Source organism: Squalius cephalus, assembly GCF_949319135.1.
Source record: "Squalius cephalus genome assembly, chromosome: 14".
Taxonomy (NCBI): domain Eukaryota; kingdom Metazoa; phylum Chordata; class Actinopteri; order Cypriniformes; family Leuciscidae; genus Squalius; species Squalius cephalus.
In genome coordinates this window covers 4160091-4224770 of record NC_137135.1, presented here as the reverse complement: position 1 = coordinate 4224770, position 64680 = coordinate 4160091, and the positions used below count along the sequence as shown (strand labels likewise).

Below are 64680 nucleotides of genomic sequence, written 5' to 3'. Positions count from 1 at the left end.
TTTTTAATTTCACAAGTTCTCAAAAAAACGAGCACATATAGGTATAGATAAAATCATTCTTAAACGAAATCCTGCATTACAACAATTTCTGATGTGTTATTGTTGAAATATGGTACCCAGAACATGCCGCTCCATGCAATTTTATGTGCCGACAAGGCGTAATGGAGGTGTCATTTCTTTGTTATTTCAAAAGTTCTCAAAAAAAGAGCACGTAGAGGTATAGATCATCTCATTCTTGAACGAAATCATGCATTACAACATTTTCTGATGTGTTATTGTTGAAATATGGTACCCAGAACATGCAACTATATGTGTCGACAAAGCATACTAGAGGTGTCATTACTTTATTATTTCAAAAGTTCTCAAAAAAAATGAGCATGTAGAGGTATAGATCATTTCATTCTTAAACGAAATCCTGCATTGCAACATTTTCTGATGTGTTATTTATGAAATATGGTACCCAGAACATGCCGCTCCATGCAATTTTATGTGCCGACAAAGCATACTGGAGGTGTCATTACTTTATTATTTCACAAGTTCTCAAAAGAACGAGCATGTAGAGGTATAGATAAATTCATTCTCAAACAAAATCCTGCATTACAACATTTTCTGATGTGTTATTGTTGAAATATGGTACCCAGAACATGCCGCTCCATGCAACTTTGTGTGGCGACAAAGCATACTGGAGGTGTCATTACTTTAGTGTTTCACGAGTTCTCAAAAAAACAAGCACATAGACGTATAGATAATTCGATTCTTAAACGAAATCTTGCATTACAACAATTTCTGATGTGTTATTTATGAAATATGGTACCCAGAACATGCCGCTCCATGCAATTTTATGTGCCAACAAAGCATACTAGAGGTGTCATTACTTTATTATTTCAAAAGTTCTCAAAAAAAACAAGCACGTAGAAGTAGTCCTTATAGGGGGTATATGTCAAAATGATCAATGGCTTTGACCTTTGACAGGTTGAACTTCCGGTGACCTTTCGCTTGACGGGTTGAACTTCCTATGAGGTCATGGGATTAACCTTTGCCCTTCCTCCCTATCGATCATGTGATTTTGACGGGTAGTTTTGCCCTATTTTAACAGATGTTTTGCCGGATAGTTTTGACGGCTTCAAACAGCCGGTGTCGGGTTCTATGTGTGTGTGCGTGTCTGGTTATATGATGTGTCGCAGGCGTCCCCAGCATCGCACCCCCCTCCCACCCATCTGAAACGCGCTGTTCGGTCACTGTGAAAGTGAGAAGTGTATGTCACACAAAAACTTCACATCCTTTAATATCTACTGAAACCAATTATTTTAGTTTTAGATGAATAAAAGAATAAAAAATGATCGAGTTAAAATTAACACATCAATGGCCATACCATTCATGTCCACAAAATAATTAAACTAAAGTTGAAAACATTCTGTTCTTTTTAAAAGTGTATAATGAATTGCTTATAAAATAAAGATTTTACATAAAACATTCTGTTCTTTAAAATAAAAAGGTTACTAAAACCAATTGTTTTAGCTGAATAATAAAAATCATCTTACCTTCTTTTAGAAAGTTGAAGTATACCATTGATGTCCACAAATATGCAATGTATGAATGGGTTCAAAATTGTTTTACACAACTGAATTCATATAGTCATTCCTGAATGACCTCACACTGTCTCAAAACATAGGGAGGCGCGCGTCTAGTGTGTGTGTGTGTGTGTGTGTGTGTAAGCTCTTAAGACAGTTAAACATAAATCACAAAGTGGTTCTCTCTCACACCAGCGTCTCTGACTTAGAGGGGTGTATACAGAATGAGACATTGTGTTAGGGCTAAAATTATTGCAAAGTAAAATCTTAAAAGTTTAAATGATCTAAAAAGTTTTTTATGATAAATGTTATGTCCATACATACAAGTTGTAATCCAAAAAGATTTTTTCCTGAATGTCTCAGCCAGAGTGGTGCGTGTGTCTGCGTGCGCGCCCTCTGCATGTGAGCTCTGACCCCCCCTTCCCTCGCATTCCTGAGGTAACAGTGAAACTGAGGAAGGGGTTTCCTAATATCACACTAACAAAAGTTGAAAACATTCTGTTCTTTATAATAGGGCCAAAATTCAGAGCCTATAACCGACATAATGTCGCCAAGTCGGTTTTTTAATCCTATTAATATTTCCACCCACTGTGTGTTAATGTACTTTCCCCTTAATAACATATTACCGCGTGTGTAGTCAGTGACACCGGCCCATCCAGTCTGCGACATTGAAGCAACATGGAGGAACTCAAACACAGAGTCAACTCAGCAGCAAGACGTTTTTATTTCAAGCATTGTATGCTTTGTTTCATTCAATTGTTTGAAATATGAAATACATAAGCATTAATAGCTATCTGTGTATTTCCTTATTTTAGAATCACAAAGATAGGATTATGCACTATTTCATTAGAAAAATAACCATGCACATATTTTGATCTTTTAAAATGAAAGATTGTTTAAATTAAATCTTTAAAGTTTGAATACAGTCATATCTTCTATTTATATTTTAGAAGACTTATGATATAAATGATTTTGTCTAACGTTGACCTAAAGTATAATTATTAAACAATGTCTGTTCAAAAACTTTAGATTGTTGAAAAACTGTGCTTAGTTGTCTTAAATCTCATGTATATGAAAAGATTCAATCAGCATTTTTTTTTTTTTTGTCCATGCTTTTTGGTTTAAATTTTTAAATTTTAAAATGTCCTACCTTCCATAGCCATAATGATTTTTGTACCGTAACTGCATTTTCAAAAATGAAATAAATTAATATAATTTTTAAGCTGTTTTGTGCACACACGGTTCTAAAAAAAAAAAAAAAAAAAAAAAAACTAATCTTTATTTTAAATTCAATTATTATTAATAAAACATATACCAAATGAATAGTAACATGTTAATAAAATGTATTTAAAAAATATAAACAAAGTTTTAGCTAAATAAAAACACCTTACATTTCTGTCAGGGTTCACAGATGAAAAAAAGACAAGATGGTAAGTTCAATGCTTTAAAGGGGGGGTGAATTGCTGTTTCATGCATACTGAGTTTTTTACACTGTTAAAGAGTTGGATTCCATTGCTAAACATGGACAAAGTTTCAAAAGTTAAGTTGTACGTTTGAAGGAGTATTTTTGTTCCAAAAATACTCCTTCCGGTTTGTCACAAGTTTCGGAGGGTTTTTTTCGAGTATGGCTCTGTCTGACGTAAGAGAGGGCGGAATTTCCTTATATGGGTCCTAAGGGCACTTCTCCGCGGGCGCGCGCGCACTCGTAGACCAGAGAGGGAAGAGAGCGAAAGCAGTACGTTACCTCAAAGCGCTATGCTCGGCTTTTAGGGAAGTCAATGTCACCAAAGAAGTGGGTTTTTGGTTGCCAGGGCAAGACAACCCTGCACAGATTCCCAAAGAACCCAGCATTAAGGGAACAGTGCATGGAGTTTGTTTTTCCTGAGCATAAACGGAGTTGTGTAGACTGTTTGTTCCCTGCATTTCGACGATGATTGTTCTATAAACAAAGCCCATATCGACGGATTTGCAGATCGTCTAATGCTTAAGGATCGAGCAGTCACAATGATAAAGGTTCGCTGTCGCATGCGGTGAGTAAACTGCTTCAAATGTCTCTCTGTGTTGTTTTTAGCTCGGTTAGCACTATAGCACACCGCCCACACGGCCCGCCCCCAGCCGCTCGGTTTTTTCCGGAAAGACTCGGTATAGCCTATCTTTCTATTATAAATATAATAAAACTAAAGACGTTTTGGAGATATGAAGGATGCAATACTACTCTATAGGTACTCAAGATTAACAGGAGATTGAGTGAAAATGAGCAATTCACCCCCCCTTTAATTGCAGAATGAATCGGAGTTGGAATCAAAAGGTGAGTAATCACAACACAGAGAATCAGAATAGGCTTAGCTGAAATGTAACAGTCTTTCTCTCTTTCTTTCTTGCAGATGATGATGATGATTGAAGATCGATGAAGACGGTTGGCAGACTGATGGAAGGCGATAGCGTCTCAGGTAAGTAAACAGGTAAGTGTACCGAGAGTCTGTGTGTCATGAATTGACGTGTATTGACGAGACCAGACAATGACTGAAGGGTGAGTGCTGAATATAAAGGGTGAGACTGATGAGGGGGTGCAGGTGATGCTGATGATTGAGAGAGTGAGTGCAGGTGTGCGCCACGGAGGATTCTGGGGAGTGTAGTGCACACACACAGGTGAAGGCAGATGAAGGCAGAAGAACGTGACCGTGACAATTTCCAGAGAGGCGAAGTAGTTCTTTATGCAATGATAAAAACAATCCAAAAAAGCAAATAGTTTAAGTTGTCATATAACAGCCCCAGATCCTCCCAGGGATAAACTACAGTGTGTACTGAAGCTTCAGACCCTCACAGAGACGAGAGGAGGAGTTACAGACCAGATGAGCCTCGGGGGAGATAATGTCGCAGTAAAGCTAGTCTGCTAACGCCTTTCCAGAGTACATCCAGAGTTTATACTAAATTCATTTAAAAGCATAACCTTAAAAGTTTAAATCAAATCTTTAAATCTTTATTAAAATCATATCTTCTTCGAAGACTTATGTATTATTTTACCAAACAGCGTCTGCCCAAAAACTTGAGATCTTAGATCTTTTGTCCAAACAATAACACGTTGTCAAAGTTTGTCTCAATGTTTTTAGGAAATCCGAGGACTTCACATTACTCTTATTTAGACTAAGTTGTATCATTTGGAAAATCAAAGTAAAAATCACACATCGTCTTAATTCAAAGTTTAAGATCGTATAAGATAATTTTTACTTGTATCTCCTGAACTATCCTTCATCAGTGTGGAAACACATGGGGTGAAACCCTTTACATTTTACCCTTTAAATATATGTAGAAGTTTTAAATGTTAGCATTAGCTGATGGTGACCGCATGAACAGACTCTGGGGAGAGCTATAGCAGGAAGCATGCCCTTTGACCTCCTCGATTTTGTAGGTTTTTTTGTTAAAGATTTCTCCCATCTACTCGCTTTTTCAAATGCTTGTTGCATCTGCGGTAGCCGTTATGCGTCAAGAATCTATAGTAGTAGTAGCCTTTATTGTCACTAGTCACAAGTACCAGCGAAATTAGCCATCAACCTGTCCATACAAAACATACATACAATATGACAAGGGGGTAGACAGGACAGGAAGACAGAGCATTGAGGAAAAAAATTACAGCATTACATGAGGAGAGGTGAGGAGAAAAAAAAAGGCAACCCCCAGACTATGCTCCTGTAAGGAGTACAGTTTGGGAACAGTAAAAAACACCTCAGCAACATTTGCACATAATCAGTACACAACATGAACACACAAGACTTGCAACAGGGGAGGAGAGTGGGGGATGGAGGTAACCCAGCACAGGCAAGCAGCCATCCGGTCCTGCAGCCATTCTGGGCGCTGGTCACAGACCCGCCTGTCAGACTGGTGGTACAAAGCGTCGAAGGCGAGGGATTGGGGGTGGGGGGGTGATTGCATATCTGTATATATGTAAGAGTTCGTGTATGTGTAGGCCTGGAGAGTCGCTACGCCTGGCATCCTAATCTAGGTGCCTCAGTCCGCAGGATGTCATAGCGATACACAGCAGTTGCCATGGAGACAACCTTGGTCAGGTCCCAGACAGAGTCAACAATCAGCAGGTGTCAGTGGGGAGTGGGGGAAGGAACGCAAGAGCGTCTTGCTGCAGTGCTCATCCGGAGGAGTTGTTGTTGCAGCAGCAGCCTCGGCCAAGGCCACTGCTGATAGAGGGGGGCCGAAAGCAGATAAGATTGGGGTTGTTTGGTCTCTGGACGAGTAGCCGCATTCCAATTTACACAGCTCCTGGTCCATCTTGGTCTCCGAGACGATCCACTTTCCTTTCCAAAGCTGTGAGCTTCTCCATGATGTTATCCATATAGTGGTTCAAATTCACAGTCTGAGTGCTGACAGCTCTGCCCACTGCTTCAATCATCACGGGCAGCCTTGTGGGGTTTTGGACAGCTGTCACCGTCTTCTTAATTCCTCGATAACCCAGGGCAATGCCTAATCCAAACAGCAGAAAACCTGTTATCATGGTTCCGAATAGGTAGATATCTTCAATGTCCTCCACGGAAAGAGCCGCCAGACACACGACCCGCCACCTCTCCCACGCGTCCATCGTGTAGCCAGCTGCGAACGTCCCGGCAGGGCAGTTAGGTTCCCCCGAACCCAAGCTTCTCGTCGAGAAGATGGTGTCAATTGCGTTGAGAGACCAGTTGATCAAATCCATAATTTCTTAGTTTGTAGAGCAGTGTAGAGAGAGTCTCTCAAAGTACATACAAGACAGTAGACGAGACGAGAGCAGCAAAGCAGGGGAGATAAGGGACAGGAGGGGAAGAAAATGCGACCGCCTTCGTTGAGAGCCAAAGAGAAACTATGACAACGTGTCTTCCGATAGCACATCATCGAGTTTAATTGTACATGTTCTACCGTTATGCCGCCTATATAATGATTCACACAACCAAGCTTGTCATTTAGACCGTAACTTTGACTTACCCGTCGAGAAGAAAGTAAACAACTTCCATTTCAAAGTCTTTCTCCTTCATAGCTCTTTCCACCTGGGAAAAGCTATCCCGATATTTATTTACATACCAATAAATTAAATTTGAGCTTTTTCGCGGCGAAAATTCCTTCTCCTGTGGCTCGGCATAAGTATGATCCTGCATTATATTGTCCCGTGCAGTGTAGCCTTTCAAATGTGCCGTGGGAAGTATCAACGCCTCCCATATGGTCTAGCGGTTAGGATTCCTGGTTTTCATCCAGGCGGCCCGGGTTCGACTCCCGGTATGGGAAGACATTTTTTTTTGTATTGCCAACAAAATTCAAGTTATTCAGGTTCATCAATAATCATTTTTAGTTATTCATAGTCTTAGAGGCCTACACGAACTGCAGAAACAAGCAGAAGATATGTAAAAACTCATAAATGCTGTTTCAGTACTGAATCATTTTCACAAATACAATTATATTGAATTCAGAAAATTTCACTATGGAATATTTACTTTATCTATCCTAATTTCAATTTAGTACATCATCATTTCTACTTTTCATCTCATAATTATGACGCATAGTTACTTTTTAATTCAAAATTACAATTTTTGTCAATTAGGCCTTTTTTAATGTAAAACGTTTTTAAGTCATAATTTGGTTGTTGACTATAGTAGTGTTGATGATGAAACGTGTTGAGTTAGGCTAGTGCTTTTTGTACCTCTCTGGTATTATAGTGTTTCAAGATGGAACGTGTTGAGTTAGGCTAGTGCTTTTTGTACCTCTCTGGTATTATAGTGTTTCAAGATGATGACTCAGGCGTAGTACAACCACGCAACGAGAAATTTAATATTGGTGTAATCTTTGCGAGGTCTCACTCACAACACACAACTCTGTGTTGGGTGATCCAGGCCTTTACTAAATAATTATGGAAGTCATTGTACTGTAATTGTAATTTTATTGATTAATATTATGGCTTCATGTTGATTTAAAGTTTTTAATTGTTATTAACCAATACCTACTAACATCCAGCACAAAATGAAAGAGAATTAAAAATGGAATGTTCACAATCTACACTATACAGTTAGATATTCTCCTAATTGGTATCTTTGGCTGTATCTTTGGGTGTATTTTGTCACACCATAGTGATGCAAAGTTCCACACACCCTATGGACTAACTTTAAAAAACAAAACAAAAAAATAATCATACATAAATATATAAATATATATAACATACACAAATCATTTCTTAACTAAGCAACCGTTTCTTAAATTATCAGACACTCACCGCACTGATGTTAACATCACCATACATTGTGTTTTCTACCATGATTGTAGTAACTATTGTCCCACCATTCTTCTGGGCAACTGCTAAGTTAAGCTGATTAGGGTTCTGAATTAATGGCTGTCTGAATGATGTAGAATTATTATGCTGTCGTTGTGGAAGGTTGTTTGGCTGTTGATTTGTCATGTTTCCAGAATGTGTTTGAACGCTCAGCATTTGAACGTCACCATCTGTTAAAAAAATTAACAATTAAATACAAAACCAAAACCATGTAAACATTATAGTAAAGCTTATTGAAGATTGAGAAACATATTGACTACTAACAAATTAAATTATAAATCTTTTCCTACGTTTGATATTCTTTTTTCTAATTTTTTTCACTATGGACTTGATCCTTTTTAATGCTGTTTTCTCTCCATATTTATTCTGTAGTTCCTCTACTGTGTCTTCCAACCTCCCTGTTGTTCTTCTCCAGCTGTGTTAACCAAAGACAAACAGTTCGAAGAATAAAATGTATGTACAATAGCAAAAATAAAGTTGGTCATTAGTTGTTAGGGTTAGATACACCTGCAGACACATTCATACACCCGTTCGCCTGTTCATTTAGCATACACCAGAGTTCAAACATTCACTTTTTCAAAGGCCGAATGATTACGTGGTCAAAATTTATCTTTTTAACATAAGAGTTAAAAAATGTACACGAGTCACGACGCATTGCATTATGCACCTGACCTGCCGGCTGATGAAGTATTTATTACATCAAGAAAACATGAATACAACACACTGCACTTGTGCCATTACCACACACACACTGCACTTAGTACATTAATTGTACTATTACCAGTTCCATATTATCTTTATGAAAAAATAAGACAATAAATGATTTTATTTTTAAATTTGACTGCATTCTTGTGCATTTCTAAATGTTTACTTTTTGATTTATGAATTATAACAGACTGATGGGGAAAAACATTATTTTGCTGTTACTTTTAAAAAAAATTGTTTTATTATTATTCAACAATTTCTTTCTTTTTGTTAGTTTTTATTAGTTGTAATTTTATATAAACATTTAACTTTTAAATAAAGGTTTTACAACAACATCACCATCTTCTGTCATATTTGGGCCTCCATGCTCATCTATTTACAGTATATGATATTGGTGAAGGGGCCCACATGAATATTTTTTAGGGGGCCCCGAATTCTCTAGCTACGGCCCTGTTCACAGGAGCCGCTGAGAGCGAGATCCAGCTGATAACGGTCAAAGTGCGAGATAAGGTGCAAGTAGCTAAACTAAACATTTCATATTTGACAGAATACAACAACAAAAATAATCAGGCAAACTAATCAACTTTTTTCTAATTTCACCATTTTGAACTTAAAATAGGCCTATATAATACATGTGAGAGGAGAAAGAAACACATAACAGCCATTTTCATCATATTAGGCATAAGATTAATAATGAATGTGTACAATTTAATAAACATATTTACCTAACATCCATAGCCTTCAGTAAATTAATGCTAGACAAAAAAAAAGGCTTAAAAGTGTGGGGCTCAAACATGTCATTTGGAACTCTTCTATAGTTATTATCAAAAAATATGTTGATAATGATTAAAAACTTCAGTGCCCTTCGAAGGCACCATTTTAGATAGTTTGGCATACGTGGGATTGTGTGTCCATAAGCTAGTGAGAGAGAGCGTCTGGTGCTCAGAAATACATTCTACAATGATATAAAAAAAGTTTTCAGTAAATGCCTATTTTTTATTCTATTCTTTAATCCACACATAAAATAGTTCACTGCGTCACTCCCACACACTGACGCATCACATCGTGCGTGCATAATATCACCTGCTCAAGTATTTCTTGATGAGTTTCTTCTATATTAAACAGCGAATCTTCTCAGTCAGATCGTCGCAAGATCTCAGGAATCCTCTCACACTGCTCGTGTTCACGCACTCCATCGCTGCACTTGTGTGGGGGTGTGTGTGACTGAACGATTCAAACTTCCATAAAGCGCGCCAAAACAGCAGCGCGGAGATGTGACGTCACGTGTCAAGCGGGCGCTCGTGAAAAGCACATCTTTGCATTTCTTCTGAAACACCCTGTTTTGAAATAGTTTAACAATTTTTAACAGCATCAGCGTAACACTTATGGAATTGCCGGGTGTGATTGTAATGTTTTGTATGGCGTTTTCTTTACACTTTCCCCCGGATATCTGTTCCCTACAGTTAGCTGTAATGTTAGTGAACTCTAGGTCTTTTCTTTGTTCATATACGACGGTATTCACATGAATTGGCTTGATTTGTATCTTGATTTGATAAAATGATGGTTTAAACCATCATCCTCACGCGAGACATTTACATTATATTATTATACCATTCTAGTTTTAAATAGCGCTAAAATTTATATTTTATATTTAACCCTTTATGCGGATATAGAATGCAGCACAAGGTTCTCTGGTTCTATGTTTTTGAAAAATTGGTTACATTGTTTTTATTCTTCAAGTTAAATGTAAATTTGCAAATCCAAAATCTGTTATTACTTGGATGATGAATATCTTCACTTTATGATAGGAAAGTACGGACAGCGCCTTTGACCAATCCTCTACATATGGGGCACTTGCGCAGAGAAGGCGCACATTATTTGCACACAACTAGGTGGCCGCAGGGGATGAAGACAATGTTCACTTCCTTATCCATGCAAACTTTGCATGTGCGCTCCTCTTGAAGTCTTCTTAACTGTTCCTCCATAGGCAAGTCTGAAAGATCTTGACTCGGAGATGCAGCTCCATTTGTCTGGGCCATCAGTTCTCTCAGCAGGCAGACATCATTCTTCTTGATCCAGTTGCGGAAGACCTCTGCTGCTGCATTTCCTTTCGACAGGACTAACTGAATGAGCTGCCCTGTCTGCTGCTTGACCGTAGCGCAGTTATGAATAATGTCATACTCTTTCTGTGAGATGACGTTCTCCTCTAGAAGATGGTCCATTAAGCTCTGTACACTTTTTAGGTGCTATGACACGACAAGATGATGTTTCTTAAGAAAAGTAAAACCATCTAATGCCATTTCCTCTGCACTTAGTAAATCAGACACCAACTCTTGAACGGTTTTGTAATTTTCTCCACTTGCGAGAATTTTGCTCTGAACGGTTTGCTTCACCAGGCCACGCTCAAATCCCATCTCTAAAGCAGACTTCACCACTGCATCTTCTGAACAGTCTTCTCCAGAACCCACAGGTGGATCAACACATTCTCTTGAGTCGCTGTCTCCATTAGTCAATAGCGGTTCAAATAGTCTTGGAAATCTTGCTTGAATCTGATGAACAAACACTTGGCCCTTTTTTTTGCAACAGGTATTCACATCTTGGAAACCACTTGGCATGTTCTACCCCTGGATCATCACCAGACTCCCAACATCTGAGTCCAGCATCACAACAAAAGCACTTCACGTCATCATTACGACCAACATAGTAAAAACCAGCCTTAGCCAATTGGTCTGGTCGAACAGTTATTCTTGAGGGCCAGTTGACAAATGTGAGCAACCTTTCTTCACACTGTTGCATTGCCGAGTTAGATACATTGGAAAGGTTAGATAAAGGTACATTATCTGCACGGTTACCTCGAACGAAGCGGCAGTTGGGGTAATGCCTCTGGTGCTCTAATACTGCCCGATCTCCTGGTTCCCAGTTGCTAAGCTGGCCTCCACAACTGAAGCAAGCCACTCTTTCTCCCTGGCCAAGGTAGAAGAAACCACTTTTGGCAAGCTCGGCCGGAGTTACTGTAGAAAGAGTCCAATTCTGAAAGGTGTCAAGGCGTTCCTGTTCCCGACGCATGCCAAGATTGTGACAAGAAGGTCGCTGGTGAGACATATCCTGGTGAGACATATCCAGGTTTAGGTAACCCACCCGCTCCTCCGTTTGGCCTGAAACGGATGCCGTGGCGTTACGGGTGTCGCAGGGGCGGAAAGCTCTATGTTGCGAAGCGGGAAAAAGGCACTTTTGATGAAGGCTCTGGATGAAGACAAAAAAAATGGGGCCACAGGGCGTGTCCACTCTGGAATGGAAATACAGTAATGCAGAAAACAAATATTTAAATATTTAATCTTTTAAATCATGTATACCATTTTATGAGCATTAACACAACAGTCATTTTTGTAATTTTTTATTTCAACATTCATACATTGAAGTAGTGAAGAAATTTGAGTGAAAGACATTTACAGATGGTCTAACCAGAATAGAAAATCTCTGCAGGCTATCATGTTTTGCTCCAGGGTATAGTTGACCAGACTTTCAACTAATTTACCAACGTCAGTTTTTGCATTTTTTGACACCAGTGACACACAGAGATCCGTTACAAATGTCCATATAGCGAGTATTTTGTATTTTCAAATTCGTCACAACATGCACGCAACACATCCAGAACTTTTCTGAGGATTACGCCGTTCGGCTCTTTGGTGTTAAAAAACATGGGCGTTACATCAGGCCATGGCTTTGTCAAGCCTCTTACAACATCCATTTAATTTTTGAGATTGGTCACGCGCTTGGTATCCTGCGCACAATCTTTTTTCATATAACACGCAGCGTCGATGATCGTGTGCATCAAGCCAACCATTTGGCCCCTAAAATAATCTTTAAACATACAGTCTAGCATATCTCTCAAACGACACTCTTTGCCCGTGGCGCACTCACACACCGGATGATAATTGTACCCCGTATCGCCAGAACTCAACGGGGAGTCGTTCTCCATCAGGTTTTGCGTTGCCATTTTTTCAACTTTTTGAATTTTTTTCCAACTTTTCGTTCCTGGAATGTTCCTCGAATCTCCTGAGTGAGTCATTGTGGCACAATCGTGCCTTGTGCGTTAATGCTCGGAAGTTTGTGTTTTCGGGTCAGAAACGTAGTTTGGGTCAGATTCAGGCAAACAGGACTTTCATGTAATGGACAGGAATAAAGATCTGAGTGACTTTGACAAGGGCCAGATTGTTAATGCAAGGTGACTGGGTCAGAGTATCTCTGAAACTCAAGGCTTGTGTGTCGCTCCCGGTCAGCAGTGGTGAGGATTTACCAACAGTGTCCGAGGAGGGACGAACACACACCGGCGACAAGGTGTTGGACACCCAAGACTCATCGATGGACGAGGGCAATGAAGGCTATCCCGTCTGGTCCGAGCCAACAGAAGGTCTAGTGTGGCATAAGTCACACACAACTTTAATTATGTTATGGGAAGAAGAAGTTTTATTTATATAGCGCCTTTCCATAGCTCAAGGTCGCTTTACATGAGAGGATTGTGTCACAACACACAGTGCATCACATTCTGCTGCGTATGGGGCCAAACACCAATCAGAGTGCCTATGATCACCCCTGTCCACCTTCAACGATAATTGAGACAATATATTGTTACACCCCTACAAAATAATGCATACTAAATGCATGATATACATGATGTATTATAAGGATAATGACAGCAAATGTTTTTTATTAGCTGTAATAAATTGTCATTTGATCTGTTTATTATTTTGCTATGAAATGTAAAAAAAAAAAAAAAAGAAAAAAAAAAGTTTATGGTTTATTTGAGGACTTTTTTGCCTTATTTATTGCCTTTTCCCCTATCACATTAATAATCATAAATTAGATGTAATTCGAAAACTGAAAACTGTTTTGAAAATTGACATTGTGTAACACTAAACTTAAACTTGTATATTTATTTTTACACTCCTTTTGAAGCTCTTTTTTTTTTAACATCTTGGGAAATATGAATTTCTGTTACAGAACAGGACATTGATTCATACATGTCCACCGTACAGACACCAGGACTCACAGCATGTTCATCACACAACAAGTGGAATTATAGATCAATATTCCTATAACATATTAGATATTATTATGAAAATATTGCCAATTATTACTCCCATTATTACACTTTTTTCATTACATGTTTCCCCAAGAACACATTAATATGCAAATTAAATAGTGCATAGATATGTTAAATTTAATGGGACTACACATTTATGGCCATTTTACCCAAATATTGTATGAAGTAAAATGGTGTATCATTTCATTCTATTATATCTTTTATTACATAGTTGAGAATCATCTTTATTCAAAGTTTGTTTAAATAATCCAGAAACATAAAAACTCCCAAAATAAAATAAACATAAATTATATATATATATATATATATATATATATATATATATATATATATATATATATTAGGGCTGTCAAAGTTAGCGCGTTAATAACGCGTTAACGCAAAATCATATTAACGGCACTATTTTTTTAACGTGCGATTAACGCAGCGCGTATTTTCTGTTTGACCCGTGGCCCAACCCCTAGTTGGAGAAATGGAGATACACAGTGTTGCTAACTTAGCGACATTGCAGACCCCTTTAGCGATTTTTTCCCTTCAACAAAGCGCCCAAACCTTATTTAGTTTCTGAGAATCTACCGGTACCGCCGGTACTGCTCTCTCAGCACGCGCGCGCGCGCACCTCTCTCTCTCTCTCGCTCGCTCTCTCTCTCTCTCTCTCTCTCTGCGTCTCGCGCGGAGGAGCAGCGCTTTAACTCAGTTAAGCACAGATATTATGTTGCTTCTCTATTTTTACAAGTATAGCCGAAATCAGAGCACAGATATTGTCTTTATCTTATGTGAATTTGATTTCATCAGACGACGGCTCGATTATCAGAATTTTTGTGCAGATTAACTTAACATCTTGGAAGGGAGAGCTGGTTATGTCTTAATGGGTCGCGTTTCAGTCACCATTTCAAATTCATTCCGTTGTTTGACAACAGAAACAGTAAAATATACCAATGAAAACAGTTTTATTGAGAATTTAGCTTCATCAAAATGGGCACAGAGAGAGACAAACTACAATGTAATAGGCTAATAAATAATAAATGTACATTTAGCATTTTCAGAAGAGCTGCCCTGTCATGCAAAAATCTAAACATGTTTGTGTTAGTAAATTGCTCAGTGCAAAGAAAGAGAAGTAATGGTAACCTGCCATTTTTTTGTTCTTTCTACATGTCTAATAGACATGAACAAGTTCTTTGAAAAACATCTGTGACCTTTGAAACATCTCATCCTTATGCTCTATATTGACTATGGTTTCAATAATAAACATACATTTGCATAAAGCATCTATATTTATCCATGCCCACGTTGATTAGAGTATTACAAACTTGAAAAGTATTAATTTAAGGTACATTTAGAACAATTAAAAAAATGTGCGATTAAATGCGATTAATCGCGAGTTAACTCATGACAATATGCGATTAATCGCGATTAAAAAAATTAATCGATTGACAGCCCTAATATATATATATATAAAAAATAAACATAAAAATTAATATTGAATGTCATTAATATTGAATGTCATTAATGTATATATTTTAAACAACTGAGTCCTGGTGTCCTGGAGTCCTTGAAGACAGCATGAGATATGAATAAAATATCTTGTTTAAAAATGTTAAAATAAAAATGTTTTTATGCTCTAAACAATGTAATGACATGTAAAAATACTAAATTCAAAATATCTTTTTTTCTGGGTCTCAGGAGGATATGACAGAAGTCTGACAGGACATCTATAAAACATTTTTAACGAGTTTCAGGAGCATAATGAAGGGCAGTGTAATCTCACATGAACGGAAGATGGCGACAAAACATCATGAAAACACAGTCAGCTGTGGAGCGTCAATAATCTCTGAACGTAGAATATTTAACACACACACACAAACACACACACACACACACACCCTCTTGTTGACTCCTTTACCTGTTTATATTTGGTGTTAATTTATGAAAAAAAATGACAGGAATGATCGAGAACTTGGAGCAGAAATACCAACATTTGTACCAGATGTAAGTTTATACTGTTTATGCTAATTCACTTACGATCTATAATATCTAATTATTTTCTAGTTGCCAATTTACTCAAGTATTTTTATGAAGTATATAATGGCTTAGAATATCAAATTATGAACAAATATAATTTTCCCGCCAAACATTTAGCAGTTTGTAACATACTGTACATGCTACAACAGAGATGCTAGTTTGACATATAGCTATATTGTTTGTTTAAGCCTTGATACAGATCATAGCAATAACATCTGGGAATAAATGTAGCAAATCAAACCTGATGAGAAGTGTCCTCACTTCATTATAGTCCTGCGTGAAATCGAATTAAAAGTCATTAACATACATTATCATCATTACATCATTAACCCAAAAATGAAAAGATGCCATCATTTATTTACTCACCTTCATGTTGTTTCAAACCTGTATGAGTTTCTGTCTTCTGCTGAACACAAAAGAAGATATTTTAAAGAATATGGGTATTCAGACAGTTATTGACTTCCATAGTAGGACAGATACTATGGAAGTCAATGGTGTCCATCAACTGTCGGTTTACCAATATTCTTGTTCTTGTTTAGCAAAAGATTCATACAGGTTTGAAACAACTTGAGGGTGAGTAAATGATGACAGAAATGTCATTTTTGAGTGACCTGTCCTGATTAAAGTCAATGTGACGTTCCAACAATGGAACAATCCAACAGAGCTGATGGAGCTGTCCACGCCAGCTCTGTGGACGATCCCGCTGAGGAGCGATTTCCTCACACAGGCAAACACGACAATCTGGCACCCCCGTCCCAACTTGTGGACCCTCCATGCATGGCCCCTCAACGGGTACCCCAGGACCTCCCAGAGGGAGTCCGAAATACCATAATGGAGGCTAGAGCTCCGTCCACTAGACGCCTCTACCACCTCAAATGGTCAGTGTTCTCCAGCTGGTGTCTGGCTAGGAACATAGACCCAACATAACTGTGAAGTACCAACGGTACTTACATTTCTTTTAGAGCTTTTGGACGCGGGTCGCTCCCCCTCCACGCTCAAAGTGTAAGTGGCAGCTATTGCAGCTTTTCACTTACCGGTGGCTTGCTCCTCTCTGGGGAAAAGCGACCTGATTATTCGCTTCCTAAAAGGAGTCAGAAGGCTTAACCCCCTGAGGTCGGCTATCGCGCCGGCGTGATAGGCTCGTTTTTTTCCGTATGAGTGCAAAAAAATAATAAAATAAAAATATTAATTTTTATCTTATATGCTTGTGTTATACATCAATCTATCCTGTTAAGTGTGTACTATTTTTGTGTACACTCACAATAAAAACAAAGTGTTGTGCTTTTCGCCAAATAAAGAAAAATAAACACGAAGCGAGTTCTGCCTTCTCTCTCTCCGTGTAGTCCAGTCTGAAACGCGTCCGAAAATGAATCATAACTCAGCGAATACTTCTCACACAGGCACGTGAGATATGTCTTTATGAAGCTTGAAATCTCCTCTTTTAAATGAAGTAATTTATAGAAAAAAACAAATGTTTTCAACTCACGTAATCCGTTTGAAAGCAAGGAGAGGTACCGTTTTTCCTTCTGCCTCATTATCTCTATAATAAGCTGCGGCCGCCCCGCCCCCGGCGTGATTCACATGTAAATAGTTAGGTGATCTAGTATGCATCGCATACGCCCCTCGATCAATGCCATAAAAAGTTTCTTCATCAGACTTACTGATAGTTCATCGCGTTTTGAGTATGACACGCTTCTCCGGTAATAAAGATGCCCTTCAGATGATTCTGGACAGCGAGGAAGAATGCACCTTTTCCTCAGAGGAAGATTGTAACTCAGACGACGAACGGCAGCATATTGAAGAGCGAATTCCGCCGAGAACACAATTTCGGAGTAAGTTTTACTTAAAAGTCTTTTGTCTTTTATTTTTCGTGTTCGCATGTATGAGGAAAAAACAATATTAGGCTACGTGACAGTTCTCCATTATGGACGTGAGCGCTCTAAAAAAAGCACTAAAAGACTTTCAAACTTTCACAGAGACCTCAAAACAGAAAGTACAAATCCTTTCTTTAAAACGAATTTCGTTTTGTATCAATTGTATCTTACTTTTAATAATTTTTTCATTAACAAATGTGAGCCGATCCAAACAAACCTGTGAAACGCCCACATCAGCTGGATAACACACACCGCGAGTTCACTTTCAGACTTATGTACTTTACGATGCTGTGAGGAATAATACTATCTTGATAATAATCCTGCAAAAATTTACCTCAGAAGTTCTGGAAGTATCATTTCGAGGAGCAAACGGATCCCGCTGAAGAATTAGGTCAGTCCTGTTTGCTTTGTTCTAATCGGAATGAATGAACGCACAGATGCGTGCTGTTGTGGAGCTACTACAGCTGACAAAAATACTGTTTTAATATGAATCGCGAATACAAAGAAAGATTACACTGGAAATATTGTTACAATTTTAAATGTTGTTGTAATTGTATAACCTTATACAATATAAAAATTGTGTATATATATATATATATATATATATATAAAATATATATATATATATATATATATATGGATAGATGTAAACAAAATCTTAAAAGGTCATTATAAGCCTTCTCTTTAAATAATTTTATTAAGCTTTATTAGTGACACATTTGGGAAGAGAATATATTCCAAATCTGAAAATACAGTATGAGAACAATTAACTGCACAATTACTAGAAATGTTTACCTTGGATATTGTACAATTTGCAAGCAAAATTTGTGGAAAAAACAACAAACCAGTTATATATTGTCCTTGCATTCTTGTGGCTCAGTCACACACCTGAATGAAAGGCTCATTACGTATGCAACCTCATTATGCGGGCCCCATTGACTCTGCAGGTGTGAATCACGCCCATCCGCATATTGCCTTTCCAAACAAAAAGTGTTTTACAAGATTTAAATCAATGTATTGTGTTATGTGAATGATTAGGCAGGATGATTTTCACATAATTTTGAAGAAAAAATTCTAGGCAACGAAATCCATTCGTCAAAAGTCTTATTTACATATATTTAGAATGTGTTTTATGGCCTTATTTCAGAAACTTTAGTTTTTTGTTTTTTAAAAAACCATGCATAAACATTATTCTCTCAAAAATACAAACATGTACATGCAAGTTGTTCACATATTATGGTAGCCCTGTTTGTGCTAAATAGAGTGAATTTACACTTTTGCCATTAATATGTTTATAAGCAACTGAAAAAAGCACAAATGTCAGGGCATGTCAGAACATCTCAAGGACCCCAAAAACCCCTCAGACCCCAGAGGGTTAACCCGCCTCGGCCACCTCAGTGCCTGCTTGGGACCTATCCACGGTCCTGCGGGGCCTCAAGGGACCCCCCTTCGAGCCGCTCCAGTCGGCTGACCTAAAGCCCCTGTCTCTTAAAACCACTCTGCTGTTAGCACTAGCGTCAGTCAAAAGAGTTGGGGACCTACAAGCGCTCTCTACGAGCTCTTCCTGTCTTGAGTTCAGGCCCAATGACTCCAAAGTCGTCCTTAAACCAAGACACGGATATGTACCGAAGGTGTAGGGCTGGGCGATATGGACCAAAAGTCATATCCCGATATATTTAGGCTGAATATTGATATACGATATATATCGCGATATTTTTTCCGTAAAGTGAGAGCAAATGTTCAGTCAAAGTCAAAGCCAAATATGACATGTTAAAAGTAGTTTTATTGAAACCAGCTATATCAGTGAACAGTTGCAAAATCATATGAATAAATAATAAACAGGTTTCTTCACCTTAGGGCTGCACGATTATCACAAAAATCATAACTGCCGATTATAATTGTTATTTGCGATTTATTAATTATGATTATCAAAGTTTACATTGAATATATATAAACAAATTTTGTGTAAACATGTTATAATCTGCCTATATATATACACACATATATTCAGTATATATATACTTTTCCCTTTACTTAACATGCATTGTAAGAATATGACTAATAGTAAAGACTAGTATTAATAAATAAACATTAGGCCTATGCTAAAGCTATTAAATAGCAGTCCCAAACTAGTTTTTGTTAATACAATGTTGGTATGAGCCACTACAGTCATTTAAAAATATAAAAAATAACACAAAGAAAAATAGTGGCATTTTTGGGTTAATATGGAAACGACAGTTTCACACAATATTAACAATAACTGTTAATGAAACATGGAAACTGCTCCTGGTGAATAGAATGAAAATCATACCTGCATTACTTTTATTTCGTGTAATTTACAACGTAACAGCGTTGCATGCTCGTAGTTTCTTTTGCACTTGATCAGTGAGGCGATACAGCTCGCGCCGTCGCATTTGCGCGTGCAATTGAGTGTGCGCTACGAGAACAGGATAACGGCTGACAGGACAAGAAAGTCCGTTTTTCTGAGGTGAAAGACTTTATTTCAGCATACACTTTTGTCACTGCCTGGTAGTTCCTATTGTGCTGGGTTTTCTGAAGTAGTCATGATTCGCCTCTCACAACATAACATGCTCTAAACACGCACGCAAAGTGGAAAAGGAGGAGCGGAGGCGCGGGGAGCAGGACGCAAATTCGAACTATATCGATATATGCGATATGGTCTAATTTCATATCGCATTTAAAAATATATCGATATATTTTTTATATCGATATATCGCCCAGCCCTACAAAGGTGCTCTCAACTCCGTTCAGAGCCCAGGTTATTTCCCTATCAGCTCTTCCCCCATCGGAAGACGATAGTGACTCATACATGCTCTGCCCAGTTAGGGCTTTGAGAATTTATCTGGAGCGTTCTGCCTCATTCAGACAGTCTGAACAGCTCTTTATCTGTTACAGGGGCCGCACCAAAGGGTTTCCGGTCACGAAACTCAGACTATCTAGATGTACAGTAGACGCTATCTCTCTGGCCTACACCTCTCTGGGCCTTCCGTGCCCCATAGGTGTAAGAGCTCACTCCACAAGAGGTGTGGCTTCCTCTTGGGCATGGTCCAGTGGAGTCCCCATTGAAGACATTTGTGCGGCGGCCGGCTGGTCTGCTCCGTCCACATTTGCAAGATTTTATAACTTAGAGGTTCCCGCCTTACAGGCACGAGTCCTCTCTATCTTGGACCCTGGCTCTTGTGACCCAGACCTATATATGACCAAGGAGCTAATACCTTTTTCAATGTTCTTGTTTATAAAGCAGTCTGGTGAGAAATGATTCACGCAAACATGAAAGCATTGATGTTGATCGTGGGGAATATTCCCTTCGAAAACAAAACTCAGCCACTGCGTCTTCAGCGGTTCGGATTTAGGAACATCAAAATGACTGCTGTGTTCTTTACTTTTTACAGTCTATGGCTCGTTATTACACCCAAGAACAGAACACCACTGTCGCTTAGACGCCATTCTGCTCCAGCGTATCAACAATGGCGGACTTATAGGCATGTTTCCATTAAAGATTTGCGCAAAACTTTTGCGTTTTTTTTTCTAAATATTGATAAAACACTATTGCGAAATTACGGCATTTCCATTAACCGATGTTATGCGACTAAAACGTCATTTTTTCCTCTCGCGATCAGTCATTCCAAAAATCATGGCAACAGACGTTGGTAAGTTTATATATACTGTATATCACAGCCACATACTGCACTAGACATTATTATTATTAATCGAAGGAAACGTAGGCGTGTTATCCAAGCATTAATGGCAAGGAAAGACCCTTATACTGTGAGCGGCACATATTCTCACTCATTTCTGCTCCGAGGTCTTGATTGTGGCATTTCTTTGAGGTTTAGAATCCAGTATTTCTGTCATTCTTTTGTCTTATATGAATTTAATAAAGAACTCCGTCTCGTATTCTGTCCAAACACACCGCGCCTTCTACGTCAGGTGACCTTTAAATGCGCAAAAACTGTTTCCATTGCAGTTTTGCGAAATATTCCTTTTTCGAATTGCATGAAAAACCACCTCATGTGAGCGTAAAAACTTTTTTGCGATAAATGGGAGTTTTTGCGAAATTGACGTGTTTCCATTGGGCGTATTTTCAATTCGCAATTTCAATTTGCACAATTTGAAGGGTAATGGAAACGCGGCTTATGATGACAGCTCGCTCAGGGCGGGTCTGTGTTGAAATGCTGCTGTCAATTAACAATCGTGGGAGGGGCGTCCGACCGTGTGACGTCACACAGTCAGACAGCTCGATTTGAGACAGGGGATAACATATAAGGAGATTATAAAAAGAAAACACTGGATGGATTTTTATCATTATAATGATGGTTGTGTACAGGCACTGCCAACACACATTTCAGTACAATCAACTTGTAAAAGTGCATGTACCCCTTAAGGTCCTGAGTGTAAATATTTTGTGTACAATGTGGAAAGGAAAGAAGAAAATTCAAATAAAAATACACACTTGTGCCAAAATTGACGCAGTTGGCATTAACACCGGAATTTTTTTTTTTTTAACTGAAAGAGACAAACATGTCCTTAAGGAAACACAAGGGTTAATTTGGTTCTAAACTTTACATTGAAGTGTGATTGATCAATGAAACCCTTTGATTACAGTGTTATTATTGAAACATAATTTGCAAAACTGCATTAATCTAGAAGCAGAAGCAGATTTAACTGTGATTTTCTGCTGTAATAAACAGTTTAACTGGTAAGATCCTCAGAGGAGAAGTTGTGCAGTCAGTACATAAGAATGGAAAGACAGTCTCTGTGAAGGATGTCCTGAATGTGCACAGACAGCCTTTAGTTACAGGATCAGAGAATGACACTGTTCCTCTTTCATAGTCCAACTGAACTCTCACACGCTGAAGCTTCTGTTTAACAGTAAAGACAGTGTGGCGTTGCTCTGGGGATTTTGTGCTGTATTTGCTGTCTATGTACCCTACATACCAGACATTAGACTTAAAGAAAACCTCTCCCTTCCTTTGGTTTGAGGCTGTTGTTATTCCAAGAATCCAGAATGTATTGTCTCCAACCTCCACATCCCAGCAGTGTGTTCCTGAGTTAAAGCCCTCAGATCCCAGGACACATACACACCTGTCAAACCTCTCTGGATTATCAGGAAGTGTTTTATCTCCATCACTGACCGACACACTGGTCAGATCAGCAGAGAGTGTGAGACGAGGATGTGCTGTGTTTGGATCCAGAGTCAACGGAGCTGCAAAGAGAATAACATCAGATTACAGGATGAAATATGATGTATTAGAAATGTAAATATAAAACATTTTCCTTTTGTTGAAAGAGATCATAAATCATGCTATCATAACAATGGTCTCTCAGTTACTGTCAGAATGGACTGAGGCTTTTCAGGTTTAATATCAGTATTCAATAAACACTATTGTATCCTAATACATAAACATAAACCACGAGGAATAGACTTTTCATTATGAGTTCACTGAACGATCTGATGATTTTCTGAAATACAGTTTACATTCACTTAGTAATTCAAGTGATTATTAAATACATTTCTAGCAAATGTTAATGTTGTGTGTGTTTATATGTGAACTATCTTCTGCACTGGTGTCAAATCTGCTGAGACTCACTGTGTTGGACAGTTTCCAGCATCTTTTTCCAGACTCTGAACGGCAAGTTACCCAGATAACGCGACACATGAATCAAAGCTCTCATCTGTGGATCCGGCTGTGAGATCTGGACTCTGAGGAACATTCAGGAGTCAGAACTGCAGTGAATTTGAGTTCAGATCCACTGAGAGAAGAGATACAAGCAGCTCACTTACCTTTCCATTGAGGCCTTAAAGTTCTGGAAAAATATAAAGTTTGAAAACATTTTAATATCTTATCAAACACTCTCATTGTCAATGAGTCTCTCTATACAAGTTGTTTTCTGCAAAAAGAATGAAGCCAGATTGATTTGTCACCTTTAGAAACGAGACGTCATTGTCTTTCATCATCTCCTCCATGTCTCTGATTGTGTGTGAAAGAGCTGAGATGTGTCTGTTCATCTCCTCCAGCTTCTCCTTCATCCTCTGCTTCTTCTGCTCCTCTTCCTCTCTCAGTGCAGTGATTGTAGCTTCTTCTTCGTCTCTGAGAAACTGATGAAGCTTCTCAAACTCTTCTTTAATCTGACGCTCTGTGTGCTCAGCTTGAGACTGAAATCAAATCACATTCACTTCAATCATCTCAATCAACATAAATCTCGGATACCTGACATATAACAGATCCAGAAGCAGAAGCTGCTCGTCATTTACAGAAATAAACAACTGGAATCCATTATATTAAATATCTCAATTTATAACGGTATAAAGTGATCCTGCAGCTGTAATGAAAATGACTCTTGATTCTGTTTCCTCACATTGATGTGTTGAGCTGTTTTCTTAAACTCTCTTTTCTTCTTTTCATTGTGTTGAAGTTTCTGTTGTAAGGACTTCAGTGCTGTATTGAGCTCCTCCTAGAATTGAACAAAATACATTAAACACCAGATTACAGTAAAGAGAAGAAAATACAGAGATATGATCATACAATTCTGTGCAAAAGTATTGACCCCCACCCTGATTTCTTCTGTTTTTTGTGTAAAACTTACCATAAAACAAAGGCAACCTGAGTGAACACAAAGTACAGTTTGTAAATGACAATGTTATTTACTGAAGCAAATAAAGTTATCCAATACTAACTGGACCTGCGTGATAATGTATTTGGCCCCATAGTCACTAATTCCTCAAATCTCTGAAACTGTATTTATAATGTTGTTCAGCTGGACTAAACACAACCAGTCCTGATCACTGCAGCCCTGTTCAATCAAATACACACTTAAATAGGACTTTTTCAACAGCATGAAGTTGGTTAAAAGGTCTTAAACAGTAACACACTATTGACAAAGGTGAAAGAAACTCCAGGAATAATGATGAAGATGGTGATTGAAATACATCCGTCTGTGATTACAAAGCTATTTCAAAGGCTCTTGGACTCAAAGAACCACAGCGAGAGCCATTATATCCAAATGGAAAAAACTCGGCACAGTAAAACCTTCCCAGAAGTGGCTCAAAGTCACCAAAGAGCCAAGAACAACATCGTAGGAACTGGATTAAACTAAAGGTGTCCGCTCACTTGTGTTTTTTTTTTTTTTTTTTTTTGTGCAAAATAATGATATCTATGAAAAAGGCCCCACTATTTAGTATGAGACACAAAAACATAAGAAATCAGGATGGGGAATACTTTTACAGCACAGTAAATGTCATATAAAGTTGAGTAAAATGACACTGAAATAGTAATGCATGAATGTGATGATATCTATGTTTATGACTAATTATTGTTCTTTACATGTGAAGCAAGAAACATTTGTCTTACCTTGTAAGATGAAAGCACTTCACTGATGGGTCTGAATGTGTGATTGGTGTGTTTCTCTGAGTCTCTGCACACTAAACACACCGGCTGTTTGTCCTCCAGACAGAAGAGTTTGAGTTTCTCACTGTGTAAACTGCAGATCTCCTCAGATCCTGATGAACGTTTCTCATTTCTCTCCTTCAGGAATGACTCACACAAGTTTTTTAATGTGAGATTAACTGGAGGACATTCTTTTGAGGATCTTCTCCTGCAAACAGGACACTCCTGAGTTTCCTTGGTTTTCCAGAACTGTTGTAGACACTCTTTACAAATACTGTGACTACAGGACAGAAAAACAGGAACCATGAATATTTCATAGCAAACAGGACAAATATAATCATCTTCAGCTGCTGAAGCCATTTTCACCGTTTGAGTCTCGCAAACTAAACTTTACTTTCACTTTCCGAACGACGGTTTTCAAAAATGAATCACAATGAGAATCAAAGATCTGCTGTCTGTTCAGAAATGAACATCACAAAAATCCTTCTGTAAAGTTTTTCTCTTTGTTCTCCATAGATTGCTTATTCTTTATTGTTTTTGTTGAGTCTTTGACGAGGCTGACTCCAGCTCCTTTTTCGCCAGCTCCTATTCGTCGAACTATTCGTTCCACCTTAAAAATGTTGGACGGTTGTTAACCTCTCCCCCTCAGTGCTTTTGGCCGTATTTCTTCTTAAAGGAACAGTTGTATGTGAATTACAAGCCTGTGGATCGGGCAGCATTTTTCATTCAACAGTATGGATTTATATTATAATATATTTTTGTGCCAATAATAATGAATGTAGCTTTTCAATAAACTAATGAAAATATAAATTGAAACTAAATAAAATATCTTTGAAACTGAAAAAGAATAAATCGCAGGCAAATTTTTTGACTTCGTTTTTAATACACTGCATGTTTTGCTAAATATTTCTCATATTTCAATCGCTGATCTGAACTTACAAATGCGCTTCCAGAGTTTTCATTTACGCTTCTGAAGTTTTCGTTTATGCTGCCTTGAGTTTTCGTTCGCAGTTCTGACACATTTCTCTCGTGGGGGCGGGGCTAGTAGCAGTGTGTTCTCATTGGCTATTGAGTTTTTGAGTGACAGCTTCTTGACCTGGAAGTGAAGACGTCAGTGGTGTGTTAATGTGTGGATGTGAGTGTCTGTAATCGCAGCTTTCTATTCAATTTGAGTGATATTAAGTTTATATCTGTATTTATTTGCTGCTACACTATATTGTTGAAATGATTTCTTATAGAAGGAATAGTACAGACGAATGATATCATTATCATTAGTCATCGTCGCTATCAGGATACTGGATAACGTTAGCCTACTCGTGGTAAGTCTGTTTTTTTTTTTTATTAATACTATACTAATAGGCTACTATTTATAATACAGTAGACTGGCTTTTTTCAGGTGGTGAGGCATTTTAGAATTCAGTGAGAGCCCATAACATTATACAGCTGTGTCTTGATTTAACATTACCTGTTATCCCAATCATTAGGCTAACGTTACATGACTTGTTTATCTACATTTGGTTACAGTCTTCGATTAGATCATATTTGCTACGATTAGATCATATTTCCCCCCAGCCACCCCAAACAACATTGGGCTAGAGTACTGTACAGTATCTGTAATGTAGCCTACAGTACAAAAAGTACTGTATCAGTCAATGACTGATGCCATAGGACCAGAGCGCTGTCAATCACTGCCTGATTCAACTTTGGCAATGTAAAGACTTTTTTTTTTACCATGCCAATAAAGCTACTTAAACCTGAATTTCTTAATTGCTGATTAATTTGCGATGCAGAGTTTTTGAAAGAGGAGATCCGACTTGAACACAGAATACGTCTCTGTTCGTAATATGTAAACACTCAATTATTTTGAAGTATCGCCCTGGTCGCAATATTTATTATGATTACTTTGTGATAAAGATGACTGATAAAGCTATTATATGTAGCTAGTATGAGTAACAAAATGCTTTTTCTGTGTCCATATTTGACTAATAATAATGAAAAAAAAGTGCACTTCAAATGAACATTTCTGAGAAAAATGTTTAATCTTTAATAGTCTTTAATAATAAATATATGTCCAAATTAAAAACTTAATACATGCAAGTAATTATGACTGAAAACATCCAGCAACTCTAGGGAATACACAGCCATGGATATATGTTTATATATATATATAAATACATACATATATAAATACATATTTTAAGTCTGCAACTTGTTACTGTATGTGGGAGTTCAAAGCATTTCGTATTGTTAGATTATAATACATTTCCTCTCTCATTTTCCAGGAAGTGGAGCAACTTTTCCATAAACAAAATTCTGATGCTGACACAGAGTGATGCTGATGGAGTGATAGTAGCAGAGATATATATATATATGTGTGTGTGTGTGTGTACTGGATAAAGCATACTGGAGGTGCCATTACTTTAGTATTTCACAAGTTCTAAAAAAAACAGGAACGTAGAGGCATAGATTAATTCATTCTTAAATGAAATCTTGCATTACAACAATTTCTGATGTGTTATTGTTGAAATATGGTACCCAGAACATGCCGCTCCATGCAATTTTATGTGCTGACAAGGCATACTGGAGGTGTCATTACTTTATTATTTCAAAAGTTCTCAAAAAAACGAGCATGTAGAGGTATAGATCATTTCATTCTTAAACAAAATCCTGCATTGCAACAATTTCTGATGTGTTATTTATGAAATATGGTACCCAGAACATGCCGCTCCATGCAATTTTATGTGCCGACAAAGCATACTAGAGGTGTCATTACTATATTATTTCACAAGTTCTCAAAAAAACGAGCATGTAGAGGTATAGATAAATTCATTCTCAAACGAAATCCTGCATTACAACATTTTCTGATGTGTTATTGTTGAATTATGGTACCCAGAACATGCCGCTCCATGCAATTTTATGTGCCGACAAAGCATACTGGAGGTGTCATTACTTTATTATTTCACAAGTTCTCAAAAAAACGAGCATGTAGAGCAGGGGTGGGGAACGTCGGTCCTGGAGAGCCACTGTCCTGCAGAGTTTAGTTCCAACCCTAATCAAACACACCTGAACCAGCTAATCAATGTCTTTAGGATCATTAAGGCTACAATCAGATGAGTTTTTATCAGGGTTGGAGCTAAACTCTGCAGGACAGTGGCTCTCCAGGACCGACGTTCCCCACCCCTGATGTAGAGGTATAGATAAATTCATTCTCAAACGAAATCCTGCATTACAACATTTTCTGATGTGTTATTGTTGAAATATGGTACCCAGAACATGCCGCTCCATGCAATTTTATGTGCCGACAAAGCATACTGGAGTTGTCATTACTTTATTATTTCAAAAGTTCTCAAAAAAAAACGAGCACGTAGAGGTATAGATCATTTCATTCTTAAACAAAATCCTGCATTACAAAATTTTCTGATGTGTTATTGTTGAAATATGGTACCCAGAACATGCCGCTCCATGCAACTTTGTGTGGCGACAAAGCATACTGGAGGTGTCATTACTTTAGTGTTTCACGAGTTATCAAAAAAATAAGCACGTAGACGTATAGATAATTCGATTCTTAAACGAAATCTTGCATTACAACAATTTCTGATGTGTAATTTATGAAATAAGGTACCCAGAACATGCCGCTCCATGCAATTTTATGTGCCGACGAAGCATACTAGAGGTGTCATTACTTTATTTCAAAAGTTCTCAAAAAAAAAACAAGCACGTAGAAGTAGTCCTTATAGGGGGGTATATGTCAAAATGATTAATGGCTTTGACCTTTGACCTTTTGACAGGTTGAACTTCCGGTGACCTTTCGCTTGACGGGTTGAACTTCCTATGAGGTCATGGGATTAACCTTTGCCCTTCCTCCCTATCGATCATGTGATTTTGACGGGTAGTTTTGCCCTATTTTAGCAGATGTTTTGCCGGATAGTTTTGCCGGATAGTTTTGACGGCTTTAAACAGCCGGTGTCGGGTTCTATGTGTGTGCGTGTCTGGTTATATGGTGTGTCACAGGCGTCCCCAGCATCGCGCCCCCCTCCCACCCATCTGAAACGCGCTGTTCGGTCACTGTGAAAGTGAGAAGTGTATGTCACACAAAAACTTCACATCCTTTAATATCTACTGAAACCAATTATTTTAGTTTTAGATGAATAAAAGAACAAAAAATGATCGAGTTAAAATTAACACATCAATGGCCATACCATTCATGTCCACAAAATAATTAAACTAAAGTTGAAAACATTCTGTTCTTTTTAAAAGTGTATAATGAATTGCTTATAAAATAAAGATTTTACATAAAACATTCTGTTCTTTAAAATAAAAAGTTTACTAAAACCAATTGTTTTAGCTGAATAATAAAAATCATCTTACCTTATTTTAGAAAGTTGAAGTATACCATTGATGTCTACAAATATGCAATGTATGAATGGGTTCAAAATTGTTTTACACAACTGAATTAATATAGTCATTCCTGAATGACCTCACACTGTCTCAAAACATAGGGAGGCGCGCGTCTAATGTGTGTGTGTGTGTGTGTGTGTGTGTAAGCTCTTAAGACAGTTAAACATAAATCACAAAGTGGTTCTCTCTCACACCAGCGTCTCTGACTCAGAGGGGTGTATACAGAATGAGACATTGTGTTAGGGCTAAAATTAATGCAAAGTAAAATCTTAAAAGTTTAAACCCCTGAGGTCGGCTATCGCGCCGGCGCGATAGGCTCATTTTTTTCCGTATGAGTGCAAAAAAATAAATAAAAAAAATATATTAATTTGTATTTTATATGCCTGTGTTATACATCAATCTATCCTGTTAAGTGTGTATTATTTTTGTGTACACTCACAATAAAAACAAAGTGTTGTGCTTTTCGCCAAATAAAGAAAAATAAACATGATGCGAGTTCTGCCTCCTCTCTGTCAGTGTAGTCCATTCTGAAACGCGTCCGAAAATGAACCATAACTCAGCGAATACTCAGTCAAACAGGCATACAGACACACAGGCATGAAGCTTGAATTCTCTCCTTTTAAATGAAGTAATATATATAAAAAACAAATATTCTCAGCTTGTGAAATCTGTATTAAAAGAGAGCGATTCCAGTCGAGCTAATTAGATCTCATTCAGATGTAATGTGACCCCGCCCCGGAGAGCGCACGCTATTCAAACGCAAATGAATGAGGCAATCCACGCAAACTGTGAACGCCCCCATATCAGCTCGAGAAAACACATCAGATCATTGTACTTGTTTACACAGTCTCGCAGTGTTGTGAGGAATAATACTATAATGGTAAATTTACCTTAGACGTACGAGGAGCAACAGATCCGAGGCTATGGAATAATGTAGTAAGTTTTTTTTTTCATTCTCAAGTGCGTCGCGTTTCTGTGCATGAATGAATGAATGAACGGCAGAGATGCGCTGTTTACCACAACTGGCAAAAGACGGTTTAAATTTGAATCGTTTCTGTCTGTGAATGTTTTGCTTTTAGCAAACAGTATTGCTATAGGCTACTGAGTAAAAATCAAGTGAAATATGTTGAAATAAAATGCATTTGTAGGCTATAAGCAACGTATTAAACTGCAAATTAACATTTATATTTCTTATTATAAAAACGAAAGTTACTATGTTACAGACATATGAAAGACAACATTTCATTGATTAGTTTTGAATAGATTATACATTTTCACTGTAAAATATCTGCCACCTCAAATAAGCTTTTGTTTGACAATTTTTGCTCATATGTTAAATATAGTATGTTTTGTCAAAAATAAAGTAATCAAATAATATGTTATAGTGTTTATTCCAATGTAGCCTAGGCTATATTCAATGATGAATCCTTAACTTTGAAATATGTATGATAAATGTATATTTTAGTTTTTACAAATAAATATTACACTTGAATTGTTGTTGTAATTGTAACCTTTTTAATAAAAAAAAATACAAGGTAGATGTAAACAAACTAATAAAAGGTAAATATAAGCCTTTTCTTTAAAATAATATTTTATTGTGTTTTATTAGTGACAAATTTGGGGAGAGGATAAATATTCCAAAACTGAAAATACAGTATGAGAATTAACTGCACAATTACTAGACATGTTTTCCTTTTCATAGGCCAATACAAGATGCTTCCAACTGTTGCTCTTGCATTCTTTCTTGTGACACACCTGAATGAATGCCTCATTAAGTATGCGGCCCCATTGTCTCCAGGTGCAAACTGTAATGTTTGCTCTCTGGCTAAACTATATTGTATATTTAATAACTGGAACAGACACGGAGCTTTCTTAACTACATGCTCTTATTCTCTTGCTCTCTCTAATCTCGCGAGACTTGCCCGAGGGCTACGGTGTCACTTTTAGGACATACAGTAACAGTCAGGATGTTACATCTCCCTTCTCAAGAGAAAAATGGCATTACCTAAACACACACAACATTAATTCTGCGAACATAACAATTGTGCTGAATGCATATGTAAACAATCTGACAAATGCAGTCTGTAGTCGTTAGTGTCATTGTTGTAATGTAAACAAGTACAGGTAGCATTTAAATGGCATACGACATGTGCACCAATAAGTCATTAGTTTTTTAAATCAGAGATATTTTAATTTCCCATATGATTCAAGTAACTTAAAGGTGAACTAGTTGTGCAAAAAAAAAACAGCACAGGCAGTTAAACTGGTTTCACAGTGTTTCAGAGGTAGTTGGTAAGTAACAGGAATTAAAACACGAAAAAAAAACTCTCTTGTTTCCCTTTTTTCCTTTTTTTTTTTTTTTTTAAGAGGCAACAACAGCAGCTTATAAGTACAACTTTACAAAATTCAGAGTATTTATTTATTTATTTATTTTTTTTTAGGGCAGCGATCCGCCTACACCCTTTACATTATAGGTCAAGGATTTGTCTTGGCCTGGAGATGCGGCCAAACCTTGTTGTGTAATTGGGCTTTTGTTGGTTTGTTGGTTGCGGATGGTCCGCAGGTTCGGGGTGTGGTGTCTGTGTGTTATTGGTGTGTGTCTCTGCATGCTGTGTGTCCTTGGTGTCTTGAGCATTTCTGCTGTCACGGAGGTGCCAACGGTTGCGTCGTAGAGTCTGTCCATCTTCTGTCTGGATGTGGTAGCTCCTGTGTGTGTGTGCATGGTGTGTTACCGTTGCAGGTCTCCAGGAGCCATCTTCCTGATGGAAACGAATAGGTGTGCCAGCAGGTAGGTGAGGCAGTGGCTTGGTGCCTCTGTTGAAGTATGCTTGTTGGCGGTGTTGACATGTCTTTCGTCTGTCTTGGACAGCTCTTTGAGGTACTACCTGTGGCTGTAGGTGCCTAGTGGTCGCTGGGAGTATGGAACGCAGTCGTCGGCTCATCAGAAGCTGGGCCGGTGACTGAAAGTTGTCAACTGGAGTGTTCCTGTACTCCAGCAGGGCGAGGTAGGGGTCTGTATTTCCGGCTTTTGCCTTGTCCAGGATGTGCTTTGCCGTCTGGACGGTCTTTTCAGCAAGGCCGTTGCTCTGTGGGTAACGCGGACTTGTGGTGGTGTGGGTGAAGTACCACGCATTTGCGAAGCGGCGGAACTCCTCAGAGCTGTAGCATGGTCCGTTGTCGCTGATGACTGTCTCTGCGATGCCATGACGAGCGAACGCGGACTTGAGTTTGGCGATTACTGCAAGTGAGGTGGTATTTGTGAGTTGCTCCATTTCAAAGAATCTACTGTAGTAGTCTACAATGACGATGAAGTTTTGAGTGTTCCATGTGAAGAGGTCTGTGCCTACCACTTGCCATGGTCTCTCGGGTATGTCATGGGACCACAATGCTCTTTGGGGTTAGAATCACGTCGTTCCTGGCATATACTGCACTGTTCTACTGTTGCTTCTATTTGTTTGCCCATCCCGGGCCAGAACAGGAGATCTCGTGCTCTATGTTTGCTTTTCTCCATGCCCATGTGCTTGACACCTTCTCGCGAGAGCGTGTGGCCGAAGTAGCTGACCTCTGATACACATATTTGGCATTTGTCAGGATTTAGCCTTACCCCTCTTTCTCTTGTGCGTTTCAGCATGGCCCTGAGGTTGTTGTCGTGTTCAAGCTTTGTCTTGCCAAAGACGAGTATGTCGTCGACGATGGCAGCTACACCTGTGAGGCCCTCATATGTCTCGTCGACGCGCCTTTGGAATTCGTCTTGAGCTGAATTGATTCCGAATGGCAGCCTCAGGAACCTGTATCTGCCGAAGGGGGTGTTAAATGTTGTTAGCAGGGATGACGTTGTACTCAGCTTTATGGCCCAATAGCCTGATCTGGCGTCGAGGACGCTGAAGTACTTCGCTCCGGCGAGCTTTGTGGTGACATCCTCTAAAGTCGGTAAGGGGTAGTGTGGCCTTTTTATCGCCTTGTTGAGGTCTCTGGGGTCCAGGCAGACCCTCAACTTGCCAGTCTGGGGTTTTTCTACAACAACGAGGGCATTAACCCATTCTGTGGGCTCTGTCACTTTGCAAATTACATTGCTCTCTTCCATCTTGTCGAGCTCTTTTTTCAGTCTGTCTCGCAGAGCAATCGGTACTCTTCGTGGTGGGTACACTACTGGTGTGGCGTGTGGGTCGACATGGAGGTTGCACTCCCCTGGAAACTCTCCTATGCCCTGGAAGACGTCTGTGTATTCTTTAAGGAGGCTGTCTGTGTCTGTGCATGGTTTCGCTTCTTCCTCGGCAACAGCTAGTATCAGTTTGATTAACTTAAGGTCTAGGCTAGCTCTCATCCCTAGGATGGGGGGTGCTTTGGTGTCCACTATGTAGAATTCGAGCACAATGGAGGTGTTTTTATACTTGCACTTTAGATGACAGGTGCCTTTCACTTTCAGGAACTCACCGCCATATCCTGAGATTTTTTGAGTGGTTGGTTTTATGGCAGTGTCTGTGAACAGTCTTTGAAATATCTGTACTGGAATTGCATTGGTCTGTGCGCCAGTGTCAATTTTAAATTTAACTTTCTGGGTCCCAATTTCAATTTCAGCATAAGCTTGTTCGTTACATTTTCCTGTGTTTTCACTTGTAAGTCCATCAATAAAAAGTTCTACCTGCTCATCTTCAGTGTCTTCATCCATCGTGTGAATCACTTTTCTCGTGTGGGTGTTTGTGTGTAGTTTTGACTTACAGACTTTTGCAAAGTGATTGAATTTTTTGCATTTCATGCATTGCTTGTGTAACCCTTATTACGAGGTAGTAGAAATAATGTACATAGGTTTAAAGTCTAAAGTAGTCGTAGAGGCTATCATGAATACGATTTGGACCAGAATCAGAAGACGCTAAATTGTTAAGAGCCTGAGAATTGAATATCAATAAAAAAAATATTCCACACCAGAATGACAGTTTAGATAACCTGTATTAAATTCACAGGGTGGAACATACATACAAAAAAACACATTTATGACAAAAATAACAAACTAAAATAATAAAGTGCACACATAACCAAAACAAAACAAAACCCTCTTTTCGTTTCAGTATCTTTGAGATCAGTTCGTCCTCGGTTCAGCTTGCCTTGGTTGACAAGAGTTCAAGAGTTCAGTTTTTAGGTTGAGTTAGTGTTTGTCCTACCACAATGAAGATGAAGAGGATGATCCGGGCAGTTCGTCTGAAGCAATTTGATTCGTTGTCAAACACGATTGGCTCGCCACCCAGCCACCCGGACTGGGAATCAATGAATCTCTGGAAGAACGTCTGGAACGTCTGGATCTGTATCACTCCATGGAAAGGATCTCTGCACAATGTTTCCAACTCTTACCAAAACCTGACCTATAAATAAGGCCAAATCATTTCTTTCAATTACCATTCAGTGAATAAATGGACTGCTACAAGCTACTACAAAATAAAATGAGATAATATTTCAGTACACCCATAATGCAATATAAAAATATTTCTCTCGTTGTACAACAGCTCTTATGTTTCTTCTCAGGTATCAAAACAATATGAATTTCTCTCTAGTATCAAAAATAAATTTACATAAATGGCATCCTTCATAAAGACACATTTCAAATTCAAGTTTTATGAAAACTTACGGTAGTAACATTAACAGTATGAAGACTAAAACTGCATGAATTGCATGTAAACATTAACCAAATTGTATCACTTTAAATTAGAGGCATTAAGGCGTTAGTGTGCTTATTTATCCCCCTCTGCACCGGTAACAGTGGAAAGAATGCACTAAAAATTTACCTCTTTAAGCTTCAGTGACCACAATTAAATCCACAATTTCTAACATCATTATTTAACAAATTAACTATTTAATAACAGTATGAAAAGTTAACATTTCTTTTTATAACCCACAAACAAAATAATTTGTTGGCTTCAAAGACATTAACCCCCTGAGGTCGGCTATCGCGCCGGCGCGATAGGCTCGTTTTTTTCCGTATGAGTGCAAAAAAATAATAAAATAAAAATATTAATTTTTATCTTTTATGCTTGTTTTGTACATCAATCGATTCTGTTAAATGTGTATTATTTTTGTGTATACTCACAATAAAAACAAAGTGTTGTGCTTTTTGCCAAATAAAGAAAAATAAACGTGATGCGAGTTCTGCCTTCTATCTGCCAGTGTCGTCCATTCTGAAACGCGTCCGAAAATGAACAATAACTCAGCGAATACTCAGTCAAACAGGCAAACAGGCATACAGGCATGAAGCTTGAATTCTCTTCTCTTAAATGAAGTAATTTATATAAAAAACAAATATTCTCATGTTGTGAAATCTGTATTAAAAGAGAGCGATTCCAGTCGACCTAATTAGAGCTAATTCAAATGTAATGTGACTCCGCCTACGGAGAGCGCGCACTATTGAAACGCAAATGAATGAGGCAATCCAAGCAAACCTGTGAACGCCCACATATCAGTTTATTCAGATCATTACTTTAACACCGTCTCAGCAGCGCTGTGAGCAATAACAATAATTTAAAAAGTACCTCAAGTGCGGGTATATCGAGGAGCGAGCTGAGGAATACTGTAAGTTTTTTTTTCTTCTCACGTGAATCGGGTTTCTGTTTTTGATGAATGAACGGCAGAGATGCGCGCTGTTTACCACAGCTCGCAAAAAGACAGTTTAAATTTAAATCGCGTGTGTGAATGAATGATGATGTTTTAGCAAACTGTATTACTATACTGAGATGAGTAAAAATCGACTGAAATATGTTGAAATAAAATGTAGGCTATTTGTATAAGCAATACGTATTAAACTGCAAATTAACATTTATATGCCCTAATATTTCATAAAAACAACGTTACAGTCAGGCGAAATATGAAAGACAACATTTTGTTGACTAGATTTGAGTACAGTTTTTACTGTAGAATATACTGAATATATATATCAAATAAGCTTTTGTTTAGCAATTTTTATATATATATAAAATAAAGTCATCAACTAAGATGTTAGCTGTTCCAATTTTGGCTATATTCAAACTAATGAATACATAGATAGGCCTAAAATGTAGGCCTATAATCTTTTTTTTTTTACAAAGAAAGAGTACACTTGAAATATTGTTGAAATTTTAATTATTGTTGTAATTGTAACCTTTTTAATAAAATAACAAAACATATTTACAAGGACTTTTTTGTCCTTGCATTGTGGCTCAGTCAGTCAGAGTCACACCTGAATGAATGGCTAATTATGCATAATGGGTGGGACATTTTGTATTCCAAGGTGTAAACCACTCCTCGTTCACGCCCACTCGCATAATGGCTTTCCAAGCAAAACCTGTTTTACATCAATTTAAATCAATGTATTGTTTTATCTGAACGACAAAGCAAGACTATTTTCACATAATTTTGAAGCCAGAACTCGAAGAAAGAACATCCATTTCTCAAAAGTCTTATTCATGCATATTTATTATGAGTTTTGAGGTCTTCTTTCAGCAACTTTCATTTTTAATTTTTTCAATAACCACGCATAAGCATTATTCTCTTAAAAATAAAAAAATATACATGCATGGTGATCACATATTTTGGTAGCCCTGTTTGTGCTATATAGAGTGAATTTACACCTTTGCCATTAACATGTTTATAAATAACTGAAAAAAGCACAAATGTCAGAGCATGTCAGAACACCTCCAGTGCCCAGAAAACACCTCAGACTCCAGAGGGTTAACCAGTATTTCGCTAGCCTATTGTGGCTAATTACCTCATTAACATATGCACACAGCAGGCTTTACACCTTTAGCTTTACACGATGAGCACCTTTGCATTGATTCACCCATTAACACAGATTAACATAGATGCTAGCGAACTCATAAACTCAGCAACTAGGTTAAATACAAAAATGGGCATCAAAAGCCTGGCCTGTTAGCATGAATATTAGCAAACTCAGATGCCTAGATAAACAACTCACCATTTTAACGGAACTCACTGCCTTTAGCTCCGTGACAACAGTGGATTCAGGCACAGCTTTCGTTTACACTCTATATTACAACAAGGTATAGTCAGTATAAGCAATAATGATTACAGAACTGGTTTAATTCACTCCATATTGTTTTCTCATCTTACCAAGCAGATAACGCAGCCTCCTATGCTCAAGTGCAAGCGCCAAAAGAACGTGCAGTGACGCAAAACTAGAGGCGTAACTGTAACGGAGCCTAGCTGGCAGCTGATTGGTCAGCTCAGTGCCTCATAGAATTTCCCCATTGGCTCACTTACAAGTCCATCAAAGACACAAAATAAAAGTTAACTCTTTCATGACTGGGTTAGACAGCTAAATAGGGTTTCTCATTATTAAACCTGGCTACACCCTCCCCCTTTGAACTCATGTACGTCCCTGTACATGGCAATGGTTGAACTGTTTGTATCTCAGGGTACAGGACAGAAGGATATGAGTTTTCACCCTCACTTAAAATGTCAGCCACAGCTGTGGTTAACCCCTGAAAGAATGATTTAACCACTGTGACAAAGGGGTTTCCAAGTTCAGTATAGTCAAGTCTCTTTGATGGCTGACGGTTTCTCTCTGATCTCCTGACTGTTGTATCCTTTATTTCCTCTTCTGGTTCATTACTTCCATTGCGACTCATCTCCTTTTCACTCTCTAACATTTCAGAGAACACTGGAAGCTGCTCAATTTGAATGTCATCATCAGGTAAGTTTTGTTCCTCCACAGGGTTTTTACTAGCAGGTAAGTTACTTTCGGTCATAACGATTTCATCAACTTGGTCATCAAGCATAACTCTTTCGGTAAGTAGGTCCTCAGTGTCGTAGTGGTGACAGTTAGGATCATTAATTGTGTGGAAACTGTCTGAGGCACCATTGGGCATATCAGGTGGTTTGTCAATTTCAGGAGTGCAATCAACATTTTGAGCATTTACAGGACTCTCAACAGGACAATTTCTTGGAGGTTCAGTATGCTGTTTATCCTGCACAGTAGACATAGTTGGATCAGGCTGCACTAGACTGTCATGGACTGTGGGAAACTGAGCATTTGGGGGTTCTCTGAAACAGTAAACAGGAATGATTTCATCTTCATCGTCTGAGAAATGATTCTCATCCACAGTAGGATTTGCACGTGTTGCTGGCCTGCACCTTGCGGGCTGCGGGTCAGGCGCCTTGTTGACCTCTGTAGGCAAGTAACCACATGGAAGGAGTAAGTCCCTATGCAGTGTTCTTAAAGGACCATCCTGATTTTCAGGTTTGACTGTATAGACGGGCAGGGTACCTGCTCTCTTCACCACCACATGGACAACTGACTCCCACTTGTCTGAAATCTTATGTTTTCCTCGAATGCAAACGTTTCTAACCAATACTCGGTCTCCAGCTTCCAAGTCCGAAGCAGTCAAACGCCTGTCATACCTCATTTTGTTCTTGTGTGCTATTTTTGCAGCATTTTCAATTGCTATCTTGTAGCTGTCTTCAAGTCGTGACTTGAGGTTCTGTACATACTCTGTGTGTGATGTTTGCTGACCCCCTTGCACTGGCAATCCAAATGCCAAATCAACCGGCAGACGAGGCTGACGTCCGAACATCAGTTCATATGGTGTAAATCCTGTCACCTCATTCCTGGTGCAATTATAGGCGTGGACCAGGGGTTTTACAAAATCACGCCAACGAGATTTTTCTGGGCTTTCAAGAGTACCTAACATGTCTAGTAAGGTGCGATTAAATCTCTCAACGGGGTTGCCCCTAGGGTGGTATGGGGTTGTTCTTACTTTGTGTATGCCGGCCACTCGACAGAGCTCTTTTATTGTGCGGGACTCGAAATCACGTCCCTGATCACTGTGTAACTTTTCTGGCATTCCATAGTGCACCATAAAGTTCTCCCACAGACACTTTGCCACTGTGCGGGCCTTTTGGTTAGGTGTTGGTATGGCAACCGCAAACTTAGTAAAGTGATCTGTAATCACCAGTATGTCTTTGGTCCCACTTTTGTCAGGCTCAAGGGAGAGGAAGTCCATACAGAGGAGATCAAGGGGTCTGGTGGTGTTAATGTTTACCAAAGGTGCAGCTCTCTCAGGCAGCGCCTTCCTCCTTACGCACCTGCCACATGTTTTGACTTTTCTCTCAACATCCAGAGCCATCTTTGGCCAAAAGAATCTGGTCCTTACAAGATCCAGTGTACGATCAACCCCCATATGACCCATATGATTGTGTAGGCTGGTCAAAACTGTGTCACGCAGTTCAGCTGGGAGCACAAGCTGATAAAAGGTCTGAGAGCCCACTTGGCGTCTCCGGTACAAGATGTTAGCTCGGTGAGTTCATGTCGCAAGGTTGGGGGTGTTTTTTCTCCCTGCTCGAGCTGCGAAATGACATGCTTTATACTTTGATCAGCTCTTTGTTTACTCGCAAGCTCTGCCTCAGTTAGGTGAAGGATAACTGGCAACCCACCAAGGTGTTCTTCTTGCCCATAACTGTCAGGCACAGCAGTAGCTGAGATGGCAAGAGTTTCAACTAGAGCAACACCATCTGAAGAATCTTGGCCATCATTACTGACACTGTAAATGAGCTGTCTCTCACAGATTGCTTGCACAACAGCTTGATCTACTGCATCTATATTTTCTGGATCAGAGAGGTGACCCTGAGTAAACTGTCTTATGCGCTCTCTCTCTTTTTGAGATTTTAGATCATCAGCCAGCTTCCCATGAGGCCTGCGGGACAGTCCATCTGCATCGCCATTTTGCTTTCCTGGACGATAGAGAAGTTTGAATGAGAACGTGGACAGTGCTGCCAGCCACCTATAGCTTGTCGCATCAAGTTTTGCTGAGGTCAGTATGTATGTCAGCGGATTGCTATCAGTAACAACAGTGAAGTGGTTGCCGTAGAGATAATCACTGAACTTTTCTGTCACTGACCACTTGAGTGCTAAAAATTCCAGCTTGTGTGCTGGATAGCGACTCTCACTCCTTGACAACCCTCTGCTTGCATAGCCTATGACTCGACACTGACCCTCCTGTTCCTGATACAAAACAGCACCGAGTCCAGTGGTGCTTGCATCAGTGTGGAGTACATAAGGCTTCTGGGGATCAGCAAAACCTAACACAGGGGCGGAGGTAAGGCTTTCAATAACCAGGTCAAATGCCTGCTGGCAAGCGGGTGTCCAGCGACTCCCAAAGACCTCCTTTGGGTTGCGGTACTGACCTGCTTTCTCATCTAACTTTAATTTCTTGTGAGAAGGTGGGTAACCCGAGGTTAGATTGTGGAGGGGCTTAACGATGTTAGAGTAGCCCTTAACAAACCTCCTGTAGTACCCAGCAAACCCAAGAAAAGATCTCAGCTCTCGCAGGTTTTTTGGGACTGGCCAAGTCTTAAGAGCAGCAATCTTCTCCGGATCAGTCTCGACTCCATTCCTGGAAACTATATGCCCAAGATAACGGACTGACGTCTGGAAGAAGACACACTTTTCAGGTGATAATTTCAACCCGAACTCTCTAAGGCAGGGTTCACCAATCTCGGTCCTGGAGGGCCACTGTCCTGCAGAGTTTAGCTCCAACCAGCTCCAACACACCTGTTTGAAAGTTTCTAGTATGCCTAAATGAGACCTTGATTAGCTTGTTCAGGTGTGTTTAATTGGGGTTGGAGCTAAACTCTGCAGGACAGCGGCCCTCCAGGACCGAGATTGGTGAACCCTGCTCTAAGGTGTGTGAGCACCTTCATCAGCCTTGCTTCATGCTCTTCTAGAGTCTTTGAGAACACAATCAAGTCGTCAATAAAGACTAGAACGTCCTTTAAATGCATGTCCCCCATGCACTTTTCCATTAGTCTTTGGAATGTACTCGGTGCATTAGTCACTCCCTGAGGCATTCGGTTAAATTCCCAGAACCCAAGCGGACACACGAATGCGGTCTTGGGTTTGTCTGCTTCCTCAACTTCGATTTGGTAATAACCAGACTTTAAATCAAGGACTGAGAACCACTGGGAACCACTGAGCGCTGAGAATGTGTCTTCCAGCTTTGGAAGAGAGTATGCATATTTTATGGTCTGGAGATTCAGACGCCTGTAGTCTATGCACAACCGGACTTGGCCATTCTTTTTCCTGACCACCACTATCGGTGACGAAAACGGTGACTCTGACTCTCTGATGACTCCTGCATCAAGAAGCTCCTGAATGTGTTTGCGAACAGCTTCGATGTCTTGTGGGTGTATTGGTCTCGCACGCTGTTTAAAAGGAGTTTCATCTGAGAGTTTTATGTTGTGTGCCACTTTATCTGTTCTGCCAAAATCCAAGTCATGTTGTGCAAACACGTCGGGCATGTTGTTGAGCTGCTGAGTGATGCGTTCTCTCATTCAGATGGAATTGGGGACTCACCGAAATTGAAGTTTAGGTTGTGCTTGTTGTTTGACTGTGCCTCTGGTGACTTTTAGAGGGGTTCTGATTGTTTTACTACACTGTGCTCCTGTAACAAGATGCTCTGGTAAGCACTTATCTCTGCAATTGCACATTTAGCAGGAATGACTATATCATGGTCAGACTCATTACTGATGACCACGGGTAGCTTATAGGGCCGCTGCTGGGGAATGTCGACTAAGCTAGCTGTTACCAGCAAGCCACCCGGCAAGGAGGGTAATGATGGCTGCTCAATGACTACAAACTTCTCATTCTGCAAGCAATAAGCTACAGCAACTCCCTCAACTACTACAGTTTCACCAGCTGGAATGATTTTAGAACTTCTGCCTTGCAATGTTACTACACTGGGTTGACTGTTGGTGGTCTGTTTTTGTCTAAGCTCAAGACATTTAAGAACTGCTCTATAGCCATGTGGGATTGGTTGATGGCGTGTCAATCCGGCTTCGAAATACATGTCATACAGTACATCCAGTGTATTGGTGCCTATAAGCACAAGAGACTGTGAAGTGGCTCGAATATCAGGAACAACCAAAGCGAGTGTATGTACATCCATTGACGCTCCAATAAACTCTTTTGGAAAAGTTACAGTCATTTCTATGTAACCCAAGTAGGGTACGGACTGTCCATTCGCTCCTTCCACCTCCAAGAGATCATGTAGTGGCTTAATCTCCTGCTCTGGAAAGTGCTGTTCATAAAATGACCGGGGAACTGTTGTTACTTGGGAACCCGTATCTAGTAGGCAGCTGACTTCTTCACTTTTTATGTTGACTTTCGCGGTACTCTTGGAGCCGACCAACCCCTTAGGGAGTTTAAAAGGGTGGTTCTTGCTTGCATGTTTTAGATTAGCACATACTTCAGCCTTGTCTTTACTGTTTACGTCTGAGGGACATTGTTGACTCTCTTCAGTCCCTGTTTGTCCCCCAACAGGAACTGCTAGTCGTTTAAAGGTAAGTGGAGACTGTTTTGTGCGTCCCACATGTGCTGCTTCTCCTCTAACTGTTTTTTCTTTTCGGCTACTAAAGCAGGGTTTGCCCTGTCTGTGCAAACTGGGGCAATGTGCCCATCCTCCCCACAGTTAAAGCAGTACCAAGGCCTGGGTCTGTATGTCTGCTTTTTCTTGGTCTGTTTTAGCATGTCTGTGTTAGCACTGTCTAGTTTTTGTACTTTGCCTGAACTTTTCCCTGCTGCTCCCCTGTTATCAGCCCCCTTTGTCTTTTTCTGTGCCATCAAATAGGTTAATTGGCTTTGTAAACTGGCTACTTGCCTCCCAAGATCCTCAATAACACTGAGACTGACCTCTGACTTCTCTTTTGACTCTGCACAGGCCCACGCACTTTGGAGCTGAAGCTGGCCACGCTGCCTGGTGGTGCCAATGTGTTTTTTCATGCGACTAGCTTTTGCTAACTGTCTGTCTTCTTCTGTTCTTAGTAACAACAAGAGGTCAGCAAATGAAGGGGGGTTGCTTTTCTTCTGCTCAAGTTGCAGGCAAGAAAGTAAAGAATTGTCCCAGCATCCTCTACAGAACTGTTTGAGTAGGTGTTTATCTACATCGGCCGGTGCAGCCCCACCCCTTCTCACAGCTAGGTTCAATGCTAATTGCAATCGATGAAGATAAGTGGAGGGTTTCTCACCCGGGTCTTGAAGGGTGTTCATAAACTGGGCAAAAAGCTCTTCCCCATCCTCCACTGTACCAAAGGCTGAGTCCAAGAGCTGGAGGTAAGCAATGGGGGGTGATCCAGGCCGTAGCCCTTTGACCACATCGGCTGCAGGTGAAAGTAGACATTCAAGAATTCTTCTTGAAATCTGAAGATGGGACATGCTGGGATCATTTAAAAGCAGTTCGATGTGTGAGCGCCAAGTGTCGTAATCAGATTCGTTACTCGGTCTGGGAATCTTCCCAGAAAAGGAACGAAGCCTCATTGGAGATTGCAAGTGTGGGCTAACATCTTCCCTCCGTACAATATGCTCAACCACCACCTTCTGTATTTCTGCTGGGTTTATGTCACTCATTGAAAGGGACGGAGGTTTCCCTCCATTAGTGAACAAGACTGAATCAGTGGTACTTAAGCAATTTCCTTCCCGTGGGGCATCCAAGAGTGAGACGAGGGGAGGTTGATCTTCGGGGGTAGGAGGTTGAAGTGTCGCAACAGGGGTTTCAACATGTGAAGGGGGGACTTCTATACCTATGGGTTTCATAGCTGCAATATCTTCACCAATCTGAGACATCATCTCTTTTAACACCTCCCCATAGTCTTTGCCACTTAGCTTGGCTAAGCCCTTTAACTCAGCTAGATATGTTTTTGTAACATTACTGCCAATCTGCGTAGTGTACACACTGCTTAATGCTTTTACAACATATTTAGCACATGGATCACCTTGCACTGTGTATGTGTATGGCAGAAGTGGCTCTAAGTTCACTAAAGCTGAACCACTCGAAAACTCAATGATCAGGTTTTGGTAAAATTCGGATTTAGAATCATCAACGAGAAGGGCTCTTTCAATGGAACCGTACTTCTTAAGGAAGTCAACAACTTGCTCATCCTGATCTGCTACCTGGGTTACCCCACTAACGATCACTGCATTCGGAATTTTAACACCTGACTTCTGTATGAAATCCATTTTGCATATTCTTTCAATAGTGATATTCAATGTCTCTGGCTCCTGGCTGGCTCGCCAATAATGTAACCCTTATTACGAGGTAGTAGAAATAATGTACATAGGTTTAAAGTCTAAAGTAGTCGTAGAGGCTATCATGAATACGATTTGGACCAGAATCAGAAGACGCTAAATTGTTAAGAGCCTGAGAATTGAATATCAATAAAAAAAATATGCCACACCAGAATGACAGTTTAGATAACCTGTATTAAATTCACAGGGTGGAACATACATACAAAAAAACACATTTATGACAAAAATAACAAACTAAAATAATAAAGTGCGCACATAACCAAAACAAAACAAAACCCTCTTTTCGTTTCAGTATCTTTGAGCTCAGTTCGTCCTCGGTTCAGCTTGCCTTGGTTGACAAGAGTTCAAGAGTTCAGTTTTTAGGTTGAGTTAGTGTTTGTCCTACCACAATGAAGATGAAGAAGATGATCCGGGCAGTTCGTCTGAAGCAATTTGATTCGTTGTCAAACACGATTGGCTCGCCACCCAGCCACCCGGACTGGGAATCAATGAATCTCTGGAAGAACGTCTGGAACGTCTGGATCTGTATCACTCCATGGAAAGGATCTCTGCACAATGTTTCCAACTCTTACCAAAACCTGACCTATAAATAAGGCCAAATCATTTCTTTCAATTACCATTCAGTGAATAAATGGACTGCTACAAGCTACTACAAAATAAAATGAGATGATATTTCAGTACACCCATAATGCAATATAAAAATATTTCTCTCGTTGTACAACAGCTCTTATGTTTCTTCTCAGGTATCAAAACAATATGAATTTCTCTCTAGTATCAAAAATAAATTTACATAAATGGCATCCTTCATAAAGACACATTTCAAATTCAAGTTTAATGAAAACTTACGGTAGTAACATTAACAGTATGAAGACTAAAACTGCATGAATTGCATGTAAACATTAACCAAATTGTATCACTTTAAATTAGAGGCATTAAGGCGTTAGTGTGCTTATTTATCCCCCTCTGCACCGGTAACAGTGGAAAGAATGCACTAAAAATGTACCTCTTTAAGCTTCAGTGACCACAATTAAATCCACAATTTCTAACATCATTATTTAACAAATTAACTATTTAATAACAGTATGAAAAGTTAACATTTCTTTTTATAACACACAAACAAAATAATTTGTTGGCTTCAAAGACATTAACCAGTATTTCGCTAGCCTATTGTGGCTAATTACCTCATTAACATATGCACACAGCAGGCTTTACACCTTTAGCTTTACACGATGAGCACCTTTGCATTGATTCACCCATTAACACAGATTAACATAGATGCTAGCGAACTCATAAACTCAGCAACTAGGTTAAATACAAAAATGGGCATCAAAAGCCTGGCCTGTTAGCATGAATATTAGCAAACTCAGATGCCTAGATAAACAACTCACCATTTTAACGGAACTCACTGCCTTTAGCTCCGTGACAACAGTGGATTCAGGCACAGCTTTCGTTGACACTCTATATTACAACAAGGTATAGTCAGTATAAGCAATAATGATTACAGAACTGGTTTAATTCACTCCATATTGTTTTCTCATCTTACCAAGCAGATAATGCAGCCTCCTATGCTCAAGTGCAAGCGCCAAAAGAACGTGCAGTGACGCAAAACTAGAGGCGTAACTGTAACGGAGCCTAGCTGGCAGCTGATTGGTCAGCTCAGTGCCTCATAGAATTTCCCCATTGGCTCACTTACAAGTCCATCAAAGACACAAAATAAAAGTTAACTCTTTCATGACTGGGTTAGACAGCTAAATAGGGTTTCTCATTATTAAACCTGGCTACACTTGCCTTTAGCTGGACAGGCACCGTCTTTAGTCGTATGCAGGCCGCCGCATCTATCACATTCTCTTTGTGCTGTGGCGGGCTCTCTCGGCCTGGCTTTGTGACTCGTGCGCGCTGATCTGTGTTCCGGTCTTCGGGCTATTGCGTGTACAGCGTCGTTATTGGTGTATTTGCTTCCCACCATCTCTTTGAGTTGGACTTGTGCTAGCTCATGAGATCGCGCGATGTCGATGGCTTGGTCTAGCGTTAGCTCCGCGCCGTGGCTGAGCAACTTCTCCCGCACTCGCGGTGAATTTGTAGCGAAAACAATGCGGTCTCGCACCATCTCGTCGCTGTTGGGGTATCCACAGTCCTTAACTAACAGCTTCAGTTCCGTGACAAAGTGTTCAAAAGTTTCCCCATCACCTTGTGTTTTCTCATGGAAACGATATCTTGCATATATCGGGTTAGACTTTGGTGTGAGGTACGCGGTGTACTTATCGTAATATGTTTGTAGTTTCTTCGCGTCGTCATCTGTTAGTGTCCATGTGTTGAAAATGTCACGCCCTTTTTCCCCGATCCATAGGAGGAGATTTGTCCTGTTCGCGTTTCTCCCGTAGAGGTCCGGAGAATATTAGCTCCGCGTGCTGCTTGAAACGCCGCCACGCTTCCGGTAAGTTAGCTGATTCCCAATCCATCTTGGGTGCTGGGACGCCGAAACTATCCATGTTTCTTTCGGGACGTGAGTAGCCTCTACTCTGACACCATGTAATGTTTGCTCTCTGGCTAAACTATATTGTATATATAATAACTGGAACAGACACGGAGCTTTCTTAACTACATGCTTTTATTCTCTTGCTCTCTCTAATCTCGCGGGATGCGAGACTTGCCCGAGGGCTACGGTGTCACTTTTAGGACATACAGTAACAGTCAGGATGTTACACAAACCACTAAATATGCATATGCAAATATGATCGTTGACGCCCACTCCGCATATTGACTTTCCAGACAGAAAGTGTTTTGTAAAATTTAAATCAATGTATTGTGTTATGTGAATGATTAGGCAAGATAATTTTCACATACTTTTGAAGAAAAAACACATGGCAACAACATTAGTCAAAAGTCTTATTGACACATATTTACTATGTGTTTTGTGGCCTTATTTCAGAAACTTTAGTTTTTAGTTTTTTAAAAAACCATGCATAAACATTATTCTCTCAAAAATACAAACATGTATATGCAAGTTGTTCACATATTATGGTAGCCCTGTTTGTGCTAAATAGAGTGAATTTACACCTTTGCCATTAATATGTTTATAAGCAACTGAAAAAAGCACAAATGTCAGGGCATGTCAGAGCATCTCAAGGATGCTCCATACATCCTATGGATGTATGTCCATACATCCTATGAATGAGTTAAAAGTTGTAATCCAAAAAGACAGTTTTTTCCTGAATGTCTCAGCCAGAGTGGTGCGTGTGTCTGCGTGCGCGCCCTCTGCATGTGAGCTCTGACCCCCCCTCCCTCGCATTCCTGAGGTAACAGTGAAACTGAGGAAGGGGTTTCCTAATATCACACTAATAAAAGTTGAAAACATTCTGTTCTTTATAATAGGGCCGAAATTCAGAGCCTATAACCGACGTAATGTCGCCAAGTTGGTTTTTTAATCCTATTAATATTTCCACCCACTGTGTGTTAATGTACTTTCCCCTTAATAACATATTACCGCGTGTGTAGTCAGTGACACCGGCCCATCCAGTCTGCGACATTGAAGCAACATGGAGGAGCTCAAACACAGAGACTGCTCAGCAGCAAGACGTTTTTATTTCAAGCATTGTTGCTTTGTTTCATTCAACTGTTTGAAATATGAAATCCATAAGCATTAATAGCTATCTGTGCATTTCCTTATTTTAGAATCACAAAGATAGGATTATGCACTATTTCATTAGAAAAATAACCGTGCACATATTTTGATCTTTTAAAATGAAAGATTGTTTAAATTAAATCTTTAAAGTTTGAATACAGTCATATCTTCTATTTATATTTTAGAAGACTTATGATATAAATGATTTTGTCTAACATTGACCTAAAGTATAATTATTAAACAATGTCTGTTCAAAAACTTTAGATTGTTGAAAAACTGTGCTTAGTTGTCTTAAATCTCATGTATATGAAAAGATTCAATCAGCATTTTTTTTTTTTTTTGTCCATGCTTTTTGGTTTAAATTTTTAAATTTTAAAATGTCCTACCTTCCATAGCCATAATGATTTTTGTACCGTAACTGCATTTTCAAAAATGAAATAAATTAATATCATTTTTAAGCTGTTTTGTGCGCACACAAAAAAAACCTAATCTCTATTTTAAATTAAATTATTAATAAAATATATACCAAATGAATAATAACATGTTAATAAAATGTATTTAAAAAAATATAAACAAAGTTTTAGCTAAATAAAAACACCTTACATTTCTGTCAGGGTTCACAGATGAAAAAGACAAGATGGTAAGTTCAATGCTTTAATAGCAGAATGAATCGGAGTTGGAATCAAAAGGTGAGTAATCACAACACAGAGAATCAGAATAGGCTTAGCTGAAATGTAACAGTCTTTCTCTCTTTCTTTCTTGCAGATGATGATGATTGAAGATCGATGAAGATGGTTGGCAGACTGATGGAAGGCGATAGCGTCTCAGGTAAGTAAACAGGTAAGTGTACCGAGAGTCTGTGTGTCATGAATTGACATGTATTGACGAGACCAGACAATGACTTCTTCTTCTTCTTCTTTTTTGTTTTATTGGCTACCGCACTTAACAGTGCATTACTGCCATCACCCGGTAGCTTGGAGCTTGGATCAGAAACATTCCTAAGCAACCCACCCCCCCCCCCCCTTTTCCCAAAAAAAAAAAAAAAAAAAAAACCACTGGCGCTGCGTGTTCAGCTCCTCCAGCTTCCATCCCACTTCCCTTTAACTCCCGCTTCCCATCCGTAACCTTATTTGCCTCCAAATTTACTTACCCTGTCTCACACTATCCACATTTTCTACCTCTCTCTATAAGCCTAAATACATATTAATCCTACATTCTCTTCACTAAACCAGTATTATTCAAAAACTGAAACAACACATTAACCATATTATTTCCTATATCTGAGTCTAATATATTCTTTAATGTTAACTCTCAGCACTTCTCTTTCTTCATCATACCCATTACAATTAATAATCACATGTTCTACAGTTTCACTCTGTCCACATTTCTCACACAAACCCGTTGGATGCTTAGATATTAAGTGTAATGTTTTATTCAAACCGGTATGTCCCACCCTTAGTCTTGTAATTATACTTTCCTCCCTTCTATTTCTCCCTCTTTTTCTACCTTTTCCCACTTTCTTTTGTATTGCATATAAATGTCTCCCTTTACTCTCATTATCCCAATATTGTTGCCACTTCTTACTCATTTTCTCTTTTATTACTGACTTAATTTCTTTTAAACTATGTAGTAACTCAATTTCTACCATCTCTTCATCTACTGCCTGTTTAGCTAATTTATCTGCTTCCTCATTGTCTTTAATTCCCACATGAGCTGGGACCCACATAAACTGTACCTCTATATTAATTTGGTTCAATTCAAAGAGATTTTGAAGAATTTCCATGATTAAATCTGGTCTTGATTCTGACTTTTGATTATCAATACTAATTATTGCTGAATAAGAATCTGAACATATGACTGCATTTTTAATTTTCCTTTCCTTAATTATTTGTACTCCTAGCAGGATAGCCATCAACTCACCTGTATATACACCGACAAATGATCACTAATTCTAGCTTTTTTCTTCACCATTAACTTTGGCACATTGACTGCCACTCCTATTCTACTTCCTTTTTTAGAAGCATCTGTGTAAATCTGTATATTATCTCCATACGTTATTCTTAAATACTCATTTGCTCTCATTACTTCCATCTCATTATTTCCTTCATTCTGTCTTATCTTCAGTAATGTTAAATCTACTACAGGCTGAGGAATAATCCATATAGGAGTATGCGGATATATTACTCTTGGTACATGTCACGGTGTGACAAATGAGGGCGGAACTAAAGTTCGCCGCAATTGTGTCCCCTCCGGTATAATAACAAGGAAACACTACCCCCCGTGTAAGTGTATATCTGTTGCCCTGCCAACTGGGATGAGGAAATTGACACCAGGTGTGGGAAATTAATCTAGAGCCATGACGAAGCCATGTGGGCATTGAGAAGGATATAAAAAGCCAGTGAAGAGAGACTGTGTGGTTCTCTCCCGTGAGAAGTCGTTCTATTTTGAGTGTTGCAGAGAAGAATTGTGTGCAAAGGGAAGTGCTGCTGGAGGGGACTCGAGGAGTGTGGAAGAGTTGTGAAAACATACCGTTTGCCTGGAAGGGAGAGAGATAAGTAATCGACCATCGTATCTCATACCTGCATGTTTCAACACTGAATTTGAGGTGGATTGGAGTGCTTTGATTGTGCTATCTAAACGTCACTGAGTGAATTATACTGATTCATGTTCGATCTCTTACCCTCTTCCCCCGTGTTGGAACGGTGATGTGAATCCTGTCTATGTCTGTGGAGGAAAACCCTGAAACATCTTTTCCCAACATTGAAGCTCGCTGCTAGTGGCACGGAGACCCCTGGGTGAGTGCTGGCCTTATCTGCACTTATTTGAAGTGGATTGTAGTGCCTAAATTGACGTTTCCCCCCTCACGTTGCATGTTTGGAGTGAAATTGCGTGTGTGTGTGGAAGATTTATTCTCTCTTGCCGTGCACTCCCCTCGTGCCATGCTGGTCTACTGTCAGTAACTGGAGCTTAATAATGTCGATTGGTTCCATCTGTTGAGGACTGGAAGGAACAGCATCTGTAAGTCAAACTAACCTTTCTGTTTGAAATAGTGGTTCTGACTGTCTTAGAAGGAGCTCCGCTCAGCCTGTTGACTTGGAGTCTGCTGCAGCCCTAAGCCCACCTGCACGGTGTGAAGTTATCTGCCCCCTGCAACACACGTGAGAATTGTATACTGCTGTTGAAGTTGATTCTGTTTGTCTTCGTAGAAGTTCCACTCAGCCTGTTGATTTTGAGTCTGCTGCAGCACTAAGCCCACCTGCACGGTGTGAAGTTATCTGCTCCCTGCAACACACGTGAGAATTGTTTACTGCTGTTGAAGTTGATTCTGTCTGTTCTAGAGAAGCTCCGCTCAGCCTGCGACTTTGAGTCGGCTACGGCCCCAAGTTCATCTGCACGGTGTGAAGTTATCTGTCCCCTGCAACACACGTGAGAACTGTATACTGCTGTCGAAGTTGATTCTGTCTGTTCTAGAGAAGCTCCGCTCAGCCCGTGACTTCGAGTCTGCTATAGCCCCCGGCCCATCTGTATGGTGTGAAGTTATCTGTTCCCGGCAACACACGTGAGAACTGTATACTGCTGTTGAAGTTGATTCTGTCTGTTCTAGAGAAGCTCCACTCAGCCTGCGACTTGAATCTGCTATAGCCCCAGGCCCATCTGCATGGTGTGAAGTTATCTGTCCCCTGCAACACATGTAAGAACTGTATACTGTGGTGAAGTTGATTTTGTCTGTCTTAGAGCAGCTCTGCTCAGCTGCGACTTGGAGTCTGCTACAACCCCAAGTCCATCTGCATGGTGTGAAGTTAGCTGTCCCCTGCAACACACGTGAGAGTTGTATACTGCTGTTGAAGTTGATTCTGTCTGTCCAGGAGAAGCTCCGCTCGGCCTGCGCCTTTGAGTCTGCTATAGCCCCCGGCCCATCTGCATGGTGTGAAGTCACCTGTCCCCGGCAACACACGTGAGGCCTACATACTGCTGTTGAAGCTGACTCTGTCTGCCCTAACTGTCTGTCCTGGAGAAGCTCCGTTCAGCCTGCTGACTCGAGTCTGCTGCAGCCCCAGAGTCCCAACTGTCTACTCACCTGTGGAAACTCACCTGTCCGTCGTAGGCCTCTGTGAACCTTGCATCAGTGTGGGAAGAGGACTAGCCCCGACTGTATACCCACCTGTGGAAACTTACCTGTCCGTCGTTGGTCCCTGTGAACTCTGCATCGGTGTGAGAAGGGGAAGAGCCCTGACCATCTACTCACTGGTGGAAACTCACCTGCCCATCGCATTCCATTGTGAACCCTGCATCGGTGTGGGAAGAGGACCAGCCCTGACTGTATACTCACCTGTGGAAACTCACCTGTCCGTCGTTGGTCCCTGTGAACTCTGCCTCGGTGTGAGAAGAGGAAGAGCCCTGACCATCTACTCACTGGTGGAAACTCACCTGCCTACTGCATCCCATTGTGAACCCTACAGCGGCGTGGGAAGAGGAAGGGCCCCGACTGTCTACTCCCCTGTGGAAACTCACCTGTCTGTTGTCGGTCCCGGTGAACCCTGCATCCGCGTGGGAAGAGGAACAGCCCCAACTGTCTACTCACCTGTGGAAACTCACCTGTCCGTCGTAGATCCCTGCGGACCCTGCATCAGTGTGGGAAGAGGAACAGCCCCGACCGCATATTCATCTGTGGAAATCCATCGCTCCATCACAGGCCATTGCGAACCTTGTACCGGCGTGGGAGTGGGCCCCGGAGACTGCTGCATTGCCTCGATTCCGGGGAAGAAGAGGAAAGGAAGATTTTAGCTTAGGTTATTCAAATTACTTTTAACTTTAATAAAAAGAACTGTTATTCCCTTGAATTCTGTTTCCGTCTCGTCTCTGACACGTTCCTCAGGGTGGTCCTGGTTCAGGGGTGGGCGCAGTCCGGCTTGGCCCATCCCGACCTGTGACAGATTTGGCGTTAGTCGGCAGGATACCACCTTGAGTTGAGCGATCAGAGCGAGATGGCTGAAGAAGAAGAGCCAGTAGTGCGGCAATCGGCGATGCCGATTTTTATGGGAGCCCCGTGGGCCCAGAAGTATGGAGGCCCCGGATCAGAAGTGAGTTTGTCATGTTGGAAAGCTCAGGTCGAGTACTTAGCCGGACTTCAAGGTCTGAGTGCCCCTCAGAAAGTACAGTTTGTTTTAAATTCCCTGGAAGGAGAAGCAAGAAGAGAGGTACAGGCAGCGCCGGAAGCAAATCGAGCGACGGCCCAAGCAATCTTTGAATTTCTCACGGGACAATATGGAGACGCCACCCCGGTAGCTGTCCTGCGAACGCAGTTTTTCAATTGCAGACAAGGGCCTCGACAAAATGTCCGTGCATTCACACTACAGTTGAGGGAACAGTTCTCCCGTTTGAAAGGAAGACAGGATCACGGTCTGGGTGATGAGGAAGTCCTGTTGAGAGATCAGTTTCTATTAGGATTACGAGAAGGCCCTGTGCGTCAGAGTCTGCGGGTCCAACTACGACGAGAACCCGACCTCACTTTTGAAGAGCTGCGTGGAGAAGCTTTAGCCCTTGAACGTGACCATGCTGCAAGCGTAGACCCTCCCAGTTGTCTGGCCACCAACGCCACTAGTGTTCCACCGCCCCCTGCTATATCAGACTGGAAACAGGCCCTACGGGAGGAGCTGAAGAAGGACGTACGTGAGCAACTGTCCGAACTGTCTAAGTCCCTCGTGGCAGAACTTCGCCAAGAACATCCCCGTTCATTGCCTCCGCCACGGGAGCGGGCGTACTCCGATGGGGGCCATCTCCCAGAACGCCGTCCACTTCGGCCTTTGGGGCCTCGATTCCAGTGGGATGAACAGGGTCGTCCTCTCTGCAATAACTGTGGAGAACCGGGTCATTACTTCCGTCAGTGCTCCTCCAGACGGGCATCGCAGGGGGGTTTTTAGAGCGTCCGGCCACTGTGGGTCAAGTGGTCGGGACCCCCTTGTTAGACCCTCAGCTTCCCACACTCCCCAACGAACACCTGGTGGGCCGTTGCCCGGTTGTGGCGATTCAGGTCAACGGCCGGGAAGTACAATGTCTCCTGGACACCGGGTCGCAAGTAACCTTGTTTGCGGAGAGCCTGACTCATGAGTTATTTGGTGCCCAGGGTCGGTCGACGGCCGAAGCCCCCTGGTTGACCCTGCGTGGGGCAAATGGACTTGACATACCATACGTTGGATATTTGGTGATGGATCTGGAGATACACGGGGTTGTGGTACCCCAGAAGGGAGTAGTGGTGGTGCGAGATGGCTGTTTGGGGTCTCATCGGGCCCTGCTGGGCATGAACGTGATCTCTGAGTGTTGGGAGGAACTGTTCCGGGGCAGACCAGTGCGAGCTGCCTCGTCATCAGATGGCCAGGAGTGGGATCGGGTGAGAGCCGACTGTCGCCGGGTTTGCCTGGCCGAGCAGCAGGGCGAACGGGAGAGTACTGGGAGAGTGGCCTGCCGTTATGCCTTGTCCATTCCCGCTCGAAGTGAAGCCGTGGTCTGGGCCAGGGTGCCCTCTCGGCTTTATAGCCCCCAGGAGTGGGTTTTGGTGGAGCCCTACCCAGATGGCCCCAAGGTGGAAGTTGCTCGGGGGCTGGCGTCCGCAAGGAGAGGCCGAGTCTCAGTTAGAGTCCGAAATACAAATTCTTTCCCGATCCACCTATACCGCCACCAACGCCTAGCCCGAGTTACCTCGGTGAAGCCCCATCAAATTCGAGAACAGGGAGAAGTGGAATTCTGTCGAGTAAGTCCAACAGTGGTAGAGGTGGCCCTGGCACAAACGGGTCGACACGTGGAAGAGGTTGGAGGAAGACTGCCGACACACCTGGAAGGAGAGTCGTTACGTGGAGAGGGATTGAAAGAGGACCAAGTCCAACAACTCCAATGTTTCTTGACGAAATGGCAACATTTGTTCTCTACCCACGACGAGGACTACGGCCGTACGGATGCAGTTAAGCACCAGATCCCGACCGGAGAGGCCACACCCAGCAGGGAGCGTTATCGACCCGTGCCTCCGACCCTGTACTCAGAGGTTCGCACCCTCCTGAGGGGGATGTTGGATAAGGGAATTATCCGGGAGAGCAGCAGTCCTTGGGCCGCGCCGATAGTACTGGTACGGAAGAAAAATGGTTCTTGGAGGTTCTGCGTGGACTACCGGCGGCTCAACCAGGTGACCAAAAGGGATGCTTTCCCACTGCCCCGAGTAGAAGATTCTCTCACCAGCCTTACACAAGCAGCTTGGTATTCGACACTCGATCTGGCCAGCGGATACTGGCAAGTCCAGGTGGATGAGCGGGACAGGGAGAAGACTGCGTTCACTACCCCCTTTGGGTTATATGAGTGGGACCGGATGCCCTTTGGCCTCTGCAACGCCCCAGCCACCTTCCAACGGCTCATGCAGCATTGCCTGGGCGGCCAACTAATGGAGACCACGCTTGTCTACCTCGACGACGTGATCGTCTATTCTCCGGATTTCGGGTCCCATCTCCAACACCTGGAACAGGTCTTTCTCTCCCTGGAGAGGTATGGGCTGAAACTCCAGCCGGATAAATGTCAGCTTTTCCGAAAGGAGGTAAAATTCTTGGGCCACATTGTGAGTGCTGGAGGGATTTCTGTTGATCCGGAGAAGGTGGCAGCTGTGCAGGGGTGGGCCACCCCTAAGACGGTACGGCAGGTTAGATCCTTCCTGGGCTTCGTCGGATATTATAGGCGATTCATTAAAGACTTCTCCAGAATCGCCAAGCCGATCAATCAGCTGCTGGGAGGTACGGGACGAGTTCGGGGTCGAGGGTCGCCATCGATCCAGTGGGATCCGGCGTGTGAGGAGGCCTTTCAGAGGCTCAAACAGGAGTTACTACGGGCCCCGATTTTGGCTTATGCCGACTTCACACAGCCTTTCATCCTGTACACAGATGCCAGTAACCTGGGCTTAGGAGCTGTCCTGGCTCAGAAGCAACAAGGAAAGGAGAGGGTAATCGCTTATGCGAGCCGAAGCCTGCACCCCACCGAGAGAAACGACGCCAATTACAGTTCCTTTAAACTCGAGCTGCTGGCAATGAAGTGGGCGGTGAGTGAAAAATTTAAAGATTACCTGTGGGGAGCCAGGGTGCAAGTGGTTACGGACAATAATCCGCTCGTACATCTGCAGACCGCCAAGCTGGGGGCGGTAGAACAGAGATGGGTGGCACAACTGGCGAACTTCGATTACCAGCTCCAATACCGGCCAGGGAGGGAACATACCAACGCCGATGTCCTATCTAGGCTGCCAGAGGAAGGATCATCGGGCCCGGTATTGGCTCATGAAGCAGGACATGACGAAGGACTAATGGTGGGGATTGTGGAGGCACCAGGCCAGTCCTTGGAGGAACCCCCGGGGTGTTGGGGATGGGACCCGCAGCGCTGGAGGGTATGGCAGGGCGAGGACGAGGATCTGCTGGTAGTCCGGACTTGGCTGAGGCGGAAGGCATGGCCCGACGGTGCGGAATGCCGAGCTCAGACCCGGACAGTGCGAGGACTGTTGGGCCAGAGAGAGAGACTCTACTTGAAGGAAGGGGTGATCTGCAGGGCCCTTCAAGATCCCAAGTGGGGCGATAAGGTCTGTCAGGTGGTGGTCCCCGAGGGACGCTGGCCAGCGTTGTTGGAAGCCTATCACACCAGGATGGGGCATCAAGGGCAGGAGAGGACGACAGCCTTATTACGGCGACACTTCTACTGGCCCGGAATGGAGGGCACAACGAGGGCCTATCTACAGAAGTGTCCACGCTGTATATTGTTTAAGACCAGGAAAGAGGTACGGGCTCCCCTGGTTCCAATTCAGGCCAAGGCACCCTTGCACATTGTCGCTATGGACTATCTGACCCTGGGTCGGCCGGTGGACCGGATCCAGTATATCCTTGTGGTGACGGACCTGTTCACGAAGTACGCTTGGGCCGTTCCGACCCTAGATCAGACTGCCATTACCACCGCCAACGCCCTGTGGAAGTACGTAATCCAGCCGTTCGGGTGTCCCGAAGTACTCCATTCTGATCAGGGGCCTAACTTTGAGTCCAGGGTGATACACGAGCTGTGCCAGCTGTATGGAGGGAAGAAGACCCATACGGCCCCTTATCACCCCCAAGGGAACGGGGGGTGTGAGAGGTTTAACCAGACGCTGCTGAGCCTGCTGGGGACCCTGGAGGAGGACCAGCAGGGCCATTGGGCCGACAGACTTCCGGCATTAGTTCAGGCATACAACAATAGCGTACACAGTACTACGGGCTACGCTCCAACTTACCTGATGTTTGGAAGGCATGTGAGGCTTCCAACTGATTTGCTCTTGGGGACCATGGCGGCGGAAGAAGGGAGCAGTCTGACCGATTGGGTGACCAGGCACCACCAGCGCCTTCAGTCGGCTTATGAGCAGGTCTCGGATCAGATCAATCGGGCTGCAGCGAAGAACAAAAGGCTATACGACCGGACGGCTCGGGAAGCACCGCTACTACCAGGGGAGAGAGTATTGGTAAGGGACAACCGTCGCCAGGGGAAGGGCAAACTAAGCGACCGGTGGGAGTCACAGACCTATGTAGTCCAGCGGCAACCACACCCAGACCAGCCGGTTTATGCAATCCGTCCCGAAGGGAGAGCCGGTCCAGAGCGGGTGTTGCATCGCAACCTGATTCGCCCCTGTCCGAACTATCCGACTCCTGTTGCTAAAAAGCCCTCCGGTGAAACAGCATGGATGCCCCAGTTGGTAGGATGGGCGGTGGTCCCGAGGGGACTAGGCATAGAGCCACGGCCTGAAGAGCCTATTTCTCCACCCAGGCGGCCCCAGCGGGAGAACCGAGGTCGGCCCCCAGCTAGATATGGAGAATGGGTGTCCGGCTCCCATTCTCGGGACTAGAACGGTTTGGCGGGGGAGTATGTCACGGTGTGACAAATGAGGGCGGAACTAAAGTTCGCCGCAATTGTGTCCCCTCCGGTATAATAACAAGGAAACACTACCCCCCGTGTAAGTGTATATCTGTTGCCCTGCCAACTGGGATGAGGAAATTGACACCAGGTGTGGGAAATTAATCTAGAGCCATGACGAAGCCATGTGGGCATTGAGAAGGATATAAAAAGCCAGTGAAGAGAGACTGTGTGGTTCTCTCCCGTGAGAAGTCGTTCTATTTTGAGTGTTGCAGAGAAGAATTGTGTGCAAAGGGAAGTGCTGCTGGAGGGGACTCGAGGAGTGTGGAAGAGTTGTGAAAACATACCGTTTGCCTGGAAGGGAGAGAGATAAGTAATCGACCATCGTATCTCATACCTGCATGTTTCAACACTGAATTTGAGGTGGATTGGAGTGCTTTGATTGTGCTATCTAAACGTCACTGAGTGAATTATACTGATTCATGTTCGATCTCTTACCCTCTTCCCCCGTGTTGGAACGGTGATGTGAATCCTGTCTATGTCTGTGGAGGAAAACCCTGAAACATCTTTTCCCAACATTGAAGCTCGTTGCTTGTGGCACGGAGACCCCTGGGTGAGTGCTGGCCTTATCTGCACTTATTTGAAGTGGATTGTAGTGCCTAAATTGACGTTTCCCCCCTCACGTTGCATGTTTGGAGTGAAATTGCCGTGTGTGTGTGGAAGATTTATTCTCTCTTGCCGTGCACTCCCCTCGTGCCATGCTGGTCTACTGTCAGTAACTGGAGCTTAATAATGTCGATTGGTTCCATCTGTTGAGGACTGGAAGGAACAGCATCTGTAAGTCAAACTAACCTTTCTGTTTGAAATAGTGGTTCTGACTGTCTTAGAAGGAGCTCCGCTCAGCCTGTTGACTTGGAGTCTGCTGCAGCCCTAAGCCCACCTGCACGGTGTGAAGTTATCTGCCCCCTGCAACACACGTGAGAATTGTATACTGCTGTTGAAGTTGATTCTGTTTGTCTTCGTAGAAGTTCCACTCAGCCTGTTGATTTTGAGTCTGCTGCAGCACTAAGCCCACCTGCATGGTGTGAAGTTATCTGCTCCCTGCAACACACGTGAGAATTGTTTACTGCTGTTGAAGTTGATTCTGTCTGTTCTAGAGAAGCTCCGCTCAGCCTGCGACTTTGAGTCGGCTACGGCCCCAAGTTCATCTGCACGGTGTGAAGTTATCTGTCCCCTGCAACACACGTGAGAACTGTATACTGCTGTCGAAGTTGATTCTGTCTGTTCTAGAGAAGCTCCGCTCAGCCCGTGACTTCGAGTCTGCTATAGCCCCCGGCCCATCTGTATGGTGTGAAGTTATCTGTTCCCGGCAACACACGTGAGAACTGTATACTGCTGTTGAAGTTGATTCTGTCTGTTCTAGAGAAGCTCCACTCAGCCTGCGACTTGAATCTGCTATAGCCCCAGGCCCATCTGCATGGTGTGAAGTTATCTGTCCCCTGCAACACATGTAAGAACTGTATACTGTGGTGAAGTTGATTTTGTCTGTCTTAGAGCAGCTCTGCTCAGCTGCGACTTGGAGTCTGCTACAACCCCAAGTCCATCTGCATGGTGTGAAGTTAGCTGTCCCCTGCAACACACGTGAGAGTTGTATACTGCTGTTGAAGTTGATTCTGTCTGTCCAGGAGAAGCTCCGCTCGGCCTGCGCCTTTGAGTCTGCTATAGCCCCCGGCCCATCTGCATGGTGTGAAGTCACCTGTCCCCGGCAACACACGTGAGGCCTACATACTGCTGTTGAAGCTGACTCTGTCTGCCCTAACTGTCTGTCCTGGAGAAGCTCCGTTCAGCCTGCTGACTCGAGTCTGCTGCAGCCCCAGAGTCCCAACTGTCTACTCACCTGTGGAAACTCACCTGTCCGTCGTAGGCCTCTGTGAACCTTGCATCAGTGTGGGAAGAGGACTAGCCCCGACTGTATACCCACCTGTGGAAACTTACCTGTCCGTCGTTGGTCCCTGTGAACTCTGCATCGGTGTGAGAAGGGGAAGAGCCCTGACCATCTACTCACTGGTGGAAACTCACCTGCCCATCGCATTCCATTGTGAACCCTGCATCGGTGTGGGAAGAGGACCAGCCCTGACTGTATACTCACCTGTGGAAACTCACCTGTCCGTCGTTGGTCCCTGTGAACTCTGCCTCGGTGTGAGAAGAGGAAGAGCCCTGACCATCTACTCACTGGTGGAAACTCACCTGCCTACTGCATCCCATTGTGAACCCTACAGCGGCGTGGGAAGAGGAAGGGCCCCGACTGTCTACTCCCCTGTGGAAACTCACCTGTCTGTTGTCGGTCCCGGTGAACCCTGCATCCGCGTGGGAAGAGGAACAGCCCCAACTGTCTACTCACCTGTGGAAACTCACCTGTCCGTCGTAGATCCCTGCGGACCCTGCATCAGTGTGGGAAGAGGAACAGCCCCGACCGCATATTCATCTGTGGAAATCCATCGCTCCATCACAGGCCATTGCGAACCTTGTACCGGCGTGGGAGTGGGCCCCGGAGACTGCTGCATTGCCTCGATTCCGGGGAAGAAGAGGAAAGGAAGATTTTAGCTTAGGTTATTCAAATTACTTTTAACTTTAATAAAAAGAACTGTTATTCCCTTGAATTCTGTTTCCGTCTCGTCTCTGACACGTTCCTCAGGGTGGTCCTGGTTCAGGGGTGGGCGCAGTCCGGCTTGGCCCATCCCGACCTGTGACATACACATCTATAATTGTCTATCCCCAACTCCTTAATATCTTCTTCTACCACCCACCCAAAACTCTTATGTTTCTTTATTCCTTGCTCCCAACATTTTCCTAATATTTTCCTTGTTGGATGTACCTCATTCTGACTATTAAGATTTGTCCAATACACAGCCATTAACTGTTGTCTTCTAATACTAAGCGGCATTTCATTTGTCTCTATTTGCATTGCTGCTATTGGTGTTGTTGGATATGTTCCACCAGACAATGACTGAAGGGTGAGTGCTGAATATAAAGGGTGAGACTGATGAGGGGGTGCAGGTGATGCTGATGATTGAGAGAGTGAGTGCAGGTGTGCGCCACGGAGGATTCTGGGGAGTGTAGTGCACACACACAGGTGAAGGCAGATGAAGGCAGAAGAACGTGACCGTGACAATTTCCAGAGAGGCGAAGTAGTTCTTTATGCAATGATAAAAACAATCCAAAAAAGCAAATAGTTTAAGTTGTCATATAACAGCCCCAGATCCTCCCAGGGATAAACTACAGTGTGTACTGAAGCTTCAGACCCTCACAGAGACGAGAGGAGGAGTTACAGACCAGATGAGCCTCGGGGGAGATAATGTCGCAGTAAAGCTAGTCTGCTAACGCCTTTCCAGAGTACATCCAGAGTTTATACTAAATTCATTCAAAAGCATAACCTTAAAAGTTTAAATCAAATCTTTAAATCTTTATTAAAATCATATCTTCTTAGAAGACTTGTGTATTATTTTACCAAACAGCGTCTGCCCAAAAACTTGAGATCTTAGATCTTTTCTCCATACAACACGTTGTCAAAGTTTGTCTCAATGTTTTTAGGAAATCCGAGGACTTCACATTACTCTTATTTAGACTAAGTTGTATCATTTGGAAAATCAAAGTAAAAATCACACATCGTCTTAATTCAAAGTTTAAGATCGTATAAGATAATTTTTACTTGTATCTCCTGAACTATCCTTCATCAGTGTGGAAACACATGGGGTGAAACCCTTTACATTTTACCCTTTAAATATATGTAGAAGTTTTAAATGTTAGCATTAGCTGATGGTGACCGCATGAACAGACTCTGGGGAGAGCTATAGCAGGAAGCATGCCCTTTGACCTCCTCGATTTTGTAGTTTTTTTTGTTAAAGATTTCTCCCATCTACTTGCTTTTTCAAATGCGTGTTGCATCTGCGGTAGCCGTTATGCGTCAAGAATCTATGACAACGTGTCTTCCGATAGCACATCATCGAGTTTAATTGTACATGTTCTACCGTTATGCCGCCTAGCTTGTCATTTAGACCGTAACTTTGACTTACCCGTTGAGAAGAAAGCAGACAACTTCCATTTCAAAGTCTTTCTCCTTCATAGCTCTTTCCACCTGGGAAAAGCTATCCCGATATTTATTTACATACCGATAAATTAAATTTGAGCTTTTTCGCGGCGAGGATTTCTTCTCCTGTGGCTCGGCATAAGTATGATCCTGCATTATATTGTCCCGTGCAGTGTAGCCTTTCAAATGTGCCGCGGGAAAGTATCAACGCCTCCCATATGGTCTAGCGGTTAGGATTCCTGGTTTTCATCCAGGCGGCCCGGGTTCGACTCCCGGTACGGGAAGACATTTTTTTTTATATTGCCAACAAAATTCAAGTTATTCAGGTTCATCAATAATCATTTTTAGTTATTCATAGTCTTAGAGGCCTACACGAACTGCAGAAACAAGCAGAAGATATGTAAAAACTCATAAATGCTGTTTCAGTACTGAATCATTTTCACAAATACAATTATATTGAATTCAGAAAATTTCACTATGGAATATTTACTTTATCTATCCTAATTTCAATTTAGTACATCATCATTTCTACTTTTCATCTCATAATTATGACGCATAGTTACTTTTTAATTCAAAATTACAATTTTTGTCAATTACGCCTTTTTTAATGTAAAACGTTTTTAAGTCATAATTTGGTTGTTGACTATAGTAGTGTTGATGATGAAACGTGTTGAGTTAGGCTAGTGCTTTTTGTACCTCTCTGGTATTATAGTGTTTCAAGATGGAACGACACGGAAGCCTCCTTGGACTTACCCGCCCCATGTAAATAAAGATAAGAAATGATCTTTCTTAAAATCAGATTATTGGCAGAGAACATTTTACACCCATGAGGACATATTTTATGAATACAGACAATGATTTTAGCTAATAAAAAAAAAAAAAAATTTCAACCGAGCGAATCTACACATGAGAGGCCTTCAGAAGTTTCAGAAGGCCTTCAACGGGTTAGGCCCTGTTGGTTTAGGTATTTGTAAAAATCAAATTCTGTATTACACTTTTTAAAGTTAGAATAAAAAGACCTGTTGCGTTGTCTGACACAAGGCCATTAACTTGTTTTATAAATGTACTTTGCTTATTTCTACAAAAATCAACCTGATAGATGAAAAAAAGAAAAAACAGTGTTTTAAAATACAACTAAACCATGATAATGTTTAGTTTAGATGTTGATGACTCAGGCGTAGTACAACCACGCAACGAGAAATTTAATATTGGTGTAATCTTTGCGAGGTCTCACTCACAACACACAACTCTGTGTTGGGTGATCCAGGGGGGTATTCCAGAAAGCTTGGTTAACTTACCATTTGGTAAATCATAACCTCTGGGTTGATTTACCCCAAACTCGCATACCATGAGTATGTCGGTTCCAAAACACCTGAGAAGAGTTAGTTTAATCAACCTCCTACTGGTTACCCAGAGTTAATGCGTGCGCACGGTGAGTACATAAAGACATTTTCAATGGATCGCCGATTTCAGGAGTCACCATGGAAACCCAGGGAGAAAAAAATCGGGCTACATACTTGAGTTGGAGGTTTTAATGCTTGCTTATGAAGACTATAAGCCCATTATAACAAAAAAAAAAAAAAAAAAAAAAAATACTGCTGCATCAGCAAAAGAAAGAGAGTTGGCTTGGCAAAAAATAACGGACAATAAATGCACGAGTTTATAAAATTATAAATGGGCTATTTTCCCCTTTCATTGTGACGCAAAAATTATTTGGGGCATGTAGTAAAAATAGACAAGTATTTACTTGTTGGCCTCCATACATTTCTTAATATTACAGTAGTAATGCACATAATTGGCTAGTAATATTTTGCATATGCTGTATACTGTAATCTTATTACTAGTACTCTTAGATGTTCCTAATGTCCTTCTTTATTAGTAGTTGTATTTGTTTAAGAATATACATTGAGTATTGAATATGCATGATTATCTTATTGGTTTAATTATCTTGCAGTTGCTGATGGCCACATTGTATTATTGGATCCTCCTGCAACACCACACTCTGTCACAGTTGTAAGTGATTATTGTCTTCAGGTTTCTGTTTGCTAGACCAAGCATCCTTCCTTATTTTCACTGTAGGCTGAAGATGAAGAGACCACTCCTGCTGTGACAGAAACAGAAAATGTGGGGAGGCCCATAGAGGTATGATGCATAGAATGCATTCCACCTTTTTTGCATAAGAGAATAAATAAATTGTCATTTTACAGAATATGGCAGGAGATTTTAATACAGATGAGGGTCCATCTACCTCCACACAGAATCTTAGCAGTGTAAGAAATGTTCTGCAGTTCTCCTTCCTCATTTAAATATTTGGTCTGTGTTTGTATTACAGACTTTATCAGTCATGTTTAATTATTCTGTCTTTCTAGTTGCCTGCCAAAGAGCTGTATAAGGTCCACCTTCAAAAGCAAATCAGAAAAAGTGACATGGAGATGGACCTTATACAGCTTCAAATGGAGGAGAAAAGGCTTAACCTAAAAAAAGGCCTGACTTGAATTGCTGGAGCACCAGCTTAAGGTGGGAAAAAGTATGTGAACAGTAATCTGTCATTGGTTGATGAATGAAATCTAAAGCAATAAATACAAATGTCTTTTGTTACAGGAAATAAAGAAACAATGAACAACACTTGACTGTTAACTGG

At 41.3% G+C, this 64680-nt stretch overlaps 1 protein-coding gene and 1 pseudogene across 3 annotated transcripts; both read right to left on the bottom strand.

Annotated features, from left to right (window-relative positions):
* Positions 1 to 10287: 10287 nt before the first annotated feature.
* On the bottom strand, positions 10288 to 11691 carry LOC307170909 (baculoviral IAP repeat-containing protein 2-like; annotated as a pseudogene). The gene has a single exon. The product of its transcript is annotated as a baculoviral IAP repeat-containing protein 2-like (transcript).
* An 8620-nt stretch (positions 11692 to 20311) lies between these two features.
* Positions 20312 to 26012, bottom strand: LOC307170692 (zinc-binding protein A33-like). Of its 2 annotated transcripts, XM_079891911.1 has the most exons (7): positions 25923 to 26012; positions 24948 to 25263; positions 23956 to 24051; positions 23522 to 23752; positions 23381 to 23403; positions 23187 to 23299; positions 20312 to 22801 (listed from the first exon to the last, which is right to left on the bottom strand). In XM_079891911.1, the coding sequence occupies exons 1-7, from the start codon at positions 25943 to 25945 to the stop codon at positions 22257 to 22259; spliced, it is 1347 nt and encodes a 448-aa protein (XP_079748037.1). In that variant the 5' UTR covers positions 25946 to 26012; the 3' UTR covers positions 20312 to 22256. The 2 variants fall into 2 exon arrangements, with proteins under 2 accessions (XP_079748037.1, XP_079748036.1); XM_079891910.1 differs by lacking the exon at positions 25923 to 26012 and having other exon boundaries at positions 24948 to 25596.
* Positions 26013 to 64680: the final 38668 nt, after the last annotated feature.

What these genes read in the sequence shown, in the direction of transcription:
- LOC307170692 (XM_079891910.1), bottom strand. Translation starts at nt 25,343, where the DNA reads ATGGCTTCAGCAGCTGAAGATGATTATATTTGTCCTGTTTGCTATGAA. An exon ending in AAGTGCTTTCATCTTACAAG is followed by an intron (nt 24,052 to 24,947) that starts GTAAGACAAATG and finishes GTTCAATTCTAG; the next exon opens with GAGGAGCTCAATACAGCACT. An exon ending in GCTGGAAACTGTCCAACACA is followed by an intron (nt 22,802 to 23,186) that starts GTGAGTCTCAGC and finishes TTCTCTTTGCAG; the next exon opens with CTCCGTTGACTCTGGATCCA.